This window comes from Schistocerca americana, chromosome 6, assembly GCF_021461395.2.
Source record: "Schistocerca americana isolate TAMUIC-IGC-003095 chromosome 6, iqSchAmer2.1, whole genome shotgun sequence".
Classification (NCBI taxonomy): domain Eukaryota; kingdom Metazoa; phylum Arthropoda; class Insecta; order Orthoptera; family Acrididae; genus Schistocerca; species Schistocerca americana.
Genome location: NC_060124.1, coordinates 259,102,136 through 259,174,224, shown reverse-complemented (window position 1 = coordinate 259,174,224; position 72,089 = coordinate 259,102,136).

Sequence of the window (72,089 nt, the reverse complement as noted above, 5' to 3'; positions counted from 1 at the left end):
AGGAAATAGAGGGGTGGCAGAGCAGATGCAAGAAGGAGTGGGGAAGGCAGTGGAGGGGAAAGCAAAAGGACTCAGGGGAGAGAATGGAGTCAAAGAGAGGGTAGGCAAGGAAAAAACAGGATGGAAGGGGGCAGAAGGAGGCTGAGTAAAGGACAGCGGGAGGGAGGGGAGGTGAGGATCAGAGTTGATAGGAGGGATAAATGGAGGGAGAGAGGGCATCATCCAGGAGGGGGAGTTGACGAAAGCCACCTCGGGAAAGGAGATGAAGGGTGTAGAGGTGGAGGGCAGGGGGGACACAATTGGGCAGGCGTGGCAGTGGGCGGGGGTTGGCGATGAGATGAGCAACTAAGGGATGGGGAGGTGGGGGGAATTAGAGGGTTGGAAGGGAATTGGTTACAGCTGGCACACTTTAGATAATGTACACGATATCTTCTGTGAATAACAAACATTGCAGATAGCCAAGAAGCATTTAAAGAAGGGTAGGGGGTGAAGGGGTATAGAAGGACATCTTAAATAAAATAACGCGAAAGCATTGTGAAACAGCCTTAGCAGCGCTGTTGTTAACGCTTTTCAACTTGTGGCCTGCAGTGTGAAGCGCTTAGTAGCCGCTTTGGTGGATGGCGAATCACTACAGTTCGCCCCTACAGAGTATTCTTCTCATGATAAATGGCGACCATTCTGCATTTTACCTCGAAGACTGTGCACCTTTGTCTGTCTTCCTCCTGTGTTTTGTCCACAAGAAGAATGTTGTTGCTGTTGTGGTCTTCAGTCCTGAGACTGGTTTGATGCAGCTCTCCATGCTACTCTATCCTGTGCAAGATTCTTCATCTCCCAGTACCTGCCGCAACCTACATCCTTCTGAATCTGCTTAGTGTATTCATCTCTTGGTCTCCCTCTAACATTTTTACCCTCCACGCTGCCCTCCAATACTAAATTGGTGATCCCTTGATGCATCAGAACATGTCCTACCAACCGATCCCTTCTTCTAGTCAAGTTGAGCCACAAACTTCTCTTCTCCCCAATCCTATTCAATACTTCCTCATTAGTTATGTGATCTACCCATCTAATCTTCAGCATTCTTCTGTAGCACCACATTTGAAAAGCTTCAATTCTCTTCTTGTCCAAACTACTTATCGTCCATGTTTCACTTCCATACTTGGCTACACTCCATACAAATACTTCCAAAAATGAATTCCTGACACTTAAATCTATACTCGATGTTAACAAATTTCTCTTCTTCAGACACACTTTCCTTGCCATTGCCACTCCACATCTTATATCCTCTCTACTTCGACCATCATCAGTTATTTTGCTCCCCAAATAGCAAAACTCCTATACTACTTAAAGTGTCTCATTTCCTAATCTAATTCCCTCAGCATCAACCGACTCAATTCGACTACATTCCATTATACTCGTTTTGGTTTTGTTGATGTTCATCTTATATCCTCCTTTCAAGACACTATCCATTCCGCTAAACTGCTCTTCCAAGTCCTTTGCTGTCTCTGACAGATTTACAACGTCATCGGTGACCTCAAAGATTTTATTTCTTCTCCTTGGATTTTAATACCTACTCCGAATTTTTCTTTTGTTTCCTTCACTGCTTGCCCAATATACACCTTGAATAACATCGGGGAGAGACTACAACCCTGTCTCACTCCCTTCCCAACCATTGCTTCCCTTTCATGTCCCTCGACTCTTATAACTGCCATATGGATCCTGTACAAATTGTAAATAGCCTTTCGCTCCCTGTATTTTACCCCTGCCAATTTCAGAATTTGAAAGAGGGTATTCCAGTCAACATTGTCAAAAGCTTTCTCTAAGTCTACAAATGCTAGAAACGTAGGTTTGCCCTTCTAAGATAAGTCGTAGGGTCAGTATTGCCACACGTGTTCCAACATTTCTGCGGAATCCAAACTGATCGTCGCCGAGGTCGGCTTCTACCAGTTTATCCATTCGTCGCTAAAGAATTCGTGTTAGTATTTTGCAGCTGTGACTTGTTAAACTGATAGTTCGGTAATTTTCACATCTGTCTACACCTGCTTCTTTGGGATTGGAATTATTATATTCTTCTTGAAGTCTGAGGGTATTTCGCCTGTTTCATACATCTTGCTCACCAGATGGTAGAGTTTTGTCAGGACTGGCTCTCCCAAGGCCGTCAGTAGTTCTAATGAAATGTTGTCTACTCCGGGGGACTTGTTTCGACTCAGTTTCAAAATGGCTCTGAGCAGTATGGGACTTAACATCTATGGTCATCAGTCCCCTAGAACTTAGAACTACTTAAACCTAACTAACCTAAGGACATCACACAACACCCAGTCGACTCAGGTCTATCAGTGCTCTGTGAAACACTTCACGCAGTGTCGTATCTCCCATTTCATCTTCATCTACATCCTCTTCCATTTCCATAATATTGTCCTCAAGTACATCGCCCATGTATAGACCCTCTATATACTCCTTCCACCTTTCTGCTTTCCCTTCTTTGCTTAGAACTGGGTTTCCATCTGAGGTCTTGATAATCATACAAGTGGGTCTCTTTTCTCCAAAGGTCTCTTTAATTTTCCTGTAGGCAGTATCTATCTTACCCCTCGTGAGATAACCCTCTTCATCCTTACATTTGTCCTCTAGCCATTTGCACTTCCTATCGATCTCATTTTTGAGACGTTTGTATTCCTTGTGCCTGCTTCATTTACTGCAGTTTTATATTTTCTCCTTTCATCAATTAATTTCAATATATCTTCTGTTACCCAAGGATTTCTACTAGCCCTCGTCTTTTTACCTACTTGATCCCCTGCTGCCTTCACTACTTCATCCCTCAGAGCTACCCATTCTTCTTCTACTGTATTTCTTTCCCCCATTCCTGTCAAATGTTCCCTTATGCTCTCCCTGAAACTCTGTACAACCTCTGGTTCTTTCAGTTTATCCAGGTCCCATCTCCTTAAATTCCCACCTTTTTGCAGTTTCTTCAGTTTTAATCTACAGATCATAACCAATAGATTGTGATCAGAGTCCACATCTGCTCCTGGAAATGTCTTACAATTTAAAACCTGGTTCCTAAATCTCTGTCTTACTATTATATAACCTATCTGATACCTTTTAGTATCTCCACGATTCTTCCATGTATACAGCCTTCTTTTATGATTCTTGAACCAAGTGTTAGCTATAATTAAGTTATGCTCTGTGCAAAATTCTACCAGGCGGCTTCCTCTTTCATTTCTTAGCCCCAATCCATATTCACCTACTACATTTCCTTCTCTCCCTTTTCCTACTACCGAATTCTAGTCACCTACGACTATTAAATATTCGTCACCCTTCACTATCTGAATAATTTCTTTTATTTCATCATACATTTCTTCGTTATCTGCAGAGCTAGTTGGCATATAAACTTGTACTACTGTAGTAGGCGTGGGCTTCGTATCTATCTTTGCCACAATAATGCGTTCACTATGCTGTTTGTAGTAGCTCACCCGCATTCCTAATTTCCTATTCATTATTAAACCTACTCCTGCATGACCCCTATTTGATTTTGTGTTTATAACCCTGTAGTCACCTGACCAGCAGTCTTGTTCCTCCTGCCACCGAACTTCACTAATTCCCACTATATCTAACTTTAACCTATCCATTTCCCTTTTAAAATTTTTTAACCTACCTGCCCGATTAAGGGATCTGACATTCCACGCTCCGATGTGTAGAACGCCAGTTTTCTTTCTCCTGATGACATCCTCTTGAGTAGTCCCCGCCCGGAGATCCGAATGGGGGACTATTTTACCTCCGGAATATTTTACCCAAGAGAACGCCGTCATCATTTAACCATACAGTAAATCTGCATGCCCTCGGGAAAAATTACGGCCGTAGTTTCCCCTTGCTTTCAGCCGTTCGCAGTACTAGCACAGCAAGGCCGTTTTGGTTAGTGTTACAAGGCCAGATCAGTCAATCATCCAGACTGTTGCCCTTGCAACTACTGAAAAGGCTGCTGCCCCTCTTCAGGAACCACACGTTTGTCTGACCTCGTAACAGATACCCCCCCCCCACGCCCCCCCCCCCACCCCGTTGTGGCTGCACCTACGGTACGGCTATCTGTATCGCTGAGGCGCGCAAGCCTTCCCACCAACGGCAGGGTCCATGGTTCATGGGGGGGACAAGAAGAATAACAGTTTAATTATTTACTACAGATTTAGTGTCATACGCGCAGGTTGGTCCTAGGCCGAGAGTATTTATAAGATGTTGCTCAGAGCTTGATAGTACATGACACGAATTGAAAACTGTTAACAGCGCTACTAAAGTTGTTTCACACTTAAAGTTGCTTTGTAGACAGGTTAACAGAACTTATAGTATGTGAAAATTAATGTTGTGTACCTGTTCACCTTCCCCTATCTTTGCGCAATGGTGTTCTACAATGTTTGTTATTCACATAAAAAGTTTCATGGTCTTACAGCCATAGTAGATCTAATGTACGTTTTCTTAAGTGTGCCGCTGGAGTATTCATAAGCAGCTGCTCAAGGCTTCACACTGCATGGCACAAGTTGAAAACTGTTGACAACATCGCTTCTATAGCTATTCCACAACGCTTTTGCGTTACTTTTTTTTTAAGATGTCATTTTATAAACATCTGTAGCCGCAGTATTACAAAACGTTGTACAGCATTTCTAAAATGTTAATAATAACATTATGCACCCCTTAACACACTTCTTTAACTGTGTCATGGCGATCTACAATGTTTGTTATTCACAGAAAACAGTTTTATGGGTATACGACCAAAGAAGATCTCATGTACGTTATCTTAAGTTTACCAACTTTAACCTATTCCATTCCAACCCTCTAGTAATACCTATAATTTTAACTTTTATTAAATATTTATTAACTTTTACTGTTGATAGTAACTTATGTGCTGATGCTTCTACAAAAAAAAAAAAAAAAAAAAAAAAAAAAGAAGAAAAAGAGATTTGTTAGTTAAGAGACAGTTCGCCCCAGCGCCAATCATCGCGTTCTTTCAGTGTATTAGTTAAAAAAAAAGAAAATCTGTTACACATTGTTCTGTAAAGTAATACCTTTTTGTAAAACATTATAAAATGGTTTCCATGTCTGCTCATGAAATTGTGGCTGTAAACAGAAACAATCTGCAGCGCGTACCATGTATCCAGTGCCGTCTAGCGGTTAGTCAAAACTTGGCTTCCAAAATTTTTTCTTGGTAGCACTTTGCACTTGTCTCGTGATCGAGAATGTTGACGTGATACAATGTATCTAATTAACAGTTTTATGTGGCTAACATAACACTGGTAAACTAGGAGCCACATTCTTGTCATTGTAATATGCCTCTTATCAGTGGTGAATTGTATCACATTTTATATCTCTTCTTACCAGTTTTGTGTTGTATTTTGTAGCCTTTGAAAACGACATAAAGTCGAAAGGCGTAAGGTTGTTGGAAAAATAAAAGTGTGTTCAAGACATACGAAAAGTTATCAAAAATACAAAAACTGTTAGCCTACAAGTTTGTTACATATATAAGCTTATGTAGGCTAGCTGGCGGGAGTGACAATTATGTATTTGTGTTAGTACAATTAACCAAACAAACAAAGATAAAGCTCTCACGTTTGTAGGTTATCCGACGTATTAGCCATCATCCACTAAATTCTTTCCTTGAGACGTTTCGCCAGCCTGAGTAGCTAGAATTTTCAGTGTCTTCTCCTAGTGATTGCTGTGATGGTTTAAACTTCAACGTACTTACATTTTTGCTCCGCGATTCCCTGACTGGCTGACTTTTATCCTGTATGATTGGTTAGGCTCAGAATTATGCGTTGTCGTTCTACATTTAATTTTGGTCATGGTTGCTTTCGTCAGTATTGAAGCCGAAATACCTTTAATTCGTAATATTTCCTCATTCTTTTTAAGGTAGTTGTTACGCTTATGTACCTCAGTGACTTTTCTAGTTTGACGTGAGTGATGTCCCTTTTTGCTAGCTAGGAGTCGAGTCTCATTGAACTACAGAGATGAGCCGAAACATCATGACCACCTGCTTAATAGCTTGTTTGTCTGTCTTTGGAAAGAAATACATCAAGGATTCTTCGTATCACGGACCCTGTAACAACAACGACTCTGTACTATTGTACATATAAGTAATTCTTTTCATCTGATTCTACGATAAACTTGCGTAATTCATGTTCTGAGTTCATTTCTTTCTGTTTCATGCCATTATGTTAAGAAAACTGTAAATAGGTTTCAATGTCAATATTAATGTTTATGTCAAATGTCAAATAATATTGTAATAGAACTGAAATGTAACAAATGTTGAAACTGTTGTAAGATGTTTAAAATTGTAACGGTGCGTCTGGTCCATACGTAGGCAATGTGTTAGGATATGTAGAATGCAAAACCTCGGGCGAATACCCGGTCTGTCAGGAATCGGTAAGAGGTGGATGGCAGGCGAGCGCGGGGAAATGCGCGGGCACTGCACGGCACAACGGGCTCAGCAGTTGTTGGAGTTTGGCACTGGTTTGAGCAAAACCTTCTGGAGCGAGGAGGCTCTCCTGGAAGACATAGCTTCACTGAGCCTCGGGTATGCCGTTCCAACGCCCGCACAGCATGGCAAAATTCCATAGGCACTAAATGGAAAAGTATTGCGACGCTAAGAAGAATTAAAGTGCCGATATGTCAAAAGCCATACCTGTGGTTGTATGTGTGCTCTGTGCCTCGTCGTCTTGCCGCCCGCCAACCGCCGCATCGATACTAGCAGGCTGAAACTTTTAGCACTGTTTCCGTATGGATCAGAAAGTGAACTCGGTTTGTTTGGTGCAATAATAACCTAAATTTTACCAGAACTTTCCCATCATTCAATTATCCTCAGAACTAACCTATACAGGGTCCTTTCAGATATTAGAATGGTGTTGAAAGAAATGTTTTGTTAATGAACCAGTAAATGAACAGCGAAGGTCTAACGAAGTCGAAAGATAACTTTAGTATTGATATAGTAATGAAGTTTATTATTTCAAGACAGATTTAAAGGAATTTAAATGAGCAGTAAATAAGATGAAAAGAGCAGTAACTTATATACTGGAAATCTTGAATGAATAATAAATTCAGTAATCATTTTTTAATACAGCGATCATAACAGTTTCAGGGTCCGCCCTCCATTCTTGTGAATTCTGAAGTGTTCTAAATTGATTTGAACAGCAAAAGTTAGTCAATATAAAAGTCAAAATTTATTAGTGTTTTATCTTTATCAAAATTGACATCTTGTGTGTGTGGCATGAAAGTACAATTTCTAGGGTAACCTATGCCCAATTTTAATCAGATTAATAGACAGTATAAAGTTTTGTAGTAAACATTATAGTGTAGTATTATGTATTCATGATTTTCCATATCAGTACAGAACGTGAAACTATCAGTTCAATAGAATTTCTGGTTCTAAAATTCTACTATATTATGCCGTGTTACAACTTGTTGTTTTGTATGAATATATACCATCTGGTACAGGGAAGAAACTCAGTTAGTAACTAATTAGGCTGGCGACCGTATTATTGTCACATTGGTAGCATCTTCTGGTTTGCTTTTGATCCATCCAGACGTGTGATTGCATTTCGAACTTACTTGAAGAATCATTGTTATTACAGAGTGGATGTAAGTCTGATTTGTCACAATTCAGGTACACGCGGTCGATATCTATCCGAAAATCCTTTCTCATAAGGTGAATCCCGCTCACTTGCCATAGCACGGGCTTTACCGAGCACTGTGTCAGGGATTACAACCCGATAGTTTGTTGGTTGGTTTGTGGAGGTATATAGCATTAGATGTCTACGCACTGGTCAAGTAATTCGAGTAAATAACGGGCCGTTGATTTACGTAGGCGATGATGGCGCCCGACAGCGATCCAGCGATCCACACTGTTTCCGTAGGACTTAACGCCAGGCGAATTTGGCCACCGAGGCATCAACGTTAGTTCACTGTAATACTCCTCAAACCACTGTAGAACGCTTCAGGTACCCGGACACGGACAATTATATTGCTGAAAGATAACATCGCCGTCGGGGAAGACATCAAGCATGAAGGGATGTAGATGGTTTGCTGCTGTCAGCGTGTCTTCGGCTATTATCCCTTGCAAGCCCAGGAGAATGCCTCCCATAGAAAAATACTGCTCTCACCACCTTGCGTCCGAGGCGCGGTGCAACGAGGGTTGGAACTTTAATAGTGGCAACTATTTATTTACAGCTCGTACAAAATATATACGTGTTTCAAAGTTTTACTGATCAAAGTAGTCACCAGCATTGTGCATAACCAGTTGCCAGCGATGTCGAAGTCGTAGAGCCGGTTGTGTTGACAGTTCGAGCGGTCAACACAACTGGCACTGCTAAGAGTAGCCTACGACTTCCACATCGCTGGGAACGGGTTATACACAATGTTGGTGACTACATTGAAGACCAGTAAAAACTTTCAAAGACGTATCTATTTTGTACGAGTTGTAAATAAATAGTTGCCACTATTAAAGTTCCAACCCTCGTGTATAGCCGCCGTCCAACTCGATGACGGCGTTTGTGGAGGCAACAATCGACATAGTGTAGCAAAAATGTGATTCACCTGATGAGCCGATATGTTTCTATTGATCTATAGTCGAATCCCGATGGTTTCGTGCCCACTGCATTCGTGATTGACGACGTCGTTATGTAAACATGTGAACACACATGGGAGGTGTGCTACGGAGCTCCGTGCTCGACAATGTACGGTCAACGGTGTGCTCTGAAACGCCTGTGCGTGCCCTAGCTCTGTGCTCTTGCGGCATAAATGTCACAGATCACCACCTATCCTACTTTACAGAGCAGACAAGCCTCCGAACCTCCCGTTTGGTGAAGAGTCCTGTCCTGCCTCTTCCCGTTGACGCTGTCAACAATTAGCACGTGAACGTTCTACCAACTTCGCCCCTTTCGAGATATTCGTTCATTGACTCTGCGTATAATAATCTGCCATTTGTCGAAGTCGCTTATCTCAATGGATTTCCGCATTTGCAGCCCATATCTTCAGTAGTGGAACTCGTGAGGCAATACTGACCCTACGACTTATCTTAGAAGCTAGATGAAGAAAATGCAAACCTACGCTTATAGCATTTTTAGACTTAGAGAATGCTTTTGAAAATGTTGACTGGAATACTCTCTTTCAAATTCTGAAGGTGGCAGGGGTAAAATACAGGGAGCGAAAGGCTATTTACAATTTGTACAGAAACCAGATGGCAGTTATAAGAGTCGAGGGACATGAAAGGAAAGCAGTGGTTGGGAAGGGAGTGAGACAGGGTTTTAGCCTATCCCCGATGTTATTCAATCTGTATATTTAACAAGCAGTAAAGGAAACAAAAGAAATATTCGGAGTAGGTGTTAAAATCCATGGAGAAGAAACAAAAACTTTGAGGTTCGCCGATGACATTGTAATTCTGTCAGAGACAGCAAAGGACTTGGAAGAGCAGTTGAACGGAATGGACAGTGTCTTGAAACGAGGGTATAAGATGAACATCAACAAAAGCAAAACGAGGATAATGGAATGCAGTCGAATTGAGTCGGGCGATGCTGAGGGAATTAGATTAGGAAATGAGACACTTTAAGTAGTAAAGGAGTTTTGCTATTTGGGAAGCAAAATAACTGATGATGTTCGAAGTAGAGAGGATATAAAATGTAGACTGGCAATGGCAAGGAAAGTGTTTCTGAAGAAGAGAAATTTGTTAATATGGAGAATTGATTTAAGTGTCAGGAAGTCGTTTCTGAAAGTATTTATTTGGAGTGTAGCCATGTATGGAAGTGAAACATGGACGATAAATAGTTCGGACGAGAATGAATAGAAGCATTCGAAATGTGGTGTTACAGATGAATGCTGAAGATTAGATGGGTAGATCACATAACTAATGAGGAGGTATTGAATAGAATTGGGGAGAAGAGGAGTTTGTGGCACAACTTGACTAGAAGAAGGGATCGGTTGGTAGGACATGTTCTGAGGCATCAAGGGATCACCAATTTAGTATTGGAGGGCAGCGTGGAGGGTAAAAATCGTAGAGGGAGACCTAGAGATAAATACACTAAGCAGATTCAGAAGGATGTAGGCTGCAGTAAGTACTGGGAGATGAAGCAGCTTGCACAGGATAGAGTAGCTTGGAGAGCTGCATCAAACCAGTCTCAGGACTGAAGACCACAACAACAACAACAACAACAACAACATCTTCAGTAGGGTGATCCCATGTCCGCGTGTGCTCCGCTTACATGCTTTTGTTACAGTGTCACTTGCCCGCAGGGCCACCAGGCGGCGCCCAAAGTCGCGGTGGAAGCTGGTCATAATGTTTCTGGTTGTCAGTGTATTTTGTATGATCAAAATTACTGCAATCGTTTCCGGGCGCAGATGAGTTTTCAGTTTGTTCTAATAGACTGTTTCATTTTCATTCATCACCTCTCGCGTTAACTGATCTTTTAGTCACCGAAATTCTTTTCGCAAGAACTTGGTATACATTATGTTTCAAAGTGACCATACTTATCTTTTAGAGACGTAAAAACTGAATGGTCTTTAAGGGGGGTTGAAGATAGTTCTAATTTTGAACAAGTGAGTGACAGTCTTAGTATAAGTGCCAAATAAGCTGTGCCTATTTTTCGAATACACTATGTCTGTTGCTCGAACAGTCTATGGGTGTACTGCCGGTCCATAGTGTCCAACGGGCACAATATTTCGGCGATCAGACACGTCGCCATCGTCAAGTGCGTTGAGTAACTGAGCTCCTGAGGGCGGGCGGCCGTCTTGAATCCCCTCCCGCCTCTGGAGTAGCTCACGATGGTCACATGTCTGATAGCCTTTGTGCCCGTTGGACACTATGGACCAGCAGTACACCCATGGACTGTTAGAACAAGAAATACGCCGGGAGAAACTGAAGAATCACATCACTATTTCTGTCGCCTATGAAGTGCAATTTTTTTTTTCTTTTCATGTCTCAATTTGTCATGTAGCCCTTAATTCGAGCGTCACTTCTAATAGTTTCCGCTCTTTAGGTATGTGTCTGGACTCACGAATTAGTTTTTTCACTCTTTAAGAGCAAGTATGATACCAGAGTTTTGGGTGAGATTATGTGTAGACTGTTTGAGCAGGTATCGCTCTGTATGTTGAAAGCGTACTGCTCACCTTAGCCAGGGCTAGTGTACATTTCCTTTCGCTGTTGGTTCTCTTTGAACTGCAGCGCGGCTGCTGCGGAACTGTGGACAATAGGCACTGTTTGGTGTGTCGGTCTAGCCTGTCGCCAGAGCATGTTCGCGAAACACATGTTCGCGTCAAGGCGCGCACACACTGTGTCAACGAAGGCCAACGAATGACAGCCAACCGTTTGTAGGCGAGATCTGCTTAGTGTCTACGAGCGGCAAATTGCAGCCAACGGAGCGTTTGCGCTCTGTTTCGGTTCGGTCTACTGGCGTAAAATCAAAGCGTTGGCGATTGGTTGGCTTTGTGCCCCCTCTCCTATTAGACGCCGAGTCACATGTTCGTTGGTTCAGTACCGATTTGTTTGCGTCCCTAAAACGGATGTGTCTTTAAGTTTTTCAGAACAGGCAGAAGTTGTAATTAGTGTGTTCCACTGGCCGGTTCCTCCTTTCAATTTAACAAGAGCATCATGAAAAACTTGGAAATTACAGTTTAAAGTACAACACTTGTCTGTTAAATTAAAGAGCGAAACCAGTCAACAAGTCATACTGACAGTGAGACTTGTGGAAGTCCTGAAAAAATTTCAACAGTCGTTGATTTTCCTGCAGGCTTTGCCTACTATCGCCAAGGATGTGTATTTATTGTGTTTAAAAATTTCGGAATGTAGAGTGGAATACTGAAAGAACATTAAAGCTGATAAAGTTTCGTCTTGAACAGGAATGTGTATGAGCCCCTACGAACTGCGATTATAAAAACAAACAGGAAAGACTAGAAGCTTGGAGAGAAATAACTCAAATGTTAGTAAGTGATAAAAGCACAATGTAAAACAGAAAATGTCATCTTTTCGCCGTAAACGACAAAGGGAAATAAACGAAACTGGAGTTACTACTATCTTTCTGCTGCAAGTTGAGCTCTCCTACAAGAGGTGTTACCTTTGGAAATTTTAGGGCCTACACAATCCAGTAATAATTTGATATCCGTAGTTTTCATCGGGGAAAATTATGAAATAGCCTGTATTCCGATGCAGCTATAGAGTAGACATTAATTTTGTTCCACCTCACTGCTCTCTACGTTTTGAAAGAGTGGCCGTCCACCAGCTTCGTTTCCTCTTCTTCTTTTTCTGGTGATCAGCTCCTTGCAGTAAAAATACTGCTGAACATGCAAAACTGCTAAATCCTCTTCTTCCCCAATAATACCGGCCGGTGAAACCGTTATTAAAACACTACTTTGTACAATAACAAAACGAGAGCAACATCGATAAGTTATAAGAGCCAACTGAGATACCGCAAGGCTGAATCCGTTGACCACAATCGCTTCGTTTGGTGAGGATGAGCAGCTGAACGCCAATGCAGTGGCGACCAACGTTCGGCCGAGTTCAGTTTCTGACGCTCGTCGGCCTAGTGTGTACGCGGAGTTAAGGATATTAAGGTGGATGTAAAGCAGTTAACGGCGGGCAGGTGGAATGCAATCGCGAGTAATTTGTGCTGAATGCATCTTACTGCGATCATTTCTTAAACTGAGAGAATTATCGCTGGTAACGATTTTCGTATATTGGACGTAGAATTGTGATTCCGCAGTGTGCGTGTAGAAACTTGGAATCATAGTGACTGGTATTTGGTTACAAATTCCAAAAGAGCCATGAAATCTGAACTCATTGACATACCACTTTTTCGATCTCAATTTATCGTCTGTTCGGTATATTGTGCAGGCAATACGACCATTTCTTATCGTCGGTCGGTCGGTTAGTTCTGGTCGTAACACAGCCGATCTCCCACACTATTTCACCCACAAAATTGTAACGTGTGTAGCGCTATCCGACCAACTTCCCGAAGGGCTATCGTCTGATGTCTGTGGCGCGAAAATATATACTGTTTAAAATGATTAATGTGGCAGATAGCAAGGCGGATAGAGGTGTGACGGCAGATGATCTAAGTTCATCTTCTTTCCCTACTCTCTCCCCATCTCCTCCTGCCCTCCCCTCTCCGTCCCCTCTCTCTGACTTAGAGTCTTGTTTATTGTTACTGAAAATTCAGATACCGCAATAGTATTCTACTCATAAACCATTAAGCCATAAACACAACTTTCCTTTTTTGCTAGCAACGTTTATCATATAAATATATATTAAAAAGCATGTAGCCTATATGCATCTAAATATATATATTAAAGAATTAGGTACCTAAAACCACACCCGCATTAACATTCAATGTTGTGTCAAAATTTCAAAGCAATTGGTCAAGACCAACAACTTTCAGAGGTTTAACGACTTTGAACAAACGAACATTTACATTTTTATAACGTTTCCCCCTTTTATTACATAGATATTGTATATACTAGATAGCGTTCAAGTAGATGTATAAAAACACTTGAGACTTCGAATGCAACATGTTGTCAAAATTTCAAAGCGATTCATGAAGAACTTCCAGATATTTGAGAACATCTACGTTTGTACTCATATAGAAAATGTAGATGATCCTAATCGCAAACCTCCGGAAGTTTTTGACTGATGGCTACGAAATTTGTACAACATTCCACTGGTATACAAGTGTTTTTAAACCTATTTTTAAGCATATTTAATACATAAATTTTCATAAATTTAATAATAGCAAAACATTGTTACCAAAGTTTGAAACAGTAACATACACATATATTATACATCATATATGAAAGAATTAGATGCATAAAACAAGCCCAAATTAGAATTCAGCGTTGTATTAAAACTTCAAAGCATTCTGTCAAGAACTTTCGGAGGTAACGATTTTGAACAAACGAATATTAACGTTTTTATCCATATAGATGTAAAATTTCCAGTCCGAAATCTCCGAAAGTTTTTGACCGAAATCTTTTAAATTTTGACACAACGTTGCTTAGGAATACATGTGAGTTCTTATATACCTATATTTTAAAAATATATAATATGTATTTTTTATAAACGTAATAATATGAAACGTTGCTATATTGAAGATCTTGAGAATATATATATATATATATATCTTTTGAAGATTTTAGGTTAGCTGTAATTCGCCTGTATTAGAACAGAACGTTGTATCAAAGTTTCTACTTATATAGTTTACGACACTTTGTGCTACAGATTTACAATAATAAAGTTTACTTGACGTGATCATTTGCTTTACTTTTTTTTCTGTTTCTTCCTGATATATTTCGTCAGGCAACCATAAATCATGTTGCAGGTTTGAGGAATCATTTTTGATAATTGTAGAGATATAACAGCACTGAATTGTAGACCGTTGTAACACCTTCCAGTGGCTACAAACCGTAATGTAGCTAAGAGCTCCTCTTTGCAGCTTACAACTTATCTCATGAGTGAATTCCTTTTCGTTAAGGGTTATTTCATGATGTTCAGTTCTCAGTTCCTTAAGTAACAGAGCGTGAGTGAATTTCTTTCTTTGCATTTAAGTCACTTCTTTGCCCACAGCTTGCTCTCAGCTTCTGTTGGCCTTCCTATCTCTAAAAGAGCGAAGGCAAATCCCAGTTTTTGTTTCTGTATCAAAAAGTGTCATTTAGGCGAATATATCCTCAATGAATTCACTATAAAACAAGTCGCAGCCAACAATAGGAACAGGGCGGAGCTGCAATCGATGACTGCAGTTGGCCGTGACTTAAGTAGGCTGCCACGAAATTGGTTGGTCTGACGATATATTGTTATGTTTGTAGGGCTTCCTATTATTCAATATTTCCCCTGTCAGTAATAGCGCATACCCATAATAATGACTTTAACGGTGCTAGTACTGGTTAGGGCACACAATCAGTGTTAGCAGTGGAAACGTCCAACGGGTGTGAGCTCTGTTGCGTATTAGACTAGTCAATTGCTGAAAATTATTTTAATTTTGATGACATTTTACTAATAGGGACCTTAAATCCGTCGAATTTCTGTACGCAGTGTTCCCCAGGTGCTGATCTATTCACATGACTAGTACTGCCAGAAACGCACTTCGATCATTACTTTACCAGTCGCACATTTTATGTTGGGATGAATGCCATTAATAGATTGAAAAATTCTTATAGCCTGTCATCTGTATGTTTTAGATCGTGGAGACATCGTTAAATGTACGGCAAACACAGCACAATAAGTGTTTTAACCGAAATCAGTATGAATCAACAGTACTTCGGTTCTCTCGCTGGAGACAGGGATAATGATGCGGCGCAGTAACGGACAGCAATGAACCCATAGAACCGCAGAGCATTAAAACCTGCCAGTCAGGAAATACGAAACAAGCCAATCACTTATGGCGCGAAAATTTACGAGGGGGATTGATGAGTCTGGTAAAAAAGCGAGAAAAAATGTTTGTATCCCAAACAACTCAACTTACTTATCGAAATAGTCTGCTTTGAGCGATCGTCCAGGTTTATCAGTTCATTGGAAAATACTGCAAAATACTCATTGACTGCAATCACCACTTCCTCATTTGACAAAAATTTCCTCTCCGTAAGCCAAAGTTTCCATTTTTTTTTTTACCACCCAACGCAAGTTTCAAACGATCCAACAAGGAAGCATAGTGGGATCTAGCTATGGTTCTACCTCTTTTCAGGTAATCTGTAAGGATTATTCCTTGGGAATCCCATAAAAAGTGTCTATCGCCTTAATAGCTGACACAGTGGTCTTTGCCTTCTTTGTTACACTTTTACCAGCCTTTGTCCATTGTTCGGACTGGCGTTTTGACTACGGTGTGTAATGATGGACCCAGGTTTCATCAACAGTCACAGACCGGCGCAAAATGTCTTGCAGATTGCGATTAAACATCGCCAGACATTGGGTTGAAATGTGTGCGGGATGTGCCATTGGTCGACTGTAAGCAAACGCGGCATTCACCTCGCACACAGATTCTCCATAGATGTGGAGGATATTCTCGCTCAGTTGAAATGCCTATAGTCTCAGTAAACTCACGAACTTGGTTAATGGTTTCTTTTGTGGTGAGCTCAATTGGATGGTGGAGAGCGCTTCGTCTTCGGTGCTTGTCCGACCACATTTAAAATCATTAATCTAAAAGTAAATGATCTTCAATGATAGAGAAGAGTCCGCATGAACTTCATCCAATTGTCTTTTTGTTTGTGCTTCAGTCCAATGTTTAGTAACATCACGAAACTGTTTTCTCCATTTTCAATCGCAGTCGACACACTGACCAATTGACCTGACGGTCTTCAATGAACTGTGCTGTTGATATTCTTTATACGATCCTTGGAATAAACAAACTTACCAACCAAGAAGGCGTGACAAAAATGTTCCATTCTTTCATGGAAATTAACCAGACTCATCAAGTCACCCTCATAATGCAAATCAATCAGTGCTAGGAACCTCTCGAAAATTCTAGCCACCATCACGCGTCCGGCCATCCCGATTTAGGTTTCTCGTGATTTCCCTAAATCGCTTCAGGTAAATGGCGGGATGATTCCTTTGAAAGGGGCACGGCCGATTTCCTTCCCCATCCTTCCCTATTCCGATGAGACCGATGACTGCCTAGTTTGGTCAACTCCCCCAATCAACCAAACTAGCCACCAGCTGGCGAAGAAATGTTAAGCCTTCCTTATACCGAAGCGAGCACTGTAAGAGTGGACGAGAAGTCTCTCTGGTGTAAACGCTGGTCGGACGTGAGCGAACGGCATTCGGTACTGGCCGGTCACTGTTTGCTCGGGTTCCGCGGGTTGTCGGTCATCTATCGAGCTATTAAAGGAAGTTCGTGTCCTACCAGTACAGAATGTTTCCCTCTGCTACCTTGCTTACTTTTGTAGTTGTTTGCATGTGTTGCGTCAGTGATGGAATGGTCAGAAGAGAATGTAATGTTGGTGAGTGAAGAATATACAGGGTGCTCAGAAATGTTGCGATAAACTTCGACGTGTTGTAGAGGGTGTCTTGGGAAACTAGGAACTTGTGTACAGAAACGTCATCAAATGACGCTACATAGCGTGAAAGTTATAGGCGCCGGCCCCTGCCGCTAGGCCACAACTTCGGCAGCAGACGTGACTTTGTATGCTGACGGATCATAGGCGGAGCGTCTTGCAATGTCGTTTGTTATTCGGTGACAGCGACTAAGCGCCACGATCGCCAGAGTGGGTGATGGAGCTAGCTGTTGTGTAGACACGCCTTGTATCATATGAAAGCGGTGCTCTTTTGCTTTCATGGATGACTGTTTAGAACACATGTTTCTATCTGCAGTTTATTTTTCTCCTATAAACCAAACGCGTTGAAGGTTTTAGATGATTGCTATAACTTCGATGCTCTTTAGCGTCACAGGATGACTTTCGGGACACGGGTTTCTATCCTCGATGTGTTCAAATGGTTGAAATGGCTCTGAGCACTATGGGACTTAACATCTGAGGTCATCAGTCCCCTAGAACTTAGAACTACTTAAACCTAACTAACCTAAGGACATCACACACATCTATGCCCGAGGCAGGATACGAACCTGCGACCGTAGCGGGCGTGCGGTTCGAGGCTGAAGCGCCTAGAACCGCTCGCCCACACCGACCGGCTCGATGTGTTCCTCAAGACATCCTCTACAAATCCTTGAATTCTGTCACAACATTTCTGGGACGCTCTATTGTACGGTATCATGCGCGTTCCTGGGATCCAAGTGATCTATAGCATAAATGCCAAAGGGAAAGAAATATGAATGGTAGAAAATTTCCAAAGCACTCAAAGGTCCTACGGGGACACGAGAAAGACGATAAATTTGTTAGATTGTTTCGTCCGGCTGAAATGGAGTGAGTAAGCAAAAGCTTTGAAAAGCACAACAAATTTTCTCGAAAGCAGACAAGTGCGAATTTGTATCTTTTATACTAATTAAAATGAAAAGTAAAGACCTGGCCCGTCTTGTTCTTTACATTCACGATATCTGTAATTTCAAGGTTGATGTATCGCTGTCATGGTAGAGATTATTCATCATGAAAAACATGATTTACCCAGGATCACAGTACCGGTCCTCTAACAAACCTTATGACACATTTCATCTAGTAGCCCTTATGACAGGTAGACTGTATGTTTCGAATTTCAAGTTCATATTTTATAGACATTATCTGACTGGTCACTAAGCCTACACACTACTTAATCTAACTTAAACTAACTTACGCTACGGACAACACACACGCCCATGCCCGAGGGAGGACTCTAACCTCCGAAGGGGGGAGACGTACAGACCGTGACAGGGCGACTCAGCCGGCCGCTGTGGTAGAACGGTTCTTGGCGCTTCAGTCCGGAACCGCGCTGCTGCTACCGTCGCAGGTTCAAATCCTGCCTCGCGCATGGATGTGTGTGATGTCCTTATTTTAGTTAGTTTTAAGTACACTACTAGCCATTAAAATTGCTACACCACGAAGATTACGTGCTACAGACGCGAAATTTAACCGACAGGAAGAAGATGCTGTGATGTGCAAATGATTAGCTTTTCAGAGCATTCACACAAGGTTGGCGCCGGTGGTGACACCCACAACATGCTCACATGAGGAAATTTCCAACCGATTTCTCATTCACAAACAGCAGTTGACCGGCGTTGCCTGGTGAGACGTTGTGATGCTTCGTGTAAGGAGGAGAAATGCGTACCATCACGTTTCCGACTTTGATATAGGTCGGATTGTACCCTATAGCGATTGCGGTTTATCGTATCGCGACTTTGCTGCTCGCGTCGGTCGAGATCCAATGACTGTTAGCAGAATATGGAATCGTTGGGTTCAGGAGAGTAATACGGAACGCCGTGCTGGATCCCAACGGCCTCGTATCACTAGCAGTCGAGATGACAGACGTGTTAACCGCATGGCTGTAACGGATCGTGCAGCCACGTCTCGATCCCTGAGTCAACAGATGGGGACGTTTGCAAGACAAAAACCATCTGCAAGAACAGTTCGACGACGCTTGCAGCAGCGTGGACTATCAGCTCGGAGACCATGGCTGCGGTTACCCTTGACGCTGCATCACAGACAGGAGCGCCTGCGATGGTGTACTCAACGACGAATCTGGGTGCACGAATGGCAAAACGCTATTTTTTCGGATGAATCAAGGTTCTGTTTACAGCATCATGATGGTCGTATCCGTGTTTGTCGACATCGCGGTGAACGCACATTGGAAGCGTGTATTCGTGATCGCCATACTGGCGTATCATCCGGCGTGATGGTATGGGGTGCCATTGGTTACACGTCTCGGTCACCTCCTGTTCGCATTGACGGCACTTTGAACAGTGGACGTTACATTTCAGATGTATTACGACCCGTGGCGCTACTCTTCATTCGATCCCTGAGAAACCCTACATTTGAGCAGGAACAGAAAATGTTCGACTGCTGCCCTGGCCAGCACATTCTCCAAATCTCTCACCAATTGATGGAGTCTGGTCTATGGTGGCCGTGCAACTGGCTCGTCACAATACTCCAGTCACTACTCTTGATGAACTGTGGTATCGTGTTGGAGCTGCATGGGCACCTGTACCTGTACACGTCATCCAAGCTCTGTTTGACTCAATGTCCAGGCGTATCAAGGCCGTTATTACGGGTAGAGGTGGTTGTTCTGGGTACTGATTTCTCAGGATCTTTGCACCCAAATTGCGTGAAAATGTAATCATATGTCAGTTCTAGTATAATATATTTGTCGTATGAATACCCGTTTACCATCTGCATTTCTTCTTGGTGTAGCAATTTTAATGACCAGTAGTGTAGCTCTAATTCTAGGGGGCTGATGACCACAGATGTTAAGTCCCATAGTGCTTTGAGCCACTTGAACCATTTGAACAGGACGCCTCACACCGCGCGGCTACCCCGCGCAGCGATCTTGATGTACCCCAGTATCATCATATAATTTCCTCTGATGATGAAGTAGTAATGGTGCACGTAATGTAACTGAACTCGTCCCGCACAGGCCACGAAGGCCCAACGGGACCAACCGGCCGCCGTGTCATCCTCAGCTCACAGGCGTACCAGATGCGGATATGAAGGGGCAAGTGGCCAGCACACCGCTCTCTCGGCCGTATGTCAGTTTCCGAGACCGGAGCCGCCACTTCTCCATCAAGTAGCTCCTCAGTTTGCCTCACAAGGGCTGAGTGCACCCCGCTTGCCAACAGCGCTCGGCAGACCGAATTGTCACCCATCCAAGTGCTAGCCGAGCCCGACAGCGCTTAACTTCCGTGATCTGACGGGAACCGGTGTTACCACTGTGGCAAAGCCGTTGGCCGCACGTAATGTAAGAGTGACCAAAAATTCTGCCTATGGTACAGTAACAGTGAAACTCGTTTATCTTCCCAAGTTACACAGGCTGCTCCATTTACAACAATTGTTTTAAATGATGTCTAGCAGTATCAGTTGAGGCATGGCATCGTAGCACTGTCTTCTGTTGTATCCATTCTAATATCTTCGGTATCATTCGACAGTGTCGCAGGCACTGAGAAATCTTGCCAGTATATCCCCTTCAGTCTCGGCAGGCGTCTCGTACAGACGTGCTCCCACAAGAGGAAATCAACAGAGGTGTCAAGTGAACGTCCTAGCCACGAAAGAGGACCTCCTTTGCCTATTCACGTTCTATGGAATGCCTGAGCAAGATGTTGACGAACCCTCAGTCCAAAGTGCGGTGACGCTCGAACACCTTCGACGCACATCCGTTGAGAAATAAGAAGTGAGACATGTTCCAGGAGAATGGGTAATACGTCTGTGATAATCACTGTGTAGAGAGGTTATGCACAGGACTTGATTAGTTGAGTTTCATACCAACCTCTACACCTACGTGGTCGTCTGGATTGCCTTCCCTACAGACCTAGCAACAACGCTACCGATATACGCATTCCATTGAAAGCGGTATCAGAATAATTTTAACCTATAACTTTCCATTCGGTCGTTTCCACACGAGGGTCCCTTACCTCAAATTGGTACATTAATCCCTCTCTATCATCCCTGAAAGTTTGTAACATCAACACGCACTCACCCTCTACAGCAGCTACTGTAATGCGGAATAACCACTAAGGTAAATGTCTCCGTTCTCTAATACCCAGTGTGTTCAATTTCTGTTGGTTGTCAGTAATTGGATTTCTTATCCTAAAGTTCTGCCTCAGCTATTACGAGAAAGTAGCGAATAGCGTCAGCTGGCATATGTGCAAAGTTTTGGACTACTGCTAAGGAAATCTGGGGTTGCAATTCAATCTTAAGTACACTACATCCACACTTGTTTACGTAGAAATTGAGATACCTGAACTTCTACTTTCTGTCGCGATCTTGCTTACTTCCTCAAAAACAGTGCACTCGCCATGCAAAAAATCTCCTCTGAGTATTAATGATTTATATCGTCCTCTAACTATACAAGTATATTGGCCAAAATGGCCGTAACTTTCTAACACATTTTAAGGAACATAATATTGGTGCTGCATGTACCAAATCAATATTTGGTCAGCATCTTGATGAATACACTCTGAGGGTAACATTTCAAACAATTTGAAAATGTTACATAATGTACCAAAAGGGCTTCTGCTAAATACTTTAGAAGAAATTGAAATCTATTCACTTTATAAAAGTAAACCGTTATCTGTTTTAAATGAGCAGCGTGAATTCAAACATTTCTTTGAGCTTTTTGACGATTTGCCCTAGAATGCTCAATCTTCTGTCTGTCATTTGTTACAAGTTATTCAAACCTTTATAAATCATTTTATACTTTGTAACCTTTATTATTTTGCCAAATATTATTTTATGACTGACATTCTGTTTCACTTTAAGATTGCATAATGTAAATTCAGATCCTTTTAATATTCTGACACTATGGCTTGTAGTATTGTATTTTAAATTCCCTCTACTTTCTGACTAATGGTATATACACGATTTATGTTTCTATATTTGTTTCATAAAATTTTTATATACTTATGTGCAAGTGATCTTATTCTATGATAACATAATCTGTCTCATAAGTTTTCGCCACTTTTCAGTTTTTCCTTTTCCTTTAAATTTTACCAAGAAACCAAAGTTAAAATAAACTGATAATATTATATATATATAATTTCGTGCATATATTTTATTGACCAACAACGCTTGTCACCTGCTTCAGTGTTTGTCACGGGTACCTGTTAATTCCGTACCTTACACTGTCATTGTTTTATGCTTAACTATATTTTTGTTTATAAGACTGGCATGTAAAATAAAATATAGCAGTGCCGTCTGATATTGTCACATGTAAAATTTGCAATATATATATATAGGAGTGTCTTAGGCAGAATTTTAAGAATATGCACAAGTGTGCCCTCTCGATTACTTTCTATCTCAGTTTTCATCTGCAAGAACTAATTATTATCTATCGAACAATCTGTACAAATGGATGTCTCTTGTTACACCTTGAAATTGTATCTGTGCAGCATTTTCTATAACACGTCAGTCAACGATTTTTGCAACCTCTATCGTTTCTATAACAACATGCTGCTGTTCATGGTACGTCGTCTGACGTGACAGTGTTTGCCTATCGATATTACAACAACCTCGTTGGAGAGTAGCCTGCTGCCACATCTTCGGAATGGCGTTTATACTTAACACGGCAACCAGTACCTTCTAAATGGTTCTCCAACAGGCCCAGAGAGGGCAACCCATGTACTTCGAAACGATTTTTATTTATCTCATATGTTTAATATTTTTACATATTTTATCTGACAATAGCTATTGTACCAGCTAAGTTCCACGTATTTTTATTTTTCATTCTTGCCATTATTATTTTCATTACGAAATTTTACGTTGTTATTTGACTTATAACCCATTGGTTAGCTATGACATAATTCAGTCAAAAGTGGGCGGAGCCTCCAGTGTATAAGTAAGACGTGCACTGCTCTATCTAGCAGTGATCTACCAGCAGAAGGAGGCTCCTTCTCATACAACATTTTGGTAATTTATCGTTTTATAACTTTCTAGTTTTATATAACTTTCTTTAATTTATGTAGCCCGCTGATCAGACTTTGTATTTGAATTGTAAGTCGGAAGATGACCACAGGCGTGATCGAAACCGGTTACCAGAATAAATAAACTTGTGATCAAGACTGATTTTAGTGGTATCTATTATACAAGATGACTCAGCTGCACCAGCCTAAGCGTTTTATGCAACCCGTAACACCTTCAAATGCCACGTGCAAGTTTTTATATTCTGTCGCCCACTACACGCAAGCTATTGGTGTTACAGAAAAAATGAGCAGAACTACTCTATAGCAAATTTAACGTGGTTAAATTTTGTACTGGGATACGCTTTTTTTCGCTAGAGACCGTATTTTTCAATTGTTCAAGAAAAAAACAAAGTGTTTTTTCTTCAAATGCCTTCAGTGAAAACATATCACAGTACAGAAGTTAACTGCATTAAATTTACTACAAAAAGGTACTGTTCATTTTTTCTGTAGGACTAATAGTTTGCGCAAGAGAATGTTAATATTTAGGTGTGGTATTGGAAGGAGTGGCGGGTTGCATAAAAGCCATAGGTAAGGGCAACTGAATCACCCTTAATAGTGTCGTACCCAGTGCGCCGATAATTAGCGCTAAAACAGTAACGCAGTGTTATCTGGTGTTCTCTCCCGTTCCCTCTAGCGTAAACGCTTGTTCGCAAATACAAGAAAATGGTAGTGAACAGTGGTGAATTTTCTGCGAATGCTGGTTCCTGTATGTTCGCTTCCATTCGCTCCACTGGGAAGTGGATTTAGAGAACGATGGTGAACACGTCCGATAACAACACACGATATTTGGTGTTAATTAGGGAAAACATATGACACAGTAATAAGAGCACAGCGCTGGCTGAGTTACATAAAGGAAGCTAGTATTAGGGCCACTTCGCAGTTAAAACCACTGGGAATGCCACTACAATTCAGATGTCTATGACGTTCCGTTTTGCGGCGCACGGCGCCACAGATATGGTAGGAACACAATGTTCCTGTTCTGCAGAATTGTGCAGACCAATGGCGTACCCAGACTGAGGCAGAAGAGGTCAGCTACGCCACTGTCCAAATTGATTTTTGCAAATCAGACCAACATCCTGTCCCGGGGCACAACGGACTTGTAAATCAAGTTCGGAACCAGTTTAAAGAAAGTCAAAATAATAGCTGTTAGCAAGTGCACCCTGAGCTATTTGTTTTGTACTCAAAACTATTCTGCCGCTTGCTGCTGTTCTTCTTACAACTGGAAATGCGATATATATCTGGATTTTACACGTATACAGTGGGTTTTACAAGTATGCAGAATATGAAAATTTGTGTGCAGTAATGGAAGGCGTGCCGGGTTGCATATGCGATGTTTTTTCCTAGAGTTACCAGTCAATGTTTAAATCCACTGAAAGGTGACTATAGAAAGTATCTGTTGCTAGCCTGCTTGATAGCAAAATAATGTACAAAAATCTCGTAATAGTGATTGATTCTCGGTGAAGTACATTGTTGGTATTAGGTTGTTGTTGTGGTCTTCAGTCCTGAGACTGGTTTGATGCAGCTCTCCATGCTACTCTATCCTGTGCAAGCTTCCTCATCTCCCAGTACTTACTGCAACCTATATCCTTCGGAATCTGCTTAGTGTATTCATCTCTTGGTCTCCCTCTACGATTTTTACCCTCCACGCTGCCCTCCAATGCTAAATTTGTGATCCCCTGATGCCTCAGAACATGTCCTACCAACCGGCCCCTTATTCTCCCCAATTCTATTCAATACCTCCTCATTAGTTATGTGATCTACCCATCTAATCTTCAGCATTCTTCTGTAGCACCACATTTCGAAAGCTTCCATTCTATTCTTGTCCAAACTATTTATCGTCCATGTTTCACTTTCATACATAGCTACACTCCATACAAATACTTTCAGAAACGACTTCCTGACACAACTATACTCGATGTTAACAAATTTCTCTTCTTCAGAAACGCTCTCCTTGCCATTGCCAGTTTACATTTTATATCCTCTCTACTTCGACGATCATCAGTTATTTTGCTCCCCAAATAGCAAAACTCCTTTGCTACCTTAAATGTCTCATTTCCTACTCTAATTCCCTCGGCATCACCCGATTTTATTCTACTACATTCCATGATCCTCGTTTTGCTTTTGTTGATGTTCATCTTATACCCTCGTTTCAAGACACTGTCCATTCCGTTCAACTGCTCTTCCAAGTCCATCGCTGTCTCTGACAGAATTACAATGTCATCAGCGAACCTCAAAGTTTTTATTTCTTCTCCATGGATTTTAACACCTACTGCTAATTTTTCTTTTGTTTCCTTTACTGCTTGCTCAATATAGAGATTGAATAACATCGGGGAGAGGCTACAACCGTGTCTCACTGCTTCCCAACCACTGCTTCCCTTTCGTGCCCCTTGATTCTTATAACTGCCATCTGGCTTCTGTACAAATTGTAAATAGCCTTTCGCTCCCTATATTTTACCCCTGCCACCTTTAGAATTTGACAGAGAGTATTCCAGTCAACATTGTCAAAAGCATTCTCTAAGTCTACAAATGCTAGAAACGTAGGTTTGCCTTTCCTTAATCTTTCTTCTAAGATAAGTCGTAAGGTCAGTATTGCCTCACGTTTTCCAATATTTCTACGGAATCCGAACTGATCTTCCCCGAGGTCGGCTTCTACCAGTTGTGCCATTCGTCTCTAAAGAATTCGCGTTAGTATTTTGCAGCCGTGACTTATTAAACTGATAGTTCGGTAATTTTTACCTCTGTCAACACCTGCTTTTTTGGGATTGGAATTATTATATTCTTCTTGAAGTCTGAGGGTATTTCTCCTGTCTCATACATCTTGCTCACCAGATGGTAGAGTTTTGTCAGGACTGGCTCTCCCAAGGCTGTCAGTAGTTGTAATGGAATGTTGTCTACTCCCGGGGCCTTGTTTCAACTCAGGTCTTTCAGTACTCTGTCAAACTTCCCACTCAGTATCGTATCTCCTATTTCATCTTCATCTACATCCTCTTCCATTTCCATAATATTGTCCTCAATTACATCGTCCTTGTATAGACCCTCTATAAACTCCTTCCACCTTTCTGCTTTCCCTTCTTTGCTTAGAACTGGGTTTCCATCTGAGCTCTTGATACTCATACAAGTGGGTCTCTTTTCTCCAAAGGTCTCTTTAATTTTCCTGTAGGCAGTATCTGTCTTGCCCCTAGTGAGATAAGCCTCTACATCCTTACATTTGTCCTCTAGCCATGCCTGCTTAGCCATTTTGCACCTCCTGTCGATCTCATTTTTGAGACTTTTGTATTCCTTTTTGCCAGCTTCTTTTACTGCATTTTTATATTTTCTCCTTTCATCAATTAATTTCAATATATCTTCTGTTACCCAAGGAGTTATACTAGCCCTCGTCTTTTTACCTACTTGATCCCCTGCTGCCTTCACTACTTCATCCCTCAGAGCTACCCATTCTTCTTCTTACCATGAATAAAGTGGTAACTTTACTGTGGTTGGTGATAAATAACACAGTTATTCTTATTTATACTGTTTATGAAACTATGTTTCGTTTCCATCGGCCCCCTCTCCCATCCAGGAAACTAATATGAGTGTCGCCTCCTCCCTTTCACGTACTTCAACCACCCCCTCCCCCCCCCCCCCCCCTATCCCCACCATAGATCCTGGTTTCTTTCGTGGCGCACATCGCCTGACTCGGTACGAATGGATTGTGGACTATAAAGAATATATTCACTTTGCGATGTATAGCCCGATGCAGGAACTGCGGGTGTCACATACGTGTGTGATACGAGAATTGACAGTAACGGTTATTTATAAGTCGACAGCATTTAGAATTCCGATGTTGTAGTCTGCAGCCGCCAGTCCGTTTAGACAGTTGTTCGCTGCGTTCTTCCCCTCTACATCATTTCCGTAACGTTTAACCCCCCCCAGGGGTCTTTTGAGTTTTTAGCGAGTACTGCTATCTTTGATGCCGTGAATTTTTGTCGTAGTTAATAACATAGAAGAGAGTTGTGGAAAATTTCATTTCTGGTGTCAACCTTCGTAGCCTAGGAGGAATTCAACTTAGCATGTTGGCCAGCCTGCGTGTCCAGTCATAGCCTCGAAGCTGAAAAATGGTTCAAATGGCTCTGAGCACTATGGGACTCAACTGCTGAGGTCATTGGTCCCCTAGAACTTAGAACTAGTTAAACCTAACTAACCTAAGGACATCACAAACATCCATGCCCGAGGCAGGATTCGAACCTGCGACCGTAACGGTCTTTCGGTTCCAGACTGCAGCGCCTTTAACCGCACGGCCACTTCGGCCGGCTCGAAGCTGAACTATCGCGCTTTACACTTACCGGCAACAGTGACTGTTGAATTTTCAACCACTTTTTATTGTATTGCGACTTTGTTATAAAGTTGATAAAGGCGATAAATTATGAAAAAGATTTTAAATTTGCAAGTGGCAGTATAAAGCGATAACTAATTGTGAACAACAAGGAAAGTGGTAATGAAGACAGGAAACGCAAGTACAGAATATACGATTTTGGTTTTACGTGTTGTGAAAAACGAAGAGCGTCCACAGTACGTTTTGATTTTGAATGTGTGCTGGGTAGCAAATTAAAGTGTCGTTAAGACGGTCGAGCTAAGAGCATATTTTTCTAGAAAACAGAGTCCTATGAAAGAACAAAAATAATCTTTTTCTAAACAGGTCAAAATCTCGAATAAAGGAGTTCTAGCGTCGTACAATGTAGCTTACCGAGCAGAAAAAATGTATGAAATCCCACACGAAAATTTTAGGTTAGGTTTTACCTTGACTGTTATTGATATCTACTGAAACAACAATTTTACTTCAAGAATCACAGTTTTACTGTTACCAGCCACTGGTTTATTTATATCCACAACGCGTTTCAAAGTTTTAAATCACTATCATCAGGTGGATTTACATATGTTAGTATGACATATGTTTGTGTTGTGTTACGATTTTGCCAGCCGCCGTGGCCGAGCGGTTCTAGGCGCTTCACTCCGGAACCGCACTGCTGCTACGGTCGCACGTTCGAATCCTGCTTCGTGCATGGATGTGTGTGATGTTCTTAGGTTAGTTAGATTTAAGTAGTTCTAAGTCTAGGGGACTGATGACCTTAGATGTTAAGTCCCATAGTGCTTAGGGCCATTTGTTACGATTTTGGGGTAACTTCTGGCACTGGCTAGTGGATAAAATGGGTACAAATCGCTCTGAGCACTATGGGACTTAAATTCTGAGGTTATCAGTCCCCTGGAATTTAGAACTACTTATACCTAACTAACCTAAGGACAACATAGACATCCATGCCCGAGGCAGATTCGAATCTACGACCGTAGCGGTCACGCGGTTCCAGACTGTAGCGCCTAGAACCGCACGAACACACCGGCCGGCCCAGTGGAGAAACAAAACACTATTTCAGAATATGGTTTTGAGAAGTGTTTTTGACTAAAAACTAAACCTTTATGTAAAGGTGAAAAGAAACAAGTAAAATACAATGATTCCAGTGGTCACAGGTTCCTTTCTCCATAGTAACACATCACAAGTAAACTGTCATCTTTTTGGTTACAGCCGGCCTAAGTGGCCGTGCGGTTTTAGGCGCTACAGTCTGGAACCGGGCGACCGGTACGGTCGCAGGTTCGAATCCTGCCTCGGCATGGATGTGTGTGTTGTCCTTAGGTTAGTTAGGTTTAATTAGTTCTAAGTTCTAGGCGACTGATGACCTCAGCAGTTAAGTCGCATAGTGCTCAGAGCCATTTGAACCATTTTTTTTTGTTACAAACGCACGTTTCCATGATTGTATTCAACATTCAGGCGGTTACGTCTGTTATTAATGTACCAGCATTTCACATTTGTAATGGCTTATCTAGTGCTTATATTATCCTGTGATCTTGTATTGTTAATTACTTAAATATATTACCTAGACAAATGGATTCCCGACATTTCACTACTCTTAGTTAATTACACTGGTGTCCAAAATTATAGCAACAAACCACTATTTTCCCGCCCTGTGTCTAATTCACGATATAATAATACAGGCTGTCAACATGTGTCCGTACGATAGTGTTTGCACGGAATGTGGCATTCCGGTTAATGGACAACAGCTCCAACGATGACGTCATGGCACCTATCAAACGGGCTAGTGCTTACCGGGTAGTCCCACACTGTTCCACAACTGCTGTGTGTTGTGTCTAGACAAGACAGCCTAGACACAATGAGAGGAAGCCGAAAGGCACGCGCTAAGCTAGCAGATGGGCGTGAGGTCTGAAACAGGATACGTAATGAATGCTATAAAGAAAAGTACGTAGCTTCTGGAATATTTAACTTTAATCCATCCTTTTGGTACATCTGGAGATTGTGGCGATACAAGTGAGACTCTTTAGATACTTGCAATGTTACTAATGGCGCCTTGCTAGGTCGTAGCCATTGACTTAGCTGAAGGCTATTCTAACTATCGGCTCGGCAAAGGAGCGAGGCTTCGTCAGTATAGTCGCTAGCTACGTCGTCCGTACAACTGGGGCGACTGCTATTCCGTATCTCGAGACCTGCCTTGTGGTGGCGCTCGGTCTGCGATCACACAGTGGCGACACGCGGGTCCGACATGTACTAATGGACCGCGGCCGATTTAAAACTACCACCTAGCAAGTGTGGTGTCTGGCGGTGACACCACACTGTGAACACAGCCATAGACAGTGCAGTATGACACAGAGAAGATGCCTACCAGATTCTCTGCGACGGAGAGCCATAGATAGAATGGAAACGTGACAGTGGCAAACTGACGTGGCCGAATGGCATAATGGGAATCATTCTGTTGTTTCTCGGATGTGGCGACTGTTTAGAGAGACCAAAACTGAATTCCGAAGACTGGCACAAGGTCGATCACGTGCGACATCAGAAAGAGAGGACCGTTATGTGGCTGTAAGAGCACGACGGTACCGCCTTAGCACTGCGCGGCAACTGGCATCTGACCTCGCAGCATCCATTGGAGGTGTTGTATCGAGGCAAACCGTGTACAGAAAGCTTCAGCAGAGTGGCCTTTATTGCCAGACCTGCTGTATATGTGTCTCTGACGCGTCTTCACAAAAGAGAACGTCTAGAGTAGAGTCGTCAACATACCACTTATTTGGTCGAACTGTGGGCCAACATTTTTTTTCACAGAGGATTCCCGATTTGGTCTGGAGAGTGATTCTAGACGCATTCGCATCTGGAGGGAACGTGGAACACGATTTCTGGATCAGATATTGTGGAAAGAGACCGATATCTTGGAGGATCACTAATGGTGTGGGTAGGGACTATGTTGACAACTCTTGCCGATGATACAAGTATAGCTATCACACCCAACAAACAAGAATTAACTGGTGAAATTGTAAACGATGTTTTTCAGAAAATCATTAAGTGGTTCTCTGCAAATGGGCCCTCATTAAACTTTGACAAAACACAGTATATACAGTTCCACACAGTAAATGGAATGACACCATTGATATAGACTTCGATCAGAAATCGGTAGCTAAGGTAGAATATTCAAAATTTCTAGGTGTATGCATTGATGAAGGGTTGAACTGGAAAAAACCCACTGAAGATCTGCTGAAACGTTTGAGTTCAGCTACTTATGCTATTAGGGTCATTGCAAATTTTGGCGATATACATCTGAGTAAATTAGCTTACCATGCCTATTTTCATTCTCTGCTTTCCTATGACATATTCTGGGGTAACTCATCATTGAGTAAAAGAGTGTTCATTGCACAAAAGCGTGTAATCAGAATAATTGCTGGAGCTCATCCAAGATCATCCTGCAGACACTTATTTAAAGAGCTAGAGATCTTCACTGTAGCCTCATAATATATATATTCACTTATGAAATTTGTTAATAACAATCCGAACGAATTCAAAAGTAGTAGCAGCGTACATGGCTACAACACTAGGTGAAAGGATGATCTTCACTACTCAAGGTTAAATCTAACTTTCGCTCAGAAGTGGGTAAATTATGCTGCCACGAAAGTCTTTGGTCACTTACCTAATAGCATCAAAAGTCTGCCAGATAGCCATATAGCATTTAAAAGGAAATTAAAAGAATTTCATAATGGCAACTCCTTCTACTCATTAGATGAGTTTTTGGATATAATAAGTGGGTAATTTCCCCAACCCCCACAAAAAAATTAAAAATATTAAGTGTCATGTAATATTTTGTGTAATGTAATGTCTTGTATAGACACCTTTTATTAACCTGACACGTTCCACATCATTAAGAAGTGTCCTATTCATGATTTATAGAGCAAGTACTAATCTAATCTAATCTAATCTTCATGAAATTGTACGGGTGAATCGACAAGGTTTAACTGATGTCAGGTATCGCGAAGAGATCTTTTCCCCTCATGTGCGGTTGTTGCCAGGTGCTGTAGGCCCAGATTTCGTAGTGATGGACGATTATGCTCAACCATACAGAACACAGGTGGTTGATGTTTTCTTGGAAATGGAAGATATTGCACGCAAGAGGTGGCCTGCTCGGTCTCCCGATTTGAATCCCTTGGAGCATGTCTGGGATGCTCTAGAGAGACGGGTTGCAACACGTCTGAATCCACCAACCACTCTCCAATACCTGCGAGCAGCTGTGCAGGAAGAATGGGCACTATTGCCTCAACATAACATTGATGACATCATTCACAGCATGTTCCTTTGTTGTCAGTCCTGTATTGCTGTAGGAGTTGGTCACATCTCCTTCTCAACATGTTAACCAGTTGTCTGAATGTGTGTGCAAGTCCGTTAAGTTGGTAAAAACGAAGAACCTTTTAGTCTACCTTTATGCATGTTACAAATGTTTACGTTCTATTTCCTTTACACTGATTCTACTTCACCATCTCCCGTTTATACTGTTTTGTGGCAAAATAAACGCAACGTCGCAAAACTTCCGTTTGTTCCGTTAATTTTGGGCGCCAGTGTATTTTTTGGTGTTACATCTTTCCCTGCCTTTCAGCATATATGCGTGTGTGAGAGAGAGAGAGAGAGAGAGAGAGAGAGAGAGAGAGAGAGAGAGAGAGAGAGAGGGAGGGAGGGAGGGGGGGGGAGAGAGAGAGAGGGGGGGGGGGGGGAGCAGGACAGCAATGGTGTGGCGCTCAGGAGTTACCCTGAAGGGACAAGCGACAAATGGAGAAACGAGTTAAAAATAAAATTTGGAGAGTACATGAATAAAAAAACGAATACTTTGATGGGAAACTGAAAAAAGTAGGAGGAGAGGACGACCCATGACAACCTTGCCTCAAAACGTTCAACTGATAGTGAGAAGACTTATTTCAGAAGAAGAGGTTATACGAGATAGAAATACACAGAGGAACATCTTGAAGAGACGATGAATACGTTTATAGTACCATGCTAAAGTTACTGATTTGTTGTTGGAGAAAAAAGGTTTGTATTGAGGAATTTTCAGTTAAGAAAAAAATACTTCTTTGTGGTTTGGAGATGGTTCCTTGTCAATTGTGTGTCGCTGGGCGCATAAAGTTCGCCAACACGAAAGCAAACGTTGTGTTTTCTAACTAGCTTCACTTGAGTCTCTCTACCAACACCACACTGGCGAATACGGAGCTACTGTGTCCTCCACCCTGGCAAAGCACCAGACTAGTTCAGGCATATATCATCCGAGCCCTTAAACTCCAATCTGCGCAGAATTTAGTTAATATAGCATCTGCTACTTGCTCGACTGGACATAAATTCCAAGCTGGATGCGGTTTCGATGTTGTGGTCGGACAACTAATGAGACCTCTGTAATCAGAAGCAATTAAAACGTTTATATTCTCTGCCGTGTGCGAAATTAGACTTGTATATATGCTGCAACTCATTAAATTTGACAAAAACTGACTTGTCAGAATCGTTCAGTTGTACTGAACCTTCCAAAGTGCTACATTACCAAACGGCATGGGTGAACTGAAATGTAAAAATATTTAAAGCGGTGGTACAATAAAAGCAGCGGTTTGAAACACATTTCGCGGTGTTCTGTAGAGTGAAGATGCGTGATACGGGACAGGCACAGTGTCACTGAAATTGTGTTAAGTTAGTAGTATCCAGTGCAAGAACCTGTGTTGTACGTGGCATCTACCATTGTGATTTTGTGTAAGTCATGTCCCAGACGAAAATCATAATCTCTGTAAAAATACTGTTTTCCTCGCTTATTGCGCTGTAAGAATCTGCTTTCTACTTTTCTGTAACCGCTAAGTTAATCAAGACAATAATCTTTCCAATACGCGAGAGTAATTTATTTCTGTTTTTATGAACACAGCATAGTTCTGTGTTTCACTTTTGTGCTACGTGATCTTCGCTTCTTCTCCTACCTACATGTTTGCTATGCCTTTAAGTTCGTAAATAGCAGTAAGGAAATTCATGTGAGAGATGGCTGCTGAAACCTAACTGCACCACCCAGGAATGAGAAAACGTATTTTATATGTAATACGCCTCATGTCATGTTACAATCCTCTAACGACTGGTTCGTATAAATTAAGAAATATCTGTAGAAATAACAAAGCCAAATAAAGTGCAAGACCTGACATACTTAAGGAGACGTATGATCGCTAATAGTCATTTCAAATAATATGAAAAATTAAACGATAATTTGTTTCATCTTGCGCTATCACTAGTGTATTTCCTCTTAGTTATAACAATTTCTTTCTATTTTTCATAGATTTGATGATGGTTGTTCAGCAACTGAAACCGATTGTCTAACTGCTTTTTTATATTGTGATAAAGACAAACTTATAGCGAATCGAAATATCTATCGAATGTGACGAACCTTATTAATAATAAAGATTGTGCGATTCTGCATAACGAAAATTTGAAACAAGTCTTTTATATGAAATTCAGGCTTTCTCGAGTAATTTCACCGTCAAAATTTTCTCATATTATCAACTAGGGTCAGCGTTTTTTATTTGTACCACAGATCATGTACACGATAAATGTTGTGATGTGGAACGCGTCAACAGGAAAAATTAGAACACACACACACACGCACACACACGAACAGGGAGATCTGCAATTTTGCTTTAGTGACGTGTACCTGGAGACAGCTCAAACAAATATGGCTCATCAAATCTTTCATGCGACTCCCAGTGTGAAAGGAATGCGTTGGTTTGTTTCCCATAACAAACAAAATGATTTTTTTAAGCGGAATTTTACATGCCCATTTGATAGGACGACCGCGAAATAGTCTAATGGGATATTTCTTCTATCGGTATCTATTAACAAGGACAGTAATTCACGGTGAATAACCAACACTTAAGCAGTGACATCACCACCCTGGCCCTCGCTGCCAGCCACCATCTTGCACTAGCGCTGCTCATTCGCTACTGGAGTACTCGTTATTCATCGCGCTTTATATATCGACAAAACAAATATCGCACTAGACTAATTTTGGGACGACTCTAAGAAATGATTACGTTAAATTCCGTTTTAAAACTCATTTTCTTTTGTAACCCGAAATAAACCGACGCTTTCCGTCGACACTGGCAGTCTCATGAAAGATATGAAGAGTAGTGTTTCCTTCGGCTAACTCGAGGTACATACTGCAAACACGAAGTTGCAGAGATCTACCGAAACACCAAAGACAATGGGCATGTCGATTCTTAGGATATATATATATATATATATATATATATATATATATATATATATATATATATATATATGCTGTTACAAAAAGGCACGGCCAAACTTTCAGGAAACATTCCTCACACACAAATAAAGAAAAGATGTTATGTGGACATGTGTCCGGAAACGCTTAATTTCCATGTTAGAGCTCATTTTAGTTTCGTCAGTATGTACTGTACTTCCTCGATTCACCGCCAGTTGGCCCAATTGAAGGAAAGTAATGTTGACTTCGGTGCTTGTGTTGACATGCGACTCATTGCTCTACAGTACTAGCATCAAGCACATCAGTACGTAGCATCAACAGGTTAGTGTTCATCACGAACGTAGTCTTGCAGTCAGTGCAATGTTTACAAAAAAAAATGGCTCTGAGTACTATGGGACTTAACTTCTGAGGTCATCAGTCCCCTAGAACTTAGAACTAGTTAAACCTAACTAACCTAAGGACATCACAAACATCCATGCCCGAGGCAGGATTCGAACCTGCGACCGTAGTGGTCTTGCGGTTCCAGACTGCAGCGCCTTTAACCGCACGGCCACTTCGGCCGGCGCAATGTTTACAAATGCGGAGTTGGCAGATGCCCATTTGATGTATGGATTAGCACGGGGCAATAGCCGTGGCGCGGTACGTTTGTATCGAGACAGATTTCCAGAAGCAAGGTGTCCCGACAGGAAGACATTCGAAGCAATTGATCGGCGTCTTAGGGAGCACGGAACATTCCAGCCTATGACTCGCGACTGGGGAAGACCTAGAACGACGAGGACACCTGCAATGGACGAGGCAATTCTTCGTGCAGTTGTCGATAACCCTAATGTCAGCGTCAGAGAAGTTGCTGCTGTACAAGGTAACGTTGACCACGTCACAGTATGGAGAGTACTACGGGAGAACCAGTCGTTTCCGTACCATGTACAGCGTGTGCAGGCACTATCAGCAGCTGATTGGCCTCCACGAGTACACTTCTGCGAATGGTTCATCCAACAATGTGTCAATCCTCATTTCAGTGCAAATGTCCTCTTTACGGATGAGGCTTCATTCCAACGTGATCAAATTGTAAATTTTCACAATCAACATGTGTGGGCTGACGAGAATCCGCACGCAATTGTGCAGTCACGTCATCAACACAGATTTTCTGTGAACGTTTGGGCAGGCATTGTTGGTGATGTCTTGATTCGGCCCCATGTTCTTCCACCTACGCTCAATGGAGCACGTCATCATGATTTCATACGGGATACTCTACCTGTGCTGCTAGAACATGTGCCTTTACAAGTACGACACAACATGTGGTTCATGCACGATGGAGCTCCTGCACTTTTCAGTCGAAGTGTTCGTACGCTTCTCAACAACAGATTCGGTGACCGATGGATTGGTAGAGGCGGACCAATTCCATGGCCTCCACGCTATCCTGACCTCAGCCCTCTTGACTTTCATTTATGGGGGCGTTTGAAAGCTCTTGTCCACGCAACCCCGGTACCAAATGTAGAGACTCTTCGTGCTCGTATTGTGGACGGCTGTGATACTATACGCCATTCTCCAGGGCTGCATCAGCGATTCCATGCGACGGAGGTTGGACGCATGTATCCTCGCTAACGGAGGACATTTTGAACATTTCCTGTAACAAAGTGTTTGAAATCACGCTGATACGTTCTGTTGCTGCGTGTTTCCATTTCATGATTAATGTTATCTGAAGAGAAGTAATAAACTGAGCTCTAACATGGAAAGTAAGCGTTTCCGGACACATGTCCACATAACATATTTTCTTTCTTTGTGTGTGAGGAATGTTTCCAGAAAGTTTGGCCATACCTTTTTGTAACACCCTGTATATATACCGGGTGATCAAAAAATCAGAATAAATTTGAAAACTTAATAAACCACGGAATAATGTAGATAGAGAAGTAAAAATTGACACACATGCTTAGAATGACTTGGGAATTTATTAGAACAAAAAATAAGTTCACAAAATATCCGACAGATGGTGCTGGACAGCAAAACGTCAGTGACTGCGTATGACAATCGTGTATAAAAGGAGCTGTAATGAGAGAGAGCATCAGATGCGCCAGCAGCCGCAGCATGTTGACGTTACCTCAAAAGGCACTTTTAGTGAAGCTGTATTATCAGAATGGGGAATGTGCTAGTTCAGCGTTACGATCCTATCGCCATAGGAAGTGGATTCGAACGGGTAAAGGTCAGTTGACAAATGCAGCTGTCACGAGAATGATTTCGAAGTTCGAAGCCACGGGTTGTTTGGACGATGGACTCCGTAGTGGCCCACCGAGCACATACCGTAATGCTGCTGAGACAGTTCAGGAAGAAATGGAGACTGTAGCGGGTTCGTCTATGCACGGGGAAGTCAGCGCTCGTGCAGTCGCACGTCGCATCGTCATTCCATACAATACTGTTTGGTTGGCACTCCGATGCTATCCGTACAAAATCCATCGGCATCATGAAATGTTACCTGGCGATTTAGTGTAGCGGGGGGTATTTGCGGTGTGGGCGCTTCAAAATATGGCAGAAGATGACGATTGGTTGAGTAACGTGTTGTGGACCGACGAAGCTCATTTCACGCTCCGAGGGTCTGTCGACGCCCACAACTGCAGAATTTGGGCTACCAAAAATCCTAGAACTGTTGTGAAAACTCCATTGCATGACGAGAAAGTCACAGTATGGGTTGGATTTACAACATCTACCGTTATCGGGCCTTTTTTCTTCGAGGAAATGCGTGATTCCCGTTTTGTAACTGCTACAGTGACAGGTGAGAGGTACGCCGATATATTACCGAATCGCATCATCCCCAGCCTGGCTGATAAACACCTGCTGGAACGTACGATGTTTATGCAGGATGGTGCTCCATCCCATATTGCTAGACGCATGAAAGATCTCTTACGCGTGTCGTTTGGTGTTGACCGTGTCCTCAGCCGCCACTTTCGTCATGCTTGGCCTCCCAGATCCCCAGACCTCAGTCCGTGCGATTATTGGCTTTGGGTTACCTGAAGTCGCAAGTGTATCGTGATCGACCGACATCTCTAGGGATGCTGAAAGACAACATAACGCCAATGCCTCACCATAACTCCGGACATGCTTTACAGTGCTGTTCACAACATTATTACTCCGCTACAGCTATTGTTGAGGAATGATGGTGGACATATTAAGCGTTTCCTGTAAAGAACATCATCTTTGCTTTGTCTTACTTTGTTAAGCTAATTATTGCTATTGTGATCAGATGACGCACCATCTGTCGGACATTTTTTGAACTTTTGTATTTTTTTGGTTATAATAAAACCTCATGTTATTTCAAGCATGTGTGTCAATTTGTACCTCTCTATCTACATTATTCCGTGATTTATTCAGTTTTCAAATTTATACTGACATTTTGAGATACATATATATCTCAAAAAGCCAGTATAAATTTGAAAACTGAATAAATCACGGAATAATGTAGATAGAGAGGTACAAATTGACACACATGCATGAAATAACATGAGGTTATTCCTCATATATATATATATATATATATATATATATATATATATATATATATATATATATATATCCACTAACATTTTTTTTAAAATGAGTAATTATTTCTACACAAGACTTCCTCTTTGCTATGGAAGGAGTTGTTACAGAGAAACATCTTTAACCTACATTTCAAAACACTTCTGGTATCTGTTAAACATTTTATTTCTATGGGCAGATTGTCAAACGGTTTTATAACTGCATATTGCATTCCGTTCTGCATCAAAGTTAGATTCGTTTAAGGGTAATGCAGATTATTTTTACATCTGGTGTTTTGAATATCTATGTTACCCTCATATTCAGATGGGTTGTTGATAATAAATGGCATAAATGGTTAACCGTAATGTGAAGTTGTGGTTCATATTTCCAGCTGCTTAAAGAGATGCCTCTGCGATGTTCGTGAGTGAAGCTCACACGTAATTATAATTATTTTCTTTTGAGCAATGAACACTACATGGCTAAATGAGACCCCAAAATATTATCCTATAAGATATCAGTGAACACCAGATGCGAAAAACATGTTAACCTACTGACTTATATGCTCCAAATGTGGAAAACATTGTTAAAAGCTGCTAAATGTAAACATTTTAGCAGGTCTACTATATGGCTTTTACAATTTACGTTTTCATCAACATGCACACCTACGAACTTAAAATTTTCTATGCTGTTTTTTTTTATTTGTTGGTATACTAAATTAATAGTAGGTGAGATAGTTTTGACTGTTCAGAACTGAATGAATTCGCTATTGATGCTTGTTTCCTCGGCTTCACAACAATGCTTGTATCATCTCCAGACAGGCCTAATTCTACCCCCACACTCAAGTAACATGTTACACCATTAACATAAAACAAGAACAGTAGTGCGCCAATGCTCGAACCTTGTGTGACTCACACAGTTGTTTCTCCCCATGAAAATGATGTGGCTTTCGTCTTTGTATTGCTCGGACAGCCTAGGACAACATTCTGCATCCTGATTCTGACCATGCAGGTTTATAATCACTTACATAAAGATTTTAATTTGCTTTGGCTAGAGGGTGTTCAGACAAATGACGTGTATTTATTTTCAACTACTAATATTTTACAAAAAAAATTAACAACTCGGATTCAAGTAACGGTTCATCGAATTTCCTACTCGTCATCTTCAGATGGTTAATTTTTTCAGAATCTTAAAACTTCTTCAGATTTTTTCCCGTAGAAGTGACAATGTCAGAATTATCGTTCAGTACACCTACATCGGCAGGATATCCAAAGCAGTTTCAAGACGTTGCAGAATATTACGATCTGAAGGCGACGTCTACAAAATTCGTTGAAACATTGCTTTAGGACACCGCTTCCCCTGTCTGATAACACAAGTTGATATAAACAGAAAGGATTTAATTACCGACTTGAGTTATTTCAAATGTTCACAATAGGTTGTAAGAGGTCCGAGCAGATGTAATACAGATGTAATTTTATGTAAGAGGTCCGAGCAGATGTAATTTCGATGTATTGGTCATGCGCTGCCTGCGATATGCAAGGTATAAGAGAATCGCTGACCAGAGAGTAGTGTTGACTGTACGAACTGTGTAGCAGTAGCAGTAAGTTGTTGCCAGTGTGTGTGTCTGATCTGGTCTGGTCTGGTGTGTCATGTTGGCTGGGCCGGTCGCGGTGCAGCGATGCCGGAGCCTGAGTATTATTGTATAAGGTAAAAAAAGCAGCCTCGCGCATATCTAGTACCTCGCGCATATCTAGTAATTTATGTAAACTCCCATGTATATCTTTTGAAAATGTCCTAATAATAACAAGCATTCATTTCAATTTAATGAATTTAATATTTTTTTCAATGCATGATCATTCCGATTGTTGCAAAAGAAAAATCATTTGCTTCCTTTCATAAATAACAAATGTATAGGCCAGCATTGCATAGAGCTGTGCCGGAAAAGAGCTATTGTAAGAGCAGATAGTTGCCGACTTTATCGAGGTGAGAATTTTTGCTTTTTATTCAGAATGGTCTTACAGGGCCATGACGCAGCACTGCTGTCGTCCAAATTTTACCAGGTTACTGAATTTATTTTTTATTACGAGGTTTAGGAATTTTTCTGTTTCGAGCTTATATTAAATGAGAAAAGAATTTTGTGGGTACATTAAATGGGAACCAGTTTTGTTCTGAGGTTACACTAAAATTAGAATCATTAACCAAATAATATTTAAAATTATATTTTTTGTGGGGAGGTTACAAGGTATAACATAATATCCCTTTTGAGTGCAGAATCAATTACAGCGGTCACTCAATTCTCACAGTTTCTCAACGATGAACGGAACAGCAATGACACATTAAAAATGGACATTTGGAAACATCTGTGTTTGCTGAGCGTAGCCCCTGAACAAACGTAAAATGATGTGCAATGAAAGAAATATCCTGTTCCAAGCATCAGCGCACAGAGGCTATCATCAGAGATAGCGTACAGATCATATTGTGCAACAACTGTTTTAAGGGTGTGTGTGAAATCTGTCTCTGGGCCTTGAAAGACAATGGAGAAATTCTATGAGTTGTTTGTGGTTCATAGCAAGCGGTAGCAACTCTGTGGTCCTTTCACTGCAGATTTTGACAAGATCTCCTGCAGTCTGACGTAGCGATGATGTAGGTCGACTAATCACAGACCGACTATCGCTTATACCACCACTGATGACAGTCAACGGCACCTGACGAAGATGATCAAAGTAAAGCGTCGGAAGCTAGAAGTTTTACTCAGAATGTACGTAGCAAGAAGATGAGGAACATTTTATACACATGTGTCCAAACTCGATATGGATTATGATTTAGTTCACGTAACCTCCCCGCAGAGAACGACTATCGGCTGCGAAACATTACATGGGATGGTGTCGTATGCGTCAGTTACCTCTCGATGTCGCTTCAGCATGCCGTTGGGCCGGTGCCATCCTCTCATGCTGATTATGGCGACTATCGAGATCATATTTTTACAGAAGTCTCTCCATGTTCGAGATGACTTATAGAAAATGGGTTGCAATTGTAAATGGTATTGGTAGTTGTGTATAAACTGTGCTTTCACGTGAACAAAAGTTTAAAATTAACAAATTTTATAATCGATTAAAAGGGAAGAACAAGGTGGTGGAATGGAACTATCTGACTGGTTGGTTTGAATCACTTTTCTGCAGGCTTTGTAGAATAATCTTTCACATCACTAGACCTGAAATGAAATTAAATATATAGGTTGCCATTTCAATGCATCTAGTGTCGGCTTCAGAAAACTACGCGTATATAAATTAAAGTACCCTGACAATGTCTCTATCTTTACGTTAGGGTTAATAGATTGATTCATAACCAAGGAGATAGGTGTAAGGCTGCCATACTGGAACTGCAATGATCGGCCAGAGCGAGCTATCGCTACCGGGATTCCAGCGCGAGCTACTGCAGACTTCCTAAACCACCTGAGATGCTACTACAGTTCGCATGGAACTGGGGCTGCAGTTGGACAGACTGCGGTAGCTCGCAACTCTAGTAACTGCCAATTACATACGAAACAGATAACATTCATGCCTCCGGAGAAGTTACTTGGCGTTTGCTGCTTAAATCGTGATCCGAAAGTGATGATGTTTAACTAACTGATGCTATCCCTCGAATTTCAATCATAATCCTGTGCATGGCCAGTTAACAAATTTAGTGCTATGCCAAACAAGTCGTCCAAGCATAGTTACTTTGTGTTACCCATGCGAAGCAGGAGTGGGTTGATTGTTAAAGATTTGCAGACGAAATTTATCTGTAGTTTTTTTTCTTTTTGGCTAACTGTTCAGTCAAGTTTCTATTTCTGGGAATGACCTTCAGACAATGCCTGTGACCAAACAGGCAACCAAACGCGGGTATCGATTCAAATGGTTCAAATGGCTCTGAGCAATATGGGATTTAACTGCTGTGCTCATCAGTCCCCTAGAATTTAGAACAACTTAAACCTAACTAACCTAAGGACATCACACACATCCATGCCCGAGGCAGGATTCGAACCTGCGACCGTAGCGGTCACGCGGTTCCAGACTGTAGCGCCTAGAACTGCACGGCCATTCTGGCCGGCGCAGGTATCGAACCAGGCAGCTTTAGGGAAGACTTTTTGTTGACGATAGAGGACTGATGTGTACATGGCGAAAGTCAAAGTATATTACGCTCGCTCAATGATGTTCACCGATTAGCGCTCCCAGGGAAATAAAAGTTAACGACCTTCTTTCACTTGGTTCATTACTAAAACGATTCACGGTTTTGCAACCTACGGTCTTCGGTTAGGTGTAGATGCTTCGTGTAATATTTATAATGGTATAATTTTACATTTGAATTAGTTTTAAATGGTTCTACTGAATGGTCCTTTTTGAGCTACAGGGAACTAGCCCTTCTGTAAACACTGTTTCATGTGAAAAAAGGTACATAACTGTTCCATTACTACAGGCGTTATCAGCATGTTGTCTTCTTTATAGAACGGACCTTTCAACCATCAGCTGCACAAATAAACCATTTGTATTTACCGGTTACCGCCTCTCCGACTGTCTTCGCAGGAAGACTATCAACAGAAAAGTTGATAACCTTACAGTAATAATGCTCTGAAAAACCGAAGCCGGTAAAGAACAATGTTTATTTGTACAACTGATGGTTAAAATGCAGTTCTTAAAGTATCTGACAGCTGTAAAAAGTCACCTCGCTAAAACATAGGTTGTTCAATTTCCTATCTACACCTAAAAGTCACACTTTACATTTTAGAGGTCTTTCAGTGTCAATGTTCGTCACTGAGGTAAGGCGATGGACTTGAGTGTGTAGTGTTAACACTTATTTTAAGAAGAGCTGGTGTGTTCTGCATGACAATACTTGTTGGCATTTACTGACACAAAGTGAAAAGAACTAACACATCTTTTGGTAAAAATGACGTTGTGTCCATGGAGAAAACTGATTGACATGTATTGCACTGTACAGTCGTCCATATCACGCTACCTTTTGAAGACGACCAACATATTGCAGAAACCAGTCACGACCGAAAGCGTCTTTGTATGACTGTGTCTAGAATAAATTAAGAAAAAGTATATAAATTATGTATTTTTTTATAGAACGATTGTGTTGCATCCACTAACAGTGCATTTTGATTGTAGGTTGATTCTGAATAGATGTACTAATTTTTAATTACTTATCATAACTTTTTTAATGTTTGAATGAGTGATGACTCACTATACCGTTCAATTATGCTTGGAGTCGCAGAAGAGGAAAAGGGAATATTGTCGATGTTGAGTGTCAATGCCGAGCAGAATGTGTGCCATAATGACTTACATAACCATTAAAACATATAACTACATCCGTGTAATACGGGGGTTCCCTCTGCATTTCCCACAGAATTACATCTTTTAATTGCTGTTGGCGCCTTTATAACCGAGTGAATGTTGTAACGAAGGCCTTCTAAGGTGACAGCCTTCAGCGTTCATACTATATTGCTAGCGTCGTCACCTGGTACAGAGAGAAAATATTAGGTAAGTATCTATACAACACAACTTTAACACACGAATCAGCAAACGAGAAATGCTAATCATTGTGGATCTTTAGTTCAGGAGAGAGCCTGTTTCGCTCGGTCACAGCATCACGAAACCAAGTAACGGCGCGAATGCCACCTACCACGTCGTCCAAGAAGAACGAAGGTGTTGACATCACTCTATTAAATCAGCCCTCTAGCCAACCTCAAATTGCCTAGTATCACATCACTACCACGTCATGTACAATTTTGCATTACGAACATGAAAGAGATTGTTGCAAACGTCTCAAGACAGGTGGTCATCGCAGAGGGCTTTGCTACCTGTTAGTACATTCATTGACGCCATAATTACCAGGAAACGCTGAAGAAGTAATATCATTAGAGGTGTTCGACAGAATGAACGACGTAACGATATCCTGTTGCTTTTCCAATATAACAGCCATCAACAGGCAAATTGACCCAGTGCAGTCTGAAGGTCTCGATGGATGCATTTAGAAGCGATTTCATAAGAGGCTGCAGTTTCAGTACAAGAAAAAAGTGTTTTCTGATTTCCTTACTGTAAGACCATCACTAAGTAAGTGAAGTAAACATACATCAGTCACTGGTATTAATTTTTCTGAGAAATGAAAAAAAAATTATAAAATCAGTGCTGCTGATCTCGAGTGATTCACATACACTGCAGTGGTTGTTGATTTATTTTGAGGACACGAATTTGTACATTTTTTTACAAGCATTAGTGTGATGTCATAGTCTTGAAACCGACGATGTAACTTATAATTATTGATTATACATGGTGTTTATAAATGAATATCGGGGTTTTAACGCTTTATAATATTTATTACATTAAACTTACAGTTATGAATGATATGTCAAATGAAATAGCAACTCAAACTGTTGTGTTTGGCACCAGTGCACATGCGTAGCGTGCAAAGTTTCCGCCGCAATCCGCTAGATTGGCTAACTTCACTGTACCCAAGCGCTGGATAGTCCGCTAGGGGCCCAGTGACAGGGCTTGCTTTGCATGGCCTCCACGTTCACCCGACCTAACGCTATGCGATTTTTTCCTTTGGGGGTTCATCAAGGATCGTGTGTACGTGCCTCCGCTACCAGCAGACCTCCCTGAATTAAGAAACCGGATTGAAGCAGCTGTTGCTACCATCACTCAAGATACACTTATCAGCGTTTGGGAAGAACTCGACTATGAACTTGATGTGTGCCGTGTGACAAATGGTGCTCACATTGAACATTTGTAAGGTTCTTGGTAAAACTGCTTGAGTTGCTCATTCATTTGACACATCATTTATAACTGTAAGTTTAATATAATAAATATTATAAAGTGTTAAAACCCCAATATTCATTTACAAACACCCTGTACATTGCCCTATAAAGGAGTTAACACTTGGAAGGGGAGGAAACAAAATCAAACTTTATGAGCTCAGACAGTAAGTATGTGCTCATATTTTCTTTTTTTTTTTTTTTTTTTTTTTTTTAACGCCACGTAGCGCTCTGTATGAAAATCACTGGCTGTGCGGTGTGCAGTCTGTGGCTGGTTTGCATTGTTGTTTGCTGTTTTGTAGTGTTGGGCAGCTGGATGTTAACAGCGCGTAGCGTTGCGCAGTCGGAGGTGAGCCGCCAGCAGTGGTGGATGTGGGGAGTGAGATGGCGGAGTTTTGAGAGCGGATGATCTGGACAGAGACAGTAAATTTGTAAGACTGGATGTCGTGAACTGATATATATATATATATATATATATATATATGACTTTTGAACACTATTAAGGTAAATACATTGTTTGTTCTCTATCAAAATCTGTCATTTGCTAACTATGTCTATCAGTAGTTACTGCCTTCAGTAGTTTGAATCTTTTATTTAGCTGGCAGTAGTGGCGCTCGCTGTATTGCAGTAGTTCGAGTAACGAAGATTTTTGTGAGGTAAGTGATTCATGAAAGGTATAGGTTATTGTTAGTCAGGGCCATTATTTGTAGGGATTATTGAAAGTCAGATTGCGTTGCGCTAAAAATGTTGTGTGTCAGTTTAGTGTTGATCAGAATTGGTAAAGAGCGAAATGTCTGAGTATGTTCAGTTCTGCTCAGATGTTTGAAAAACAAATAATGTAAGAGGTTTATCAGCACAGTAATTCATTAATTTTTCTAAGGGGACGTTACAATATTTCAGTGATTATAGAATTGGCTCAAATTTACAAGGAACTTGGCAGTATGGCACGCTCATCAGTATGACTGCGCCACTTCTGTCCTGGCTGCACGAACTGATTTTGTTGGGAACTGCGCCTTAAAGTCTTTGGTCATCTGGGGTTGTAGAGAAATGTGACTCATCAATACGACATCAGTCATCACAAGTCCATGCTTCTGAGTCACAGCACCACTCCAGATGGAGCAGTCTGTAAAACTGATCCATTCCATTGTGTCAGAGTGCTACAGCAACCAGAATCGAATTATTTTAGAATATAAAAAAGTCTTTGTTGCGAAATTAATTAATATCAATTGAGCCGTGGCTGCCTCATGCTTTGCGCTGGATTAAGCCTTCATCGCGATTCTGTCTTTAGTCTCTCGGCGGTTATCGCGATTATGCTGTTATCCTCTCCTTTCGCGGGTGGCAGCAGCGATGTGTACCGATATTCGCACCTTGTACTATCTTTGGCCTGGCGCTTATAGTTTCCGGCTGGGTGGTGTGAGAGGAGTCGGCCGATTGGCGTGGAGCAGGGAGGAATTCTCGGCGGGGCGTAGTTTGGCCGGGGCCCGCTGGCAGTCTCTACGCAGTGTCGGAGTGTGTGGCGCTGTTCCCATTGCTACGAGGTCCGTGGCTTACCGACCCTGGACACGAAAGTTGAGTTTTGATTTAAACTACCAGCAAGTCAAACCTGTGCACATTGTGTCGTTTGGAGTTCGTTGTCGGCTGTTGAGATATTCCCACGAGCAACAACATGGCTTTCAAATTGAAAATTCTAGCTACCCTCCGGTGGAATTTCACTGTATTTGGTTATTTGAATTGAAGTGCACCAGCGGAATCTTCTGCCTTGTGGCCGTTAACGTTACTGCCCTGGCCGTTGACGTAAATTTCAGGCAGTGTAGTTTCCTCATTGTGTTGTTGCTGTCCAGCACGGTGTGTAGTTTGACAGCTCCGTGTATGATTGGTTGTGGGCGCCAATATCTTCTGCGTTGTTCCGTTGAACTCCCTGTTGTGCCCTGGTCGGGTGAAGTGGAAGTTACCTTGTCGGTGCGTCCGCTGACTGTCGCCCGGTTGGGTTGTCGTCGATGTTTGGCCCGACTGCCTGTCTCACCAAAGCGACCCTCGAACATCTGGGCGCCCTTGTGTGTACTGCCTTTTTTTTAAATTTGTTCTTGTTGTTTGTACTTGTATGGCTTCTACCCTAGTTTTGTTTTAAATTGGAGTTGTTTTACTCTTAAGGCCTTCAGCCTAGGCCGTCCGGGGTGGCCGAGCGGTTCTAGGCGCTACAGTCTGGAACCGCGTGACCACTGCGGTCGCAGGTTCGAATCCTGCCTCGGGCGTGGATGCGTGTGATATCCTTAGGTTAGTTAGGTTTAAGTAGTTCTAAGTTCTAGGGGACTGATGACCTCAGAAGTTAAGTCGCATAGTGCTCAGAGCCATTTTGAATCTTCAGCCTAGTTTAAAGTACTGTTTCACGTAAGTCCTTTGGCATTTAAAATTTTTTCATGTTGTTGAATTTTTAAGTCTTCGGCCGTCAGCAGATTTTGTGTTTCAATTCTTTGTTCCTAAGGCCTTCAGCCTAAATTAAAAAACTGTTTCACGTAAGGACTTCGGTATTTAAGAAAAAATTAATGTTTTGGAGTTTTAAGTGTTAGGCTTTCAACCAATTTGAATGTAACTTGTTTGCTTCTGCCTGACTAAAGAAATGTTTTAAGAAAAGGCTTGCCTTTCAAATTTCTGATTATGCTTGCGTTTTAAGTTATTGGCCTTCAGCTGTTTTTAAATTAAAGTGGCTTTCAGCCGGTAATTAAGTCCCAAGGATTAAAGCTGTGTGTTTCTTCTTTTTTTAAAAAAAAATATTGGGATCGTGTAATGTTTCATAAAATAATAAAGTTGTATGTTCGAGGGTAACTGACAGCTATCTGTCCTGTCCTGCGGGATTAGCAGGGCGTCTCACCAATGATGCGTTTCACCCTTTTAGGGCACCGTCAGATTGTGTAGAAGGAGCTGGCTATGTAATCCATCCATCATAATGCCATATATAAAGTGGATCCAAGTGAACCCAACAATAACAGGATATGGATGGATTACATATCCGGTTGCCGTTGCGTCCGTTATCCAGTCTACGTGGCTTTATGACGGATGGGTTCCATGTAGAGATACTTTTACACAATCTGATGGTGCTCCAAAAGGATGAAACGCATCATTGATATTATATTATTTCCCAACCGAGGGTGTTCTTATATTCTGGAGTAGTTTGTTTCTGGTGTTAATGACAGCTTAAATATGGCAATTCCCTACTCCTGCTGCTGGTAATCTCCAATCAATGTTGTGAGAAGACACAGAATGTCGTACGGAGGCCATTACTTGTTATCTGCTGGAAGGTACATATGTGAAGAGGTTATGCTGTGACTGGTGTAGAATATGGCAATCCGCCGATGTGGCGATCATGTGTGGTCAAGTAGAATCTCAACGGCGAGTGCGTCTGTCCCCCTGTTCCAATGCAGTCCAACGTCGGGCCACTATCAGATCCAGATGCCCCTCAAATCTCAATATTGCACGATTCGACCATCTAGCTACTCGATCCAAGCTCTGTAAGTTGCTGATAACGTTGTCTCACACAAGTACGCGGTATCTCCGTGTCCTTCAATGATCACTCAACGTCTGACGCCACTGAAACCCCTTACATACTCTACCAGATGTGGTAACAGCACTAAACAAGAGCAACACGAATGCATTTTTGTTGCGTTTTTGTGACAGAGAATTGCAACTCTCATCGTTAACATACCCATCGGTGGTGTGTACGTGTTCGAAGTGACACTGACATCTGTCGTAGTGTTTTGGGAGCTTAGGTTTTCGTCAGGCAGTGCGGTTATTGAAATCGAACTACTGTTTAAGCACGCTTATTTGATTCACGGAAATTAGCACATGATGTCAGTCCTGGCTACTTTAGCCAAGTACTGAAATTTGTACTAAGGCTTGCAATACCTTCTCCGGAAGGGTAACACAGATGAAAAGACAGATCTCGTAGTCACCTTGGATTGCGGGCAGTGAACACAGCTAGAACTAGTGATCCTAGCATATGACGAACAGTTAGGATGGAAACCCGAAAAAGTACCGCCATGCGAAGTGGTGCAGTGGTAAAACGCGAGATCCACGTTCGGGAGAACGTTGCTTCAAATCCTCGTCTGGCCATCCAGACTCAATTTTCCCGTGGTTTCCCTAGATCGCTCAAGGCAACAATCCGATCTTGTGCTCTGACAGTAATGGCCACGTCGTGGACAGAACGTTAAAACCCATTCTTTCTTCCGAAAAAGATATCGTCAATTAATCATCACGAGTAAACAGTAAAACTGCGATGTTTATCAGAACAGACAACATTAATCCGCACAGTAATTTTACCATATATTTATAACTCTACTTTTAAGTAGTTAAAAAAAGAAAACGCCTTCTTCTACAACCTCAGTGAGATCGAATGAGAGCCGGCATTTAGATTTCACGACAAATTAATGTGGTGTGCACGTGTATTCTGCAATGGACCAACTGTCCCTTTTTCATACATCAGAACAATCTCGTGTCCCCATAGATACAGAACTCTATACAAACAAACAGTAATGTGAAGTACAAATTTCACATACACCTTAGGTTTAAAGCAGTGCGTTGTTTTAATATTGAAAAATATCTAAAAAAATATTTCTTACGGAAAGTACCGCACATATTTACATTACTGTTATTATTATTCAGAGTAATAAATGACTTCTGCCAGAAAGGAATCATGTCAGAAATCTTCACACTGTGCAGCACCATTACATACCTAAAATAGGAAAGGCAATTGACTGCGTAAGTTATAGAACACTATCAATGCTATTACATGCTTCGAAAATACTCTTTGATATAGTTAAGAGCAGGATAAAAGGAAAGGTTGACAAGTGTACTGGAGAGGGCAGAAGAAAAAAAACAGAAGTAATTTTGGCGTTATTCATGCTATTGGAGAAAAGGTTGGTTATAAATGGATAGACTTACCTTACCTTCATAGATTTAGGAAAAGCTTTTCACAGTGTGAACTGAGAGCTATTCTTTAGAACGATAAAGAAAACAGGAGTGGACTGGAAGGATAGATGAATGATTAATCAACCGTATCTAACCCAAATGTCTCCTATCTCATTATTTATTTAATATTTTCACTGAGGAAGCTATTCAGCTCTTGAATGAGAAGACAAAAGGGAATAAAAGACCATTAAAATGATTCTAATGGCTCTGAGCACTACGGGACTTAACATCTGAGGTCATCAGCCCCCTAGAACTTAGATCTACTTAAATGTAGCTAACCTAAGGACAGCACACACATCCATGCCCGAGGCAGGATTCGAACCTGCGACCGTAGCAGTCGCGCGGTTCCGGACTGAAGCACCAGCAGCCCGCAAAAGACAATGATAAATTGATAAATTTCGTCAGACTTAATAATGACAACGTAATAGCTGGAGACTCATAAAAAAGAAATGTACAGAATGGTGCAGCTCCTATAAGACACACTTAAACTATGGAGGTGAACAATCGAAAAACGACGGTTGTGACAGTACAGAAGAATGTGGAAGACATTAAAATCAATACAAAAATTAATAACATCAGAATTAATCGGGTGACATAATTTTGTTATCTCGCTAGTATAATCACAGAGAACAACAGACGCTTAATAGAAGTAAAGAGAAGGGTTGCATTGGCAAAACAGGCAATTATAACCAAGAAACACATTTTAACCGGCAAACATACGAACACTGATGTCATAAAATCCTTTGTATGGAGTACACTGTTGCATGGAAGTGAAAGTTGTACCTGAGGCAAATTGGAAAGGAAATGACTGAATGTGAATATGGCGAAAAATGACGATACTGAGCTAAACGGGTACAGAAGAGCCAATCTAAAAGGTTAAGGTAAGTCAGTGAAGAGAAGGTTATGAAAGGAAATGGAAAAGAGAAAAATAAAAATTTATTCTGTACGCTTTCAGACACAACATTCTTGAGAGAAAAGTACTGGGAATGAAAGGAAGAAGATGGTCTAGGAAGATGTATGTCGAAAGAATGATAGGATGTGACAGTTACTTGGAAATGAAACAGTCAATGACAGAAGAGACTGCTTGCATCGAGTAGGTGATGGCAGTGGTACGTTTGTCCTCTGTCCACGCTCTGTGTACTCCTCGTCCATAATTAAAATAATGAAAGAAAGAACTGAGCAAGTATAAGCATACAGAATTGTAATATATCCATTGTGGTGAAAACCGCGACATGTTCCAAGTAGCAAATCCCGAGATATTAAAGTTTTAATTCAACTTGTAAATCAAAATTCCACCATTGTCAAGGAGTTTGGTGGTATTGGCCAAGCAAACGCATGTCATCGGGACGTGGGAGAAGCCACGGTATCTGGAAAGTTCATAGGCTGGAAGGTGGATACGAACTGTGTCCTACTGCAATAAGCATCCTTCCTTTCCGAATGGATGGAAGAGTTCAAAGCGACAGAAAATGTCAAAGGCAAAGGGGGCCATGATATAGTTACAAATGATAACAATCCGCAGGGACATCGCCTGGAGCTATAGACGAAAGATATTTTAATATCAGAAACATTAACAGTTCTTAACGGTCATGGTGTGACGTCATTATCGCCCAGGTGGGGCAACAGTGGGGAGGACGCACCTTTGTTCGAGAGTACACGGCTTGAACCTGTTTGAGCCAGCAGACAGGTTGTGCTGGACGGCTCCATAGCTTTGGAAAAACACGTTTTGTCTTCAAGCATACCACGTAAATAATGCACCTGCAAGTCAAGTCGCATAGGACGTAACGTTAGTTCGTGATTACAACTATTTTTGGTTGGTGACAGTTTCGCAGACTTAGACATTGTCAGACAGTGAGCAAAGCTTATACCAGTCACTCTGCCATTAGTAAAGTGCATGTAGGTAAGTTGGGTGTCTTCGCTTTTCCAATACGTGCTGCCTCAGTGTTGCGATTGTATTGTCGTTGATGACCATTTGGTTGCGACAAAGAGAGAATTCAATTCTTTTGTATAAGTATTAATTGATAAAGTGTCAGCATTACTTAAAATTTCATGGCGATTTGGTAACAATACCAACGTGGCAGATATAGGTTTCAAAGCATAGTGGAATTACGGCAGATTAGCATTGCGCGTTCTGGTGCAGGTAACTTTATCTTGCGTATCGGTAGTCATTCTGGTGCAGGTAACTTTATCTTGCGTATCGGTAGTGTCGGTCTGAGAGTAAAAAGTTATGTTCACGAGAGCACTGCGAATTCTGAACGAAGTATCTGTAATTTTGTGGCACTGCTGTGGCGAATGTACACCCAAGACGCGAGGAGGCTGGGCCTCGCAACGTATTCAGCTTTTACCAGATTTGTCTGTGATTCATTTAAGGGTACATATAACAACTTTCGCAGACCGTTATTTTCACAGCACATTCGTCCTCAGAATTCATGTGCTGGTGTGAGAGGTGCTGTTAGCTGTGCTTTAAGAAAGATCAGGGAAGTTTGACGGGCGTGGATGGTGCAATGGTAATTCGACTTCGACAATGCAGAACTGAAAAGGCAGGTCTGCTGCCCACTAGGTTCACGCTCCCCTAGTTGCGCCACAACATCCTGATACATGCAGCTTACGTGCATGTGGTACGATACTGATTGGAGGTTGGACCCTCGTTACTTTCTCTCGTAGCATACCGATGTTTTTTGTTTTTTTGTTTTTTTTCCCCTCGAAAAGGTAACAAGTCAAATTCATATAAAATACGAGAGACAAGAGCAGTTACAGAATGTTAGCCTTAGAGTGTAGTAGTCTGCGTTAACGGCTGCATCCTTTCTCGTATAAAATTATGCATTCCGAGTTAATCCACGGAACAAATCATTGAATCAAATGTTTGTGGTCTTTGAAAACAGTTTCAACGTTGTTGAGAAATTCTTCTTACAACTGATTTTGGTGAAACCTTGCACAAAATTGTGCCATAGCTAACTCTACATGCTAAATGTGCCGTTGTCTCTCTTTCGATCCAACATACGCCATTCGCCGCACCACAATACATCTTAGTACAGAACGTCATAATGTAAAATGTCGCCGGCCGCGGTGGTCTCGCGGTTCTAGGCGCGCAGTCCGGAACCGTGCGACTGCTACGGTTGCAGGTTCGAATCCTGCCTCGGGCAGGGATGTATGTGATGTCCTAAGGTTAGTTAGGTTTAAGTAGTTCTAAGTTCAAGGGGGCTGATGACCACAGTTGTTAAGTACCATAGTGCTCAGAGCCATTTGAACCATTTGTAAAATGTCAGCAACGGTATTTGATACAATTGTGTGCACTTTCTACACTGCCCACCGCGACTTTGGATATCGCCTGGTGACGTTGCGGTCACGTGATGCGGTAACAAAAGTACGTCAGCGGAGCGGATAAGGACGTGGAATCACCCCAGCGAAGATATGGGCTATAAATGGAGAAATCCATTGAGATAAACGACTTTGACAAAGAGCAAATTATTATTACGCAGATCTTTTAAACGAGTACCTCGAAAACGGTGAAGCTGGTTCAGTGTTCACGTGCTACTGTCGTGAGCATCTACGGAAAGAGGTAGAAGGACAGTGAAACTGCCGCTAGGTGCTAAATGGTTGAGCGTCTACGACCCTTTTGCAGAACTTGGGATTCGGAGGCTTGTCTGTTCTGCAAACTAGGATAGATGGTGATCTGTGGCATCCCTGCCGAAAGAGCACAATACCGGTGCGCGTACAAGTGTTTCGGAGCACACCGTTCATATCACATTGCTGAACACAGAGCTCCGGAGCAGAACACCTCTACGTGATCACATGTCGACCCAACGACATCGTCAGTTACCATTACAGAGAGCACGGGACCATCGGGATTCGACCGTAGATCAATGGAAATTTGTCAGCGCTTCAGGTAAATTTTTGCTATAGTAGGTCATCGAGGTGAATGGTGGCTTGAAATGTGCAGCGTGCCACAGATGCAGGCTGATGGGAGCAGTAATATGCTGTGGGAGATATTCTTTTCTCCTGCGCTTGCATGGGGCCTGCGGTAGTAATCGAAGACACGCTGACAGTTGCGAACCGTCTGGCATGCCTTGATGCTTGATGTCTTCCCCGACGGCGATGTCATCTTTCAGCAGTATAATTGTCTGTGTCTCGGAGCCAGAACCGAGCTACTGTGGTTTGAGGAGCATTATAGTGTACTCGCGCTTATGTCTCGGCGATCAAATTCGTCTGATGTAAAACTTATGGAACCCATCTGTGTTGCTATCGGGTGCCATCACCACGTAAGCAAATTATTGGTCCGTTATTTAGGCAATTACATGCCCTGTTCGTATACATGTAATGCCATTTACCCCCACAACCCTACCAACAAACGTCGGATCCCTGATACGCAGTATCAGTGAAGTATTTAGTTCCAAAGACGGACAAACATCACCTTCAAGAGAAGCACAGCAATGTTTCAGTCCATTTACAAATAAGTTTAACCGCTGAAACCGAGTGGAAATGATACTTGTAGAGTGTCAGCAACTGTGAATTAGTTTACAATAGCATGGTCGAAAACAAAGCATTTTTTGTAATTGACGCCAGATCTTCCGAAGCGTGATTATCTGTTGTAATAAATAAATGCCGCCCGGATCACTGCTTTTTTTGCCGACTACCGGTTTCCATCTGTGCTACAGATCATATTCAGGTCGACACAACTGGTGACAAACTGCACTTTACGGCGCCATACCTAAAGATAATATGCAGCATGTAACGGAACCTATTAAAGGCTTTACTTTACCGAAGTATGCGATACCCTCCAAATTCAACCAGTTTAACGAGTATTTATGATTATGGAAAAGTTGTTGTGTATGTTAACAATGATTGCATAACATGTCTCCATAAACAGTCAATCCATTAAATTATACTGAATAACTGACCACACAAAAGTTAATATCACTTGATCACTGATACAGCAAATGTCATCATGTAAAAACACTAAGTTCATCTTAAATAATTAATATAAAGTACGAAAAATAGTGGCCAACTTACGTATTTTGGATCTCCTTAAATAAAAATCACCCAGTGAAACCTATTTGTTCACTCAGTATTCACGTAAACACTCCTATTTTAGACGAAAACCAATGTAATTCTTAATAATTCGTGTTATTTTCTTATTTATGCAAATTAGAGAAGTCAATTGACAAACTTCTAAAAAACGGCCTTTTTGTAACAAAGAATTATTCTGTCAAGTCAACAAATCTGTCTGTCATTTTAACAATCTGCTAAATTATGTCACTCGATATAAATGAATAACTTTTCTGTGCAAATTACGATAACAGATGTACATGTGACTTATAAACTATATCTCTTTTTAGTAGTTCTTTGACAAGGTTATAAATACAAGCAGCACGAAGGGTTGGGGGAGCAGTCGGAATGTCACTTTGGTAAAATGTGTATGTGTGTTGTTGTTCGAGGTGGATGAACAATGCAAAGAACATGTAAAAGAAGTACTACTTTGTGTTGTGTCATTGTCTTTGGTGAACAGTGGAATTAAGATGGCCACCAGAGTAATAAATATTTGAAGTTTAAATATTTGTTGGTTTCGCTCGTTATTTATCATCAAAAGCACATCAAAAACACAGGACCTCATCTTTTTATCTCTAGACAACCAGATTTAGAGCCAGCATCAGTATCGAGACACAGCAGCGATCCAGCAAGCAGCAGCGATTACCACAATGCATTTTAATGGCGCCAACCTAACATCAAGTGCTAACAAGCTCCGTAAATGGGAGTGAAATAGTGCGATTATAGCAATATCTACGACTAGGCGACCATTACAAGCAGCACTGAATTCCAGTCAACCATCCGAAAAAAAGCATATGGAAAACTGTTGTGCAGGTAAAAATGACAGCTGTTTCAGATTACACAGATCTACAAAAAATATTTTCTGAAAGTTGTTTGGAATTTTATAACTGACTTTTATCTACTTTTCAGAAATGATTTCAAAAATTCAATCGATTGTTTTCTATCACGTCAGATTTTCTCAATATTAACAAAATTTAAGCAATTTATCACATTTTTTCCAAGATTATAAAATTTTATTTTATTTATAAATCATGTTATAAACTACATTTCCAGTATACTTTCATTTCTATTTAAGCTCATAAGTCCATATAATAACGCTTTCGCTTTCTGTCGAAGCTTCTTTTAGTGCTTCTCCGGCAGCTGACTCGTTGAGGATCATCTCTTTTTATCATCCAGCAGTAATCCGCTATCGTGTTGACGTTCCATCTTCCTAGATACCTTCTTTACATTTCTTTGATGTCTTGGTGGAATCTTTCGCCCTGCTATTCACTTACATCACCAAGGTTTGCAGGGAAGTAGTCAAGATGTGAGTGGAGAAAATGAACTTCAATGCTCATGCTAGAGCCCAACTTCTTAAAGTTGTCGAGCATGTCTGCGACTATTGTCTTGTAGTTTGGATCTCTTTTGTTTCCTAGGAAATCGGTAACAACTTATTTAAAAGATGTCCATGCTGCCTTTTCTTTTGTTTCCATTTTGTCCACAAAGTTGGGATCTGTCATTAGTTTTCTGATGTCTGGTCCGACAAAGATCCCTTCCTTTAGCTTTGCCTCTGTTAAACCAGAAAACTGTCCACAAAGATATCTGAAACACTCCCCTTCTTTTGGAAATGCCTTAACAAATGCTTTCATCAGCCCCAACTTAATGTGAAGTGGTGGAAGTAACATCTTTGTGGGAACCACAAGGCTTTTTCTCTCAACATTTTTAACCACTATCTGTGAGGTTTTTCTCAAAAAAATGGCTCTGAGCACTATGGGACTTACTATCTGAGGTCAGCAGTCCCCTAGAACGTAGAACTACTTAAACCTAACTAACCTAAGGACATCACACACAACCATGCCCGAGGCAGGATTCGAGCCTACGACCGTAGTAGTTGCGTGGTTCCGGACTGAAGCGCCTAGAACCGCGCGGCCACCACGGTCGGCGTTTTTCTCAAACGCCAAGCTTTTTTATGTAGTGTTGCTTTATGTCTCTACTGTCCCATTCACAGAGAAAGCAAGGGAACTTTGTATAGCCACTTTGTTGACCAAGCAGCATTGAAATCACTTTTAAATCACCACATAGTGTCCGTTTGTGAGCGCTGAATAGTAGAGTTTGCTTAAAACCAGTTCAAGGTTTTCGTGACATTCTTTTAAGTATACCGAGCGTCCAACTGGTATAGAAGCATACTTATTGCCAGTGTGGAGAAGTACTGCTTTAAGGTTTATTTTTGAATAATCAAAAAAAAGTCTCCACTCATCAGGAGTATATTCTATTCTGTAACGTGTCATAAGTCCAGGAACATCACTGCAAAACAATAGGTCACCTTCTTCAGAGAAGAAAGATACCAATGCCATTTTCCTCGATCGATACCAAGAAAAGGCTGTACCCGGAGCTAACACACGTTTATCTTTCAATCTAGATCCTAAAACCTCTGCCGATTCTTTAGAAGGGCCTAGGTCTCTAACTATATCGTTCAGTTTAGAGTGTGAGAATGGAATGGGATCGGTTGTACCAGGATCGCAGCAATCTCTGTCTTCTTCACTATCACCCTGATGAGCCAATGGCTCGTGATCATCTATATCATCCAAAGAATCTGGTGGAGAGGGTATTGGTACTTCACGTCCATGAGGAAGAGGGTGAATGGCTCATTGAATGTTAGGGTAAGAAATATCCTTTTTATTTTTCAAACTGAATCCTCGTACGTTTGCAAGAACACAAACAACAGCCACCACTACGATTTTTGGGCTTTCTCCAAACCACTGGTATTCAAAAACATAGGGACTGCTTTTTTCGTTGAAACCCTTGCCTCAGTTCTTCAACACACACTGAACAAACTTTGTGTGGGGTCCAAGGCTTATCTTGATCGCTTAACTTTATACCAAAATAGGCGAAATATACTTTTTCAAAAAAATCGGAAATATTACTTTGTTGCTTTTTAACGGTATAGGTACCACAAATGTAGCAGAAGCAATCTGGCTAGTTTATACATCCTCTGGTAGCCATTGTCCATTGCCCATAAAACAACTTCACAACAGAAGAAAACAGCCACTACTTTAAAGCACTAGTAACAACACGTGAACGGCCGGCCGGTGTGGCCGTGCGATTCTGGGCGCTACAGTCTGGAACCGAGCGACCGCTACGGTCGCAGGTTCCAATCCTGCCTCGGGCATGGATGTGTGTGATGTCCTTAGCTTAGTTAGGTTTAATTAGTTCTAAGTTCTAGGTGACTGACGACCTCAGAAGTTAAGTCGCATAGTGCTCACAACCATTTGAACCATTTTTTTTAACAACACGTGAACAGCACAGAGTGAAAAGGTACTGTGAACTGAAGGACATTAGCAGAAGCTTACTGCTTGGTGATGGCGAGGAAGGGCAACGCGACATATAGGCACTGACATGAGAATACTGCTGGTTTCTCCTAAGTACCCTTTATTTTACGTGTATCTAGTATAAAAAAGGCTAAATAACAGTTTATGGGGAGCCTAAAAACTAAAATTCAAACTCACTATAGTGCTGTAATATCGAAAAAAGCTAAAACTAGACAAGCAGTTTGTGAAATAACTGTATGTGATGGAATTTTTTCACTATTTTTCCCGAAATCAGCGTTGAAAACACTATAAAAATCACTTAATAAATTTGAAACAGTTTTTATGTCGCAGACCTGTGTTACTGTACAATATGTAACAACGTAATAGAAAAACAAATACATTAAAATGAAAACACCTCTGTCAGGAGGATTTTAGTTCTGTACGTAAAGAATTTCATTAACGCTTTTAAAATACACGAGATGGCGGGCATAATCTCATCTATTTTGTAAAACTCTATTTTTTGAAATCTTACTCTATGAATAATCCTCTCTCAGAGGTAACAGCATTCATTTTTAATATAATTACCAGCCAGCGTATCCGCACTAGCGATTTTGTATCGCCAGAGCGACCATTAGGCGGGTCGTTGAACGTTAGCGCTTATCCTCTTTTACGCATCCTTTCGCTTATAAAATAAGTCCCGGCAGGGCACAAGTCAATACCTTTTAGCAGCTCGCATTTGGAGGATGTGAATGTTCTAGAAGTCATTTCGGGTGTTGAGAACTAGCTTAAGAATAGACTTGATCAGCAAAGAATTCGTAGATAGGCACTAGATGCATGTCGAAAGTATCTATTTCTCCCATTATTGTTTTTTCTATCGAACCTTTTCTGTAGAATTTCAGGAATCTGTGAAGCAGATTCACTATCTCAGGACATTGCTTCTCCTTCAGTGGTCGTTTGGTGAATTCCATGGCGACATTTTCATCTTGAAAACCATCCATCGGAAGATATAAAATCTTGTTGACATGTAAATCAATATGAAAATTTTCAGCTTTGGATTTAATAATTGGCGTGGAAAGTAGCACATCTTCACTTCTCTTTCTTAAACACCTTAGCGCATCCGCCTTCGTGTTTTTGCGGCGTATAAAGGTTCCGTCGTTCACGGTTTGAATCAGTTATCCGCGAGAGCGGCTTAGTTGTTCTCGCCTGAAGATGGGGGACAGGTGGACCACAGAAATATTGTGTGCAGACGACAGTTTGATCCGGTTGAAGACCCGACAGGAATTTGATCACCTATAAAGGCACTCGTCAAGTTCACTGTCTTTTCCTCCTCATTCCCACATCACTTTCAACTGTGTTCACAAAACTTCTAAGTTTACTCTTTTCTTTCATCCAACCGCTGACTGTTCCTTTAGGAACACCACACTCAAGAGATAAAATTGGTTTATCACACACACACACACACACACACACACACACACACACACACACACACACACACATACACACACACACAACATACCAGACATTATTTAAAGAAAGTAATGCTGTGATGTTTATTGTTAGACAGTAAAATGTAGACTTTCACGGCCGGAAATATCATGTCCATTATAATTATCCGGGCTGTTATGCCGTGGTCGGTTGATGAATTCTGTGTTTATTGTTAGTTAAATAAGTGTCGATCAGTGTTAAACAAAAGACAAATGCAATCTCAATCGAAATTCCAGTGCTAAAATTGTTCTTGCATTAGCTTCCAAACACATTGCGAAGCGATTTTATTAATAGCACATGTCAATTTTGCCATATTACTACATATTATTTTACGAAGGAGAAATAGACCCATACTTACTGACACCAGTGGGTATTACAAGAGCTGAAGACAGAGACTCTTTGTCGTAACAAAAGCTCTTTGACATAGCTTTAGCCATACTCTTTGATTTATTTACTTTTTGTGAAGCACACGGAACATGTTTCCTGTGTCTAAGTGTGTAAAGTGCAGTACAATTAACGCAACTCTAAAACATTCATTATGTTTTCCAGAATACTGTCTACACCGGCATCCAACCAATTTATACTAATAACTGCAAGTAAAGCAACAAAATCTATCCCATAGTGTGAATAATTCTCGCCACATTCAGTCCTTATATGTTTCGTTTATACATCTTGCCACAGCTATACGACTCCTACACTGCGGCAAACAATCAATAAATATCTATCATCTGAAGATGAATCATTAGACGGTTCCGAGCAGGTAATGAGATAGTAAAAGAACTGAAAAACAAAATAAAAGGCGACTGGTTGCAGTAATTTCAAGAAACCTTTATTCATCACAGTCGCAGTGTTCCCCATCCACAATGGATGAAAGCTTAATTTTCTTTCTTCAGTTTCTTGAGGGTAGCACAATACACTTCACAGTTGATTCTTGCGCCATGATGGAGGACACCAAACACAATAACCCCTTCATAGTCGTAGAAAACCGTCGCCATTGTTTTACCCGCTGAAACTGCAGCTTTGAACTTTTTCTTCGGTGGAGAGGTGGTCTGATGTCACTAAATGGATTGACTTTTAGATTCCAGTTTGAAGCGATGAACGCATGATTCACAGCCTGTGACGATATTGGCCAAACTAATTGTCACGATCAGCCTCGTAATGCGCAAGCAATTCGGCACAGATGGTCCTTCGTTGCTCTTTATAGTCGTCTGTTAGGCAGCGAAGAACCCAGTGAGCGCACACCTCTGAGTACTACGACTGATGGACGAGTGTGTCAGCGCTGTCAACAGAGAGATCCAGTTGAGCTGCGGGGTACTGACTGATCTGTCGATCACCTCGAATGAGTGTGTCCGCATGTTCCGACGTTGTAGGAATCACAGCTGTGTGTGAACGGCCGGTGAACGGGACATCGAACAGGTCTGCGCGATCTTGCCGCCATGATGAAAGACGTCTAATCCAACCACTACAATACTTTTGTTCACTGCCAAGTCTCCATAGACTGGAAAAAACGCAGGTGGCGCCTGTATATAAGAAGGGTAGAAGGACGGATCCTCAAAATTACAGACCATCCTTAACATCGGTTTGTTGCAGGATTCTCGAACATATCCTCAGTTCGAATACAATGAATTTCCTTGAGACAGAGAAGTTGCTGTCCATGCATCAGGACGGCTTTAGAAAGCGCCGCTCCTGCGAAACGCAACTCGCCCTTTTTTCACATGATATCTTGCGAACCATGGATGAAGGGTATCAGACGGATGCCATATTCCTTCACTTCCGGAAAGCGTTTGACTCGGTGCCCCACTGCAGACTTCTAACTAAGGTACGAGCATATGGGATTGGTTCCCAAGTATGCGAGTGGCTCGAAGACTTCTTAAGTAATAGAACCCAGTAATAGAACCCAGGGAAGTGTGGTAGGTCCGCTGTTGTTTTCTATCTACATAAATGATCTTTTGGATAGGGTGGATAGCAATGTGCGGCTGTTTGCTGATGATGCTGTGGTGTATGGGAAGGTGTCGTCGTTGAGTGACTGTAGGAGAATACAAGATGACTTGGACAGGATTTGTGATTGGTGTAAAGAATGCCAGCTAACTCTAAATATAGATAAATGTAAATTAATGCAGATGAATAGGAAAAAGAATCCCGTAATATTTGAATACTCCATTAGTAGTGTAGCGCTTGACACAGTCACGTCGATTAAATATTTGGGCGTAACATTGCAGAGAGATATGATGTGGGACAAGTATGTAATGGCAGTTGTGGGGAAGGCGGATAGTCGTCTTCGGTTCATTGGTAGAATTTTGGGAAGATGTGGTTCATCTATAAAGAAGACCGCTTATAAAACACTAATACGACCTATTCTTGAGTACTGCTCGAGCGTTTGGGATCACTATCAGTTCGGATTGAGGGAGTACATAGAAGCAATTCAGAGGCGGGATGCTAGATTTGTTACTGGTAGGTTTGATCATCACGCGAGAGTTACGGAAATGCTTCATGAACTCGGGTGGGAGTCTCTGGAGGAAAGGAGGCGTTTTTTTCGTGAATCGCTACTGAGGAAATTTAGAGAACCAGCATTTGAGGCTGACTGCAGTAGAATTTTACCGCCGCGAACTTATGAAAGACCATAAAGATAAGATAAGAGAGATTAGGGCTCGTACAGAGGCATATAGGCAGTCATTTTTCCCTCGTTCTGTTTGGGAGTGGAACAGGGAGAGAAGGTGCTAGTTGCGGTACGAGGTACCCACCGCCACGCATCGTATGGTGGATTGCGGAGTATGTATGTAGATATAGATGTAGATGTAGATAGACAATCTGCAATCGCCTATGAATGTACACGATCTTTCGTTTTACATCAAAAGAAACTCAATTACAGCTCTCTGCTTCAAACACACCCCCGTTATAGACACCATTTTGAAGGCTACGTATAGCGCCGCCACCTGGAACTCCATAAAACTATAGGTGCTGATGCGGGGATACGAGTATTCCACGCTACTCCTCAACAAATTCTGAATTTTTTCAATCGGAATTGGCCGAGAAAAAACATGTGTTGCATTAGCTATTGAACGTTCCTCGTACTAGCTGACCCGTGTGTTATGGACACTAGCCCGTGTCCTACGTGAGCGACAGAACCGAGCGACAGCGAGCGACCTTTGGATACGCTACACTCCAGTGACAAGCTGCAGCATCGGGCGACAACCTTGGGTGTCCTGCGTGCGAGCGACCATGTCGCGCTACAAGATGGATGCTTACAACTAACCAACTGTTTCAATAAAACGGCGTCCTTAATCTGTAGAGTACTGTAGCTGGAGAGTAAGGCTACAGAATTAGATTTACTTAAGAAAATAAAGCGAAAAGGAATGCTGTGCATGAAATTTACAAAGGGAGGAATCTCCATGGAGAATTTCATAAGTATCGTCAACTACGAAGATCACCAGACAAATTCTTCGAATGCACGCAGAGGAGCATTCGACTATCTCATGAATAAGTTAAATACTAATGTTTTTTTTTACATGATCAACAACTTTTAACAGCAAAAAATGCGGAGGGATGACTATTACATGACTAACTACGCTAAATACAAATATAAGCACACACAGCAAATTAGAACTGTGTGCCAGACCGAGACTCGAACTCGGGAAGGTGGGAGACGAGGTACTAGCAAAATTGAAGCTCTGAGGACGGGTCATGAGTCGTGCTTGGGTAGCTCAGTTGGTGGAGCACTTGCCTGCGAAAGGCGATAGGTCCTGAGTTCGAGTCTCGGTCTGGCAGACAGTTTTAATCTGCCAGGAAGTTTCATATCAGTGCACACTCCACTGCAGAGTAAAAATCTCATTCTATAAGCACACACATTGAGAAGAGTGGACAGTTGCTAGCTGTTATGTAGGGGTAGCGTATACAGGTCATAGTTTCATCTTTCTAAAAGGTTCTAGGTTCGGTCCTGGGCTGTTCTTATTTTTATTGACTCGGTTACAATTCTGTATACTAAGTTTTGCGTATACTGTTTGCACTGCATCGATAAGTATATTTTTAAGGTCTTACCAAAGAACTTGATCTCCACACCCATCCCAGTGTATCACACACATTTAATTCCTAATAAATTACAATGAATCATGAAATTTTACAGATATTTGATATTGCGAACGTAATTCATCAGCAGTCAGTGTTAAGGCCAGGCGTTTCAATAACTCTAAATAGTCTGTAAAAGTAAAGCTTCCAAAATTTTTTAAAAGGAGGTCAAACGTTTTGTGCAATGATTTGTCTAAAAGTATGAAATAAAAAATACTAGGGAAACGTTTGGTGCACCTCATTTTCTATTCATGATTTCGAGCATCATTCAAAGGCACGTAGAACATTTCTCTGATCTACTTATTTATTTTACACAAATCATTTCATAAAATATTTGACAGATTTCTTCCATTTTTGAATTTCAACTTTTATTCAGAAAGCATGATCTTACTGACTCCTCGTTTGCCTTCCTAACGTACAAGGTTCGAAGGAAGCCTTTTTGACATTTAAATACCGCACCAATGTATCTTTTTATGTACAAAATAGCTAGGTCTTGAACAGATAAAAATTTTGACACTTCTTTTACAGCAGCTTCTCGTGAAATATTTCAATTTTTCCTCAGCTTATTAATTAAGTTTCCTTCAATACCCTGATTACTTTCAAGCAGTTAAATATTTTCTCGCCAAACTAGACCTCATGCTGGTCACTTTGATACTCCGTTTACCTGTTTCTCTCCCTTTGTTTGGCTCTGAAAACTTGGACAAAACCTCATGGTATTACTTATAGGGACTCTTGTTTTCGCTCTGCTCACGCGTTTACGAAAACGTATCGAGTGTTAATCATATGATAAAAATAGTCCTTTCTGCGTGCTGTCATTTCCAAAATTCGTCGTTTTGATACCTTGAGCCTTTTATGAGATACGACTGTTTTTACCACCACTTGATTCCCGAAGCGCAGGAAAGGATATAACAACCAATATCTCAAGAATGAAAAGAGGTACCATACCGGTCTCAACTTTAAATACAATTTAGATATATTGGTTACATTTCATACGCAGTGATGTATGACCTTAAATGGACTATACGGAAAGTCTACACAATGCGATTTTACCTCTGTAAATTCTTAAAAATTCCGTGCAGCCATGTACTCAATTTCGTGCAGCACAGTAACTATGGCGAATAACGAAAATATATTACTTGCCATTAAAATTCCTACACCACGAAGATGACGTCCTACAGACGCGAAATTTAACCCACAGGAAGAAGATGCTGCGACATGTAAATGATTAGCTTTACAGAGCATTCACACAAGGATGGCGCCGGTGGTGACACCTACAACGTGCTGACATGAGGATAGTTTCCAACCGATTTCTCATACACAAACAGTTGATCAGCGTTGCCTGGTGATACGTTGTTGTGATGCCTCGTGTAAGGAGGAGAAATGCGTACCATCACGTTTCCGACTTTGATAAAGGTCGGATTGTAGCCTATCGCGATTGCGGTTTATCGTATCGTGACACTGCTGTTCTCGTTGGCCGAGATCCAATGACTATTAGCAGAACATGGAATCGGTGGGTTCAGGAAAGTAATACGGAACACCGTGATGGATCCCAACGGCCTCGTATCACTAGCAGTCGAGATGACAGCCATCTTATCCGCATGGCTGTAACGGATCGTGCAGCCACGTCCCGCTCCCTGAGTCAACAGATGGGGATGTTTGCAAGACAACAACCATCTGCACGAACAGTTCGACGACGTTTGCAGCAGCATGGACTATCAGCTCCGAGACGATTGCTGCGGCTACCCTTGACACTGCATCATAGACAGGAGCGCCTGTAATGGCGTACTCAACGACGAACGTGGGTGCACGAATGGCAAAACGTTATTTTTTTCGGATGAATCCAGGTTCTGCTTACAGAATCATGATGGTCGCATTCGTGTTTGGCGACATCGCGGTGAACGCACATTCGAAGCGCGTCTTTGTCATCGCCATACTGGCGTATCACCCGGCGTGATGGTATGGGGTGCCATTGCTTACACGTCTCGGTCACCTCTTGTTCGCATTCACGGCACTTTGAACAGTGGACGTTACATTTCAGAGGTGTTACGACCCGTGGCTCTACCCTTCATTCGATCCCCGCGAAACCCTACATTTCAGCAGGATAATGCACGACCGCATGTTGCAGGCCCTGTACGGGCCTTTCTGGATACAGAAAATGTTCGACTGCTGCCCTGGCCAGCACGTTCTCCAGATCTCTCACCAATTGAAAACGTCTGGTCAATGGTGGCCGAGCAACTGGCTCGTCACAATACGCCAGTCACTACTCTTGATGAATTGTGGTATCGTGTTGAAGCTGCATGGGAAAGCTGTACCTGTACACGCCATCCAAGCTCTGTTTGACTCAATGCCCAGGCGCATCAAGGCCGTTATTACGGCTAGAGGTGGTAATTCTGGGTACTGATTTCTCAGGATCTATGCACCCAAATTGCGTGAAAATGTAATCATATGTCAGTTCTAGTATAATATATTTGTCAAATGAATACCCGTTTACCATCTGCATTTCTTCTTGTTGTAGCAATTTTAATGGCCAGTAGTGTAAATTCTGACCTTTATCATTTAAGGATATCAAACTATAGGTTGTGGATGAATCAAATTTTTCACCGAATAGTTTTCTTAAAATCGGATGTTAAGTAATTCATAGCTGCCGTCGTGTCCCCTTCACTGCTTTTTTCAAGAAGACACGTGGCTGTCCCTCTGTGTCGCGCGTGCTGCAGCGACAAGATTGAAACACGTTCGAACTCAAACGTCGCCAGTTGCAGCGGGAGAGAGGCAGCGACACAGATGTCGCTCACGTAGGACACTTCCGTAACTACACCTGCAGTTGTGTTTCGTCGCCTGAAGCTGTCGCGCGCTTCTGTCTCTCACGTAGGACACGGCCTAAGCTATTGTCTAAGCCATCTATTTCTGCTTAGCGTTTGATCTTTCAATTCTGGAGATGTCATCAGAGGCCGCTTTCTTCGTCGTTGGAAGACGAAATGTTAGACAGACAAATATGCCTCGGACCACGGCCTAATAACCCCAGAACAAAAATCACAGAAGTCGTACTGAACAGGACTCGCGAAAGATGCGTAGCTACGATACTGTAGCTTGAGCCCTGTGTGCCCTCGGAATGGGGAAAGCGCGCTGCAGCGTCCTGCGAGCCCAGAGGCCGCCCCCACGCTTCCACCTGCGGACCGCAGGACCTCTGGAAGGGACAAAGGACGGCGCTGGCCGCTCCGTCCCTTGATGTGACCGCAGGGACCTCAGCCCGCGACCCCAGCTTGTGTGTGACCTCTGGCGACGCCCGCATTGCCGGAACTCCGGCAGTGGCTTGGAGAGGGGTGGGCGTCGTAGAGGCAGAGTAGTGGCCACCTAGGCGGGCCTCTTGAACAAATTAGGTCTTCAGCACGTGAAACACGGCGTGGCAGGCCGTTCCGGAGCTACTGCCATCACAGGTACAAACTGCTTCAGAAACATTCATCCCATTTCATAGGACTATATCTTATACACGAACGGAGAAAGAAATTTTAGGTGAACTTTATCTTAAGCGTCGCGAGTAAAAGTTTAGTTTGGACTCCGGTTCGTGAGGTTGGTAGTAGAGAGCATTTTAGTGTAGCTAGCTATATCGCTCGCTAGCTCACTCGATAACAGCCAAATGTGCGTCGAGTCGAGGTGGTTAGTTTTATGTTCCACAAATCATTCGTATGATAAATGGTAATGATGTGCAACGAGTAATTTCACATTCTTATTATACTTTAATATATAAATACGCTGACCATTTACAAGATACAGTTTTTTTAATCAGATGTGAATTAGTAGCTCCTACCCACCATATTTATTTTCAACATCATCGAATACTATAGGCAACGCCTTCTCACTATAGCCATTTTTCTCTGTCTCTCGCCATCTCTACCATCTGGGTGTAGTTGCTGCAGTTCATTCTTCTGGTAGCAGTTCGTAATATGGGTGTTGTGGACCCGCTTCTTGACTTTTTTCCCAGCATTTTTCTTTCTAAGATTTTTTGATGAAGCTATTATGTCGAATTAGGTATCCAATGGACTTAGCTTTTCTTCTCTGTATCATGTTAACCAATGTCCTTTTCCCTTTAATTTAATTAGATTTCCTTTCATTCCAGGTTGATTCTGTGGCCCTTCTCCATATACTCATCTCTGCTGCTTGCATTATTTCTCTTCTTGTTTCCATCGGAGTACAACCTTAATGTTCCAAACAATTCGTGTGATGAATTTCTTCGCGTTTTTATATGAATATGGTTCTTTGTTAAAATTTGCTCTAATATCAGAATGCTTGTTTAGTCGTTGCAATTCTTCTTTTCATTCGCATTTTATTTCCGACTTTCATGTTTACTCTTATTTGTCTGTTTTATCTACCGTGGCTATTTTCGTCTTATTAGCGTTTATCTTCAGTTCGTTTTTATCCAACGGGTTAGAGAAGATTTTAGTGTATAATTAATGTACTTTTCAGAATCTACTAAGACTGTGAGGGACAGTCAAATTAAACGAGACACATGGAAAAAGGTAAGTAAACTGTATATTACGAGTGAGTCAATTATTATCCGCAATTTGGTTGTATAAAATTTTGGTAGTACTGTCGTTTTACGAGAGTAATCCCAAAAGTAAGGTCTCCTATTTTTTTCTAAGTACAGAACTCTGTTTGTGTGACAGTTGGTCACACTGTTATGAAGAGTGCTTCATACGCTGTGCGTAAACGTGCGCAAGCCGCGCTGAAGCGCTGACTCTTGGCTTGGCAGCCGTTGAGAATGGAGCTGCCGTTGGATGTTACCGCCAAGTGCGAATTGCGCGCAGTTATTCGATTACTAACGCAAAGGGCACTGCGCCGATTGAAATCCATCGCCAATTGACGCAAGTGTATGGTGAGTCGTGCATGGATGTCAAAAATGTTCGGACGTGGTGTAGAGAGTTTGCAGCTGGTCGGACCGAAATTCACGACGAACAAAGGAGCGGGAGACTGTCAGTTTCTGAGGAGGCAGTGTTGAAGGTTGAGTAAAGCATGTGTGAAGATCGGCGGATCAGCCTGGATGATCTCTGCACATTGGTTCCTGAGGTTTCCCGAAGCACCGCTCACAGAATTTTAACTACCGGAAAGTGTGAGCAATATGGGTGCCATGCATGCTGACTGAGGACCACATGCGGCAACGAGTTGATACTTCCCGCGCATTTCTTCACCGCCCTGCAGCCGAACATGACAACATTCCAGACTGTTGTCACGGGTGACGAAACCTGGGCATACCACTTTACACCTGAGACCAAGTAACTAACACGCCAGTTCATAACTTTCTGAACAGCATGGCGGTGAGCTGGTGTGACATGGGCATACACAAACTGCCACAGCGTCTACAAAAATGCATCGACAGAAATGGTGATTATGTCGAAAAATAGCTAAATGTTCAAGCTGTAAACTTATGTAAACCACTGTAGCAATAAACAGGACTATGTACATATAAAAAATAGGAGACCTTACTTTTGGGATTACCCTCGTATGTTGACGACGCATGCTTTGTTTATTTTTTGGTATACATTTTTGCGATTTTCAAGTTGCTTGGTTAGTTTCGTTATCGCTGCCGTGCTGTTAATCATAGCTGCTCCACTGTCTGTTTGCACCAAAGAAGAGCAGCGTTCAATGATCCGTTTTTCGTGGTCGGAAGGCGTATCAGGGGCCGAAATTCATCGAAGACTTTCGCTGCAGTACGGGAACAGTGTTTTGCCACAACGGAGTGTCTACGAATGGATTGAAAAATTCCGAAATGGTAGCACAAGTGTTACGCACGATGAAGGAGCTGGACGACCGTTTACCGCCACGAATGAAGAAACCACTGAGCGTTCATGTAAAATGATTCTCTTAGACAGACGATTAACTGTTGACGAAGTGGCATATTGTCTGCAAATTAGCCACGGTTCTGCCTACGAAATAACCCACGACAGACTTTGGTTTCATGAAGTTTATGCAAGATAGGTCCCAAAACAACACACTCAGTTGCATAAAAAAACACGCTTGGACATCTGCAAAAAACATTTGGATCGCTATGGTAACGAAGGGGACAACTTCTTAGACAGGATTATTACTGATGACGAAACATGGATCCATCATTACTAGCCGGAGAGTAAACGGCAGAGTATGGAATGGACACATCCAAATTCGCCGTGCAAGAAGAAGTTCAAGACCCAACCGTACGCAGGAAAACTGATGCTTACGGTTTTTTGGGACGCACAAGGTCCAGTACTGGAACATTATGGGGAAAGGGGCACAACAATAAACAGTGTACGATACAGTGAGATGCTTACTGCCAGGCTAATGTTTGCAATTCGAAGCAAACGCGGGTTGCTGTCAAAAGGTGTTGTGTTGTTGCACGACAATGTCCGTCCGCATACTGCTGCCCACGCTGTTGAAACGCTCCAGGAAGTTAAATTTGAAGTAGTGGATCATCGTGTTGTTTGATCCACACAAACAGGCATTAAGGGGCCATCGATTTGCCTTTGATGAAGCAGTGAAAGAAGCGGTGCATTCCTGGCTCGCAGCTCAACCGAGAACCTTCTTTTATGAGGGAATCAGGAAGCTTTTACAACGATGGACCAAGTGCGTTGAAACGCAACGAGACTATGTCGAAAAATGATGTTCTTGTAAGTTTCCTATTTAATTAAAATAAAATTTTATAACTACTTTGTGGGTAATAATTCACTTATCCTCGTATTTCAAAAATAATAGCCATAATTTTTAATAAGTTTAGCCCACTGTGAGAACGGTCATTCTGTTTGCGTTGCCTACAGAACCATGATTTCACCCAGCTGTTGCACCTCATCGTTGGAAGCAAATCAACGGCCACGAATATATTTCTTCAGCGCTTCAAAAACTGCGTGGAGAGAAATGGTTCTGCCTACATCTACATCTATACTCTGCAAACCACCGTGACGCACATGGCAGAGGGTACGTCCCACTTATTAGGGTTTCTTCCTATTCCATTCACGTATGGAGCCTGGGAAGAATGATTGTTTGAATGCCTCTGTACGTTCAGTAATTATTCTAATTTTATCCTCACGGACTCTGTGTGAGCGATACGTAGGGAGTTGTAGTATATCCTTACAGTAATAATTTAAAGCCAGTTTTGAAACTTTGCTTGACTTTCTCGGAAGAGTTTATGTCTGTCTTCAAGATTCTGTCATTTCAGTTCCTTCAGCACCTCTGTTACACTCTCCCACGAATAAAGCAAACCTGTGACAATTCGTTCTGCCCTTCTATGTATACGTTCAATATCCCCTGTTAGTTTGGTTGGGTTGGGTTGTTTGGGGTGGAGACCAGACAGCGAGGTCATTGGTCTCATCGGAGTAGGGAAGGACGTGGAAGGAAGTCGGCCATGCCTTTTCAAAGGAACCATCCCGGCATTTGCCTGGAGCATTTAGGGAAGTCACGGAATACCTAAATCAGGATGGGCGGACGCGGGATTAAACCGTCATCCTCCCGAATGCGAGTCCAGTGTGCTAACCACTGCGCCACCTCGCTCGGTCCCTTGTTAGCTTAGCCCTGTCTGGTAATGGTCCCACACACTTGAGCAATATTCTAAGATGGGTCGCACGAGTGATCTGCAAGCGATCTCTTTAGTAGGCTGACTGCGCTTCCCCAGTATTCTAACAATAAACGGAAGTGTACCACCAGCTTTACGTACAACTGAACGATTCTATTTCATTTCCCTATAAAGTGTTATATGTATTTGTATGAGTTGGTCGATTCCAACAGTGGATGATTGATATTATAGTCATAGGACACTATTTTTTGTGAAGTGCACAATTTTACATTTCTGAACACTTAGAGTAAGTTTCCAATCTCAGCACCATGTTGAAATCTTATCAAGACCTGATCGAATATTTATGCAGCTTCTCTCGGACAGTACTTCATTACAGATAAGTGCATCATCTGCAAAAAGCCTGATTTTACTGTTAATATTGTCCGCAAGGTGTGGGGAAGCCCCGCAGCTACGGAAGGAGCCTGGCAGAGTGGAAAAGATGTGGTTGGCGTGCAAGCGGCAACTCGTCCTTTGTGACGGGTAAGGAGTCTGGGCTGAGCAGTGCTGTCGTTAACATCTCACTAGCAGTAGCGGATAATTCTGTCTCATATTGGTGGAGTTTTGAGGTCAGAAAAGCTCAAGGGCAGTATTTATGGGCCTCGGATGTTGCGTTTGGGACTTAACATCTGAGGTCATCAGTCCCCTAGAACTTAGAACTACTTAAACCTAACTTACCTAGGACATTACACACATCCATGCCCGAGGCAGGATTCGAACCTGCGACCGTAACTGTCGCGTGGTTCCAGA